Source organism: Carcharhinus amblyrhynchos, chromosome 11 (genome assembly GCF_965287045.1).
Source record: "Carcharhinus amblyrhynchos chromosome 11, sCarAmb.v2.hapA, whole genome shotgun sequence".
NCBI lineage: Eukaryota > Metazoa > Chordata > Chondrichthyes > Carcharhiniformes > Carcharhinidae > Carcharhinus > Carcharhinus amblyrhynchos.
In genome coordinates this window covers 30,091,342-30,163,430 of record NC_137334.1, presented here as the reverse complement: position 1 = coordinate 30,163,430, position 72,089 = coordinate 30,091,342, and positions in this window count along the sequence as shown.

Sequence of the window (72,089 nt, the reverse complement as noted above, 5' to 3'; positions counted from 1 at the left end):
ACATAGGCATGTTTTTGAGGTGAAGTGACACATGAACATCTCATGTGCTGAGGTGTATAGAATGACCTCTCTGGTTTGCTCTGAGTTGAAGGTATGTGTCAGAACATAACTGTCTTAGAAAGTTTAACGTTCATGACCAGGTGAGGGATATACTGGGCTGTGACGTCGCTGGTTGTGATAGAATAAAATGCTGCTGCTACTCATTGCCACAGCACCTTTGGATCCACAGTTATGAGCTGCTATATGTATTCTGAACCTGTCCCATATAGCAGACAGGTAGGGCCACACAACACGATCGAGAGTATCTTTACTGTGAATCCAGGGATTTGTCTCCAGAAGAACAATGTGATGCTCACTTTTGCTAATGTGCCATAGATAGATGAAGACAAGTTAAGGCAAATTTTCCCAAGTGTTACTTCTCTCACCACTAGCTTTAAGACAAGCTTGGCAGGTAAGTCCTTTCCTGCCCAGCTCAGTCAGTTAACCTTGCATATTGAAAATCTCACCCTGCTTTGAGTAGAAGCATTGAAGGTGGCAAAAGCTCCTTTAGCACTAGCCATGCCAATCCCAACTTCTGCAACTAGAAAGAATGATTGAAAACACCACATACATGCACCATGTACCAATTACTGTACCAACAACTGTACCAAGGATTCTAACCCGTAACTTATCTGTAAGTAGCTGGTGATCCTTTTGAAAAGTGGTAGTGGGGATCTTCCCATGCGTATTGCAGGCTTAGCACCTCCTTTCTTCCCCCCCAAGAGTATCACAGCCCTCTGCCCCCTCAGGGGCACCACCTGAAACCCTGCAGGACTCATGCCATCAGATTTTACATGGCTCCTTCTGTCCCCTCAGGAAATGAATATCCATAAACTCCAGGAGAGGGCAAACACAAGGAGTGATATGCTTGAGATCTGGGTCCTCACCCTCTTCGAGGAGGGGGCACTGAAGCTTGCGGGAGGCAAGGAGGTGTGGGCCACTAGCATCAGCATGGTCGGGCTGGAGCGTTAAAGTGGGCACTTGCCAATCCTCCAACTCGTTGGAGAAATCTCAAGTAAGTTGCATGCAGCCCAGATTCCTGCCTCACTCTTGCACATAACCTTGTGTCCGGTGTTGCAGGAAGGGACCCCGACACGCCTGGGCCGATCTGGCATCGTGGTCCCCGCCGCTGCTCCACCCATCCTGCCCCTAACAGCTCGGAAGACTCTTCGGAGGAAGCAGATGAAGGGACCTCCGTGGAGGGCACCAATTTTGCACCAGCTTTCACCTTGCAACACACCATCCCAGAGACTCTCACACCGGTGGCTCCAGTTAGTGGTGAGGCATCTGGGTCACTCTCTGGAGCACACAACACATCTACTGATGTCCATCGGGTGGAGGAAGGAATGTCCGGGGCCTGTGACACGTGAGGGCTGCTGGAGGTGCAGCAACAGAGCCACAGAATGCCGGAGGGGCTGACAGCAATAGTGGACCGACTGCTACGCCGTTGGGAGGAATCCCGAAGTTTTCGGGCTGACCTGTCTTGCGTGATTCCTAGACCAACACTGCAAGGGTGGCGTCTGCAGTGGAAAGTCTCAGGGGACAGGGGATCCTCACTATGAGTGACAGGGTCCCAGCAATGGCCAAATTACAGCAGGCTGCAGCATAGTCCCAGACTGCCAAGGCCCAGTCAGAGCAGGCCACAGCTAAGGGATAGAACAGGCTTCTCAAGATCCTGAGGCCCATGGCTGAGAGGCTTCAGAGCTTATAGGAGACCCAGCGAAACAGCACTGAGACACAGCGGGCTATAGCAGCAGCCCTTAAGAATGTGGCCCAGTCGCAGAAGGTTACGGCTGAGGAGTTGTAGATTGTGGCCTAGTGTTAGGTGGCACTTGCTGTCGCCATTGACAGGTAGCCCCTGACTCAAAGGGCCATTGGCGAGGGCTCGACCACCATGGCATGACCATGGGTGGTCCTCCAGTACTGGCAGGGCCAGGTGACATCGGAGGTTCTGGAGCTCACTGCGGAAGCACCACTGTCCCATGGAGTGACCCCACAGGAACCTCGAGGGAGGAGGAAGGAAGGGATCAAGCCCATGCCGGGGCCTTCCATCCAGGGGACTGTGGTTGTGGCTAAACCTTCTGACTCCCCACTCCTGACATTGGGACTCTGAGGGGCAGTGGGTGTTATGGATATATCTCTGACACCTGGAAGCCAGCCAGGGCCCTCAAGGTCCAGGGTCTCCAGAGGACGATCGCCAAGGGCCTCACAGGCTATGGGGCATGGTAGATAGCTACCTCCATCACCTATGTACATCCTGGGGAGACACCAAGACGTAGTGGTAATCCATACAAGGTTAAGATGGCATGGGTGAATGTCAACATGAGGTAAATAGAATATTTAGGCACTTTAAAGTAACATGTTCACATGTTTTTATATTATCACTTATTTTGAAAGCACTATTATTGGCAACAATAAACGTTATGTCACCCCACACCTTTGACTAACTCATCTCTAATTAGCCTTTAACAGGAATGCACTAACTTCGATTGTCACCGGAGGAACCCTGCACATTGATGTCAGTGGGGGAGGCCCCACAATGCGCTGCTACTGAGAAAATCAAGGCGCTCAGATAATTCACTGGCTACAGCGGGTGAGATTCATTGGCAGTGACTTAGAGCAGCTGCCATGGCATTTCCAGGACCCACGTGAGATTCCCTCCCTAACCCAACCACCCCAGGGCCCTGCATGGGGGTTTAGTGCTCTGTTACCCATTACCCAAATGTGGGCCTGGGTGCAGCATGCATGCGGAGCTCAGATAGGAGTCAGACTATTTTGCACCAGGCCATCATCACAATGGCTCATAGTGAGTTGTCAACACCCTCCTGCCTGCCATAGAAACTCACTAATACAGCATACCCAGGCCCACCACCCTGATGTTTTAATGTTGCAGGAGATAGTAGTATTACACAGTGTGGGGGGTTGTTTAGTGGAGATGGACTGATGTGTGGCAGCCCTTGCCCCTAGTGACCAAAGCATGTGCCGATCAGGGCCTTCATCGCCACCCTTATATGCCTGACCCTTGCTGCCACCAGCCCTCTGACGCCTGGGTGGTGTTCCTTGTCACTATTGTCATCATCCTCCTTCTCCTGCTGGGCAGCCTCCTCCCCAGCGACACCCAGCTAGTTAGCCTCCACATCCTCCTCCTCCAAAAGGTCTCCTCAATGCTGCGCCAGGTTGTGTAGGGCACAGCACAGCCTCCAGGAGTGAGTGCCCTCCTCGTGACCCAAAGTGCCACGTCCTGCAACAAGTGGCACAGGTGTTGCACTGTCTCCTTTCGGAGCCGAGGTCTGCCTCCAGTGGCCGTCTGCCTCTACTCCTGCGAGTGGTAAGGCCTGGGCCTCCTCTACCCGCAATTCATCCTCCAGCTCCTCGACCTCAGCTCCAGCAGCATCCAAACGGACAGCAAGATCAATGGGTTGCATTGCAAAAGCCATCTCATCAACCTGAAGTGGGGGGAGAGGTGGAATTTGGGGAAGAGGACGAGACAGATATTTAGATTAAAGAACTCTGCTCGCCTCCAGCCTAGCAACACAGTCTCCCCATACCCCACCCCTCACAGACTCCCAGCAACATAACTCCCCATACTCTCCACAGACCCTCAGCAACACACACTCCTCATATCGCCCCACACACCCCCAGCAACACACACTCCTCATATCTCCCCACACACCCCCAGCAACACACACTCCTCACATCGCCCCACACACCCCCAGCAACACACACTCCTCACATCGCCCCACACACCCCCAGCAACACACACTCCTCACATCGCCCCACACACCCCCAGCAACACACACTCCTCACATCGCCCCACACACCCCCAGCAACACACACTCCTCACATCGCCCCACACACCCCCAGCAACACACACTCCTCACATCGCCCCACACACCCCCAGCAACACACACCCCTCACATCGCCCCACACACCCCCAGCAACACACACTCCTCATATCGCCCCACACACCCCCAGCAACACACACTCCTCACATCACCCCACACACCCCCAGCAACACACACTCCTCACATCGCCCCACACACCCCCAGCAACACACACCCCTCACATCGCCCCACACACCCCCAGCAACACACACTCCTCATATCACCCCACACACACCCAGCAACACACACTCCTCATATCGCCCCACACACCCCCAGCAACACACACTCCTCATATCGCCCCACACACACCCAGCAACACACACTCCTCATATCGCCCCACACACACCCAGCAACTCACACTCCTCACATCGCCCCACACACCCCCAGCAACACACACTCCTCATATCGCCCCACACACCCCCAGCAACACACACTCCTCATATCACCCCACACACCCCCAGCAACACACACTCCTCATATCGCCCCACACACCCCCAGCAACACACACTCCTCATATCTCCCCACACACCCCCAGCAACACACACTCCTCACATCGCCCCACACACACCCAGCAACACACACTCCTCATATCGCCCCACACACCCCCAGCAACACACACTCCTCACATCGCCCCACACACACCCAGCAACACACACTCCTCATATCTCCCCACACACCCCCAGCAACACACACTCCTCATATCGCCCCACACACCCCCAGCAACACACACTCCTCATATCGCCCCACACACACCCAGCAACACACACTCCTCACATCGCCCCACACTCCCCCAGCAACACACACTCTTCATATCGCCCCACACACCCCCAGCAACACACACTCCTCACATCGCCCCACACACCCCCAGCAACACACACTCCTCACATCGCCCCACACACCCCCAGCAACACACACTCCTCACATCGCCCCACACACCCCCAACAACACACACTCCTCACATCGCCCCACACACCCCCAGCAACACACACTCCTCATATCGCCCCACACACACCCAGCAACACACACTCCTCATATCGCCCCACACACCCCCAGCAACACACACTCCTCATATCGCCCCACACACACCCAGCAACACACACTCCTCATATCGCCCCACACACACCCAGCAACTCACACTCCTCACATCGCCCCACACACCCCCAGCAACACACACTCCTCATATCGCCCCACACACCCCCAGCAACACACACTCCTCATATCACCCCACACACCCCCAGCAACACACACTCCTCATATCGCCCCACACACCCCCAGCAACACACACTCCTCATATCTCCCCACACACCCCCAGCAACACACACTCCTCACATCGCCCCACACACACCCAGCAACACACACTCCTCATATCGCCCCACACACACCCAGCAACACACACTCCTCACATCGCCCCACACTCCCCCAGCAACACACACTCTTCATATCGCCCCACACACCCCCAGCAACACACACTCCTCACATCGCCCCACACACCCCCAGCAACACACACTCCTCACATCGCCCCACACACCCCCAGCAACACACACTCCTCACATCGCCCCACACACCCCCAACAACACACACTCCTCACATCGCCCCACACACCCCCAGCAACACACACTCCTCATATCGCCCCACACACCCCCAACAACACACACTCCTCATATCGCCCCACACACCCCCAGCAACACACACTCCTCATATCACCCCACACACCCCCAACAACACACACTCCTCACATCATCCCACACACCCCCAACAACACACACTCCTCATATCGCCCCACACACCCCCAGCAACACACACTCCTCATATCGCCCCACACACCCCCAACAACACACACTCCTCATATCGCCCCACACACCCCCAGCAACACACACTCCTCATATCTCCCCACACACCCCCAGCAACACACACTCCTCATATCTCCCCACACACCCCCAGCAACACACACTCCTCACATCGCCCCACACACCCCCAACAACACACACTCTTCATATCGCCCCATAGACCCTCAATGACACACACTCCCCATACCCTCCAAAGACCCTCAGCAACACACACTCTCCATATTTCCCCACAGACCGGCAGTAACACACACTCCCCACACTCCTCCACAGACCCTCAGCAACACACATTCTTCATACCTGCCCACAGACCACCAGTAACACACATTCTCCATACCCCCCACAGACCCTCAGCAACTCTCACCCTCCATATACCCTCCACATACCCCAGAATGGCAACACAACCCCCCCATTCCTCTCCCCATCCTCACCCCACCATTCACAATCACATATTCAGAACCCATGCAGTAGTGACACAGGCAGTGCTGCTTTACAAGTCCTGAGGCTGTAGCACTACCACTTTAGAAAGTTTCCAGCCCATCCCCCACCTGCCCCAGCGCTTGTTGCTGCCTGCACTAGGACCCAGAGTCACACTGAGACCCGAGGTCAGCAGTCTGACCCCTCTCCACGCTGAGAGTCTGAGGTTGCACCCCATGAGCAACAGCTGATCCTCACCCCTGACACACTCGCAGGCCCACCCCGACCTGAAACTCAACATGGCCACCATGAAATAAAATAACCCCTTCTGAGCGGCACGGAGCAATTTGAACACAAAGACTTACCTCCTCGCAAGCCCTCACTCATCCAGCACCTGAATGTGACTTTGAGACATGACGAATTTTCCTGACAGATCCGGCTGCAGCGAGCGAGGTGGTTACGGCAGGTGAGCTGGGACGATTGGGAGTGAAGCTTATGATTAAATTGTGACGAATGCAAAAAAATACAAATTGATGCTCAGGCTCGAAGGGCTAGATGGCCTACTCCTGCTCCTATTTCTTACTTTCTTTCCTCAGTAAAATGGGAATGGGTGCGAAAATGGACGCCATTCCTGCTAGTCGCGTCACGCCCGATTTTACGACATTTTCCCGCTGCAAAATGAGTATGCTGAGGTCGTAAAATCCTGCCCAACGTTTCAAGTCCGCCACGAGCAAGGTGTTAGTAAATCCAATTTCACACCTATTGATTCCCTGTGTATCGTCTCGATGATCTTTTTTCAATTATGATGCTTCTTTCCGACTGGTTCCCGGATCATTGTGTGGTCAATGCAGCCTGTGACATATTGGCCCCCTCTCTGTTTCCAGTGCAAATTTATAGATTGCAGTCGGAGCCCGAAACATTCATGATTCCTTTTGAGAACTTTTGCTTTTCGGGATGACTTGTAGGTGAAAAAAATTTGCAGAGGTGACCTGGGTGAGTGGAATATTTATCATTTATGCTTGCTAAGTGACTCGTTGGCTGTTTGAGATGTGCAAAAGGAGCAAAAGTGCGTCATGATTGACAGTTCCCAATATCAGATTTGTTTTGCGCAAATTCAACAGCAGTGACATTTTGCATGCAGTTTAGTTTGATTTTCTTTTATATGAAAGCAGGCTGAAAAGCTTTGGGAGGATAAAAGAATAATGCCTTTGCTGTGTGTAACTAATTTCCCACAAAGGATTCACAGCTACAGTTATAATTTTATTTCCAAATCTTGCTTCATGTGATTGATTTACAAAATTAACCCTCAGTCCACCAGTTGTGGATTTCCACGGTGTGTTGAGTTTTTGAATGTCACAGATAGCAACCTAAATCTCAACCTGAGTGAGGGTTAAATGTGCCATGGATTTGTGACGCTGCCTGCATTTTGTTAGGCATTCTATACAATCCTACTTGAGTGAAAGTAACAAGAGACAGAATTGAGAATCTATCGGGAAAATGATTGAGCCTGTCTTCAATTATCTCAATGGGAAGTCCTAATTGCTTTTGGATGAAGGAGTTTAGCTGTTCCTGCAAGAGTTTCTTCTTCTGATCATGTCAATAACTTCTGAAAAGCTAGAAGCCAAAGTTTTTTAAAATTATTCTTTCAAGGGATGTGGGCATTGCTAACTGGGCCCGCATTTGCTGCCCATCCCTAATTGCCCTTGAAAAACTAGTCAAAATTCAACCACATTGCCATGGGTTGCATGTAGGCCAGACCAGGTAAGATCGACAGATTTCTTTCTCTAAAGGACATTAGTAAGCCAGGTGGATTTTTACAATGATCGACAATGTTTTCATGATCATCATTAGACTTCCAGATTTTTATTGAATTTATATTCCACCACCTGCCCTGGCAGGATTCAAACCCAGGTCCCCAGACTATTACCCTGGGTCTCTGGATTATTAGTCCATCCACTACAGCACAGCCTGGTGGTATTTTATGCATAGTTTTGATTGAAACTACAGGCAGAATTCTCCCAAAAATTTCTAAGTGTTGAATTTGTGGGAAAACGGGAGCAATTCATGCTGTTTCTTTTCAGTGGGAGTTCACACTAGAATCTCCCACATTCCGTGCACTGCAGAGGCCACCAGTGTGAATTTCATTAGATTTCAGGAAGTGGAGCCTATTCTTGATTGGAGGCTGAAACCAGCGGGCCTCTGTGCATGCGCGGTGGCCCTGAACTGTCAGCCCCCCATTTACTGGCCAGTCTAACTATTGGCCAGCCTGGCGACCCTCCCCCAATGCTGCATCTCTGACCTTCCCACAACCCAATCACTGCCATCCGACCATTCCTTGGCCATCCTTGACACATCCCCTGTCCCTGACTGCCCCAATTTCAGTCTAGCCCACCCCATGCAATGCAGACACTCCCCCGGGCAGACCTCCCATGGCAGATCACCCCTCCCAGCCCACCCTGATCACTGGTCCCCCTCCTGACCCCATCGATCCCAATGGCAGAGTGGCAGTGGGAGTCCCCCTTCCTCCACTGATCGTCTCTTAGGCCCCGCGCCCATATGCCCTGTCCCCTTGACACTGTCCCATGACTGATGGGCAGTAGCAAGGTGCCTGTGAGCATGGATACTTTGCCCCTTTTGGCAGTGCCAGGGAGAACAGGTTGGCACTGCCAGGATGCATAAGTCCAGGATGCATCATCTCCCTGCTGCTCGACCCCCTGAGGGGCCTCGATTGCCCCCCTTCACTCCAGCGGGGCCAGGCTGCTAGCTTCCTAAAAGTAAGAAACTACTCTAAACCCTGCTGGTGGGGTGGGAGAGGCTTGCGGGCCCAGAGAATTCAGTCCCAGGCCTGCCAATAGCAGTCAAATTATATTTAAAACATCATTTAAATGTGAGCCCTGCCTCCCCACCAATTTTCAGTGCGAAGTGGACCACAGTGGTAATCCGGCAGTGGGAGATGCTAGCAAGGCACGAACATTCGAGGGAACCCCATGCATTGCTGCCTGTGTGATTCTCTTGGCCCATTGCACTAAAAAAACCTTAGCGAGATGGGAGAATCACCCCCTGTATTACAGATTCTCTTTCTTTTCTCAATCTGCCTACCCACAATTTACTCTTCAAACTGAAGGCCATCTCAATAACCTAACTATCAAATAAGTAAACTTTAGGAAGTAGGATCTATGCTTTGTGCAACACGTACCCACACAGTAGAACAGTGAAATATCACAGATCATGAGAAAAGTTGACCAGTACATTTCACTTTGATCCTTTGGTCATCATAGCTTCAGTTGTGGGGTTAGTTTGGAGAGGTTGGGATTATTCTCCTTTGAGAGAAGAAGGCTAAGAGGAGGTTTGATAGAAATGTTCAAAATCATGAGGTCTGAGGAGATAGGAAGAAAGTGTTCCCACTCGTAAAAGGATCAAGATCAAGAAGGAACAGATTAAAAATGATTTACAAAAGTAGCAAATGTGATGTGAGAGAAAGCTCTTTCACACAGCGAGTGTTGGGTTCTGGAAGTATAGTGGACGCAGGTTCAATAGAGACATTCAAGAAGGCAATCATTTTTTTTTAAAGTTTATTTACTAGTGTCACAAGTAGGCTTGTATTAACATTGCAATGGAGTTACTGTGAAAATCCCCTAGTCACCACACTCCAGTGCCTGTTCAGGTACACTGAGGGGGAATTTAGCATGGCCAATGTACCTAATCAGCACATCTTTCAGACTGTGGGACGAAACCAGAGCATCCAAAGGAAACCCATATGGACAAAGGAAGAATGTGCAGATTCCATACAGACAGTGACTCGAGACAGGGATCGAACCCAGGTCTTTTGCACTGTGAGACAGCAATGCTAACTATTGTGCCACCATGGTCCTAAATATTTGAATAAAAACAATGTGCAGGGTTATGGGGAAAAGGCAAGGAGGAATGACACTAAGTCATGGTGCTCATTTGGAGAGCCAGCGTAGACATGATGGGCCAAATGGCCTCCTTCTGTGATTTTGTGATTCATATGGAAAAGAAATAGAAAGTGACAATACATTTTCAACAGACCAACTCGATTTTAATTCCAACAAAGCTCTCCCATATCCAATTGCTACCCCTGTTACTGTGCCTCATCCACAGCTTCTCACCTTTCGAAGAATTTCTCCTCCTTTCCAGAACGTATGAGAACTCCTTACCTTATTCATTCATGAGACATGCACGTCACGCAGTATGGCCAGCCATCCCTAGTTCGGTGATTTGTTAGGCCATTTCAATTGAGAGTCAACCATATTACTGTGACTCTGGGGTTACACGTAGGCTAGGTCAGGTAAGGATAGCAGATTTCCTTCCCTGAAGGGCATTAGTGAATCAAATGGGTTTTTCTGACAATCAACAATGGTTTAAGGTCATCAGTAGATTCTTAATTCCAATTTTTTTTATTGGATTAAATTCAACCATCTGCCATGATGGGATTCAAACCTGAGTCCCCAAAGCATGAACTGAGTATCTGGATTAATAGTCTAGCGTTAATACCACTAGGCCATTGCCCTCTCCCTTCTCTATCTTCCCCTTAATTTACCTTGTTATTTTTTTCTCCTGCCCACCCAGTTTAAAATGGCATACTAATCATCGACCTTTCAGTTCAAGGTGCCACATAAACAATGGAATGAAGGTAGTAGAGTGAATGGGTCTTTGTTTGGAAAACCAAGGAGGTGGGGAGGAGGGGGATGTTGTGGCAAGGAGGGTGCGGGCATGGGGCAGGGGGTGGTCAGGCGACTCACCAACTGTCCATGGTCAGAAGTTTGTTTTGAAGAATGAGTGTTGGTGTATCTTTAAACCCATCAGTTTTTGTGTAATCTAATTTTCTAATAACTCTGCCGCAAATTTGAGTTAAGATCAACTCAAGAGGTTAGTTTATTTTGCACTTTCGAAGACCCCACGAAAAGGAGCGACGTGATGTTTCATTCTGCTCTCACACGGTGAAGGAAGGGATAGAGGAAAGGGGGTTAACAATGCAAGGACCACAGAAAAACTTTTTTTGGTTGGTTCACATGAGCTCCAGAGTCACAAATCTAGAATCCAGTGAGGGAATCTTTTACTTTGGCCTTTGACGATTGGCTAGCTGGAGACTGATGTTGTAAGATGTACTTATTCAGGTGGCGTTGATGACACAAGATGATATGGGCATGCAGAGATTGTATCAGTTCTGTAGGCGATGATACAAAATCTTCCAATGGAGTCGGGTTAGATGGGCTCGTGAACCAATTTGGAAAGAGCTTTTTGTTGTGTGACTTTGCCATCTGGATGTTAAACAGCAGATTGACTGTACAGCTCAGCGAGGCAATATTAAACTGCTCAAAAGGTCAGCATCATTGTTCATGTGACTTTCCTTCTCCGATGAATGGCTTCAACAAAGGATGCTTATCCAGCATCTGGAATTTTGCTTTGCCTTCAGGATTGCTAATGTCTCAGTCATAATGGGTTGAAAGTGATGTTAACAGCCTGCTGTTTGCAAAGCCATTGTCTGAACAGATACACAGACTCCACCAGCCAGCTTAGCTTATCAAATGCAAATGGAACTCCTATAGCGCCTTTTGAATTTGATCTGAACAGTCACTTTTGGCCTGTTAGGATCTCCTTAGGCTTAATGAGGTGTGACAGTCCCAAAGTTTAGAGGAGAATCCTTTTGTTCTAGCGATTGCTGGAAATAATTTCCCACTAGAGGGTCAACCATCTTCAATGTCTGTGTTCAGTCCAGTTTAAAAATAAGAAATAGTACTAATAAATATAAATAATAAATCTGGGTTTTCTGTTCCGTGTCAGGGAAACCCAATACTCCCCTAACAGTTGTTATATTGTTGGGCAGTATATGAATCAGGAAGTGAGAGGTGCATGTAACAAGGGCAATAAGGTAATCAATGCAACATTAATCTCCATAAACTCTGGACAAACCAAACTTGCAGTCATAGCATGGGGGCAATGTTCATGGAAGGAATTGTAGAGCCCTCTAGAAGGGTCCTCATGACAGACTGGTGCAGAAGGTGAAGTCGCATGGGATCAGAGGTGAGCTGGCAAGGTGGATACAAAACTGGTTTGGTCAAAGATGACCTAGGGTAGCAGTGGAAGGGTGCATTTCTGAATGGGGGGCTGTGATAAGTGGCGTTCCACAGGGATCAGTGCTGGGACCTTGCTGTTTGTAATATATATAAATAATTTGTAAGAAAATGTAACTGGATTGATTAGTAAGTTTGCGGATGACACAAAGGTTGGTGGATTTGCTGATAACGATGAGGACCATTAGAGGATAGAGCAGGATACAGATCAGTTGGAGATTGGATGGAGAGATGGCAGAAGGAGTATAATTCGGACAAATGTGAGTTAATACATTTTGGAAGGTCTAATACAGATAGGAAATATACAATAAATGGCAGAACCCTTAAGAGTATTAATAGGTAGAGAGATCTGGATGTACAGATACACATGACACTGAAAGTGGCGATGCAGGTGGAGAAGGTAGTCAAGAAGGCATATGGCATGCTTGCCTCCATCGGCCGGGGCACTGAGTTTAAAAATTGGCAAGTCATGTTGCAGCTTCATAGAACCTTATGTAGGCCGCACTTGGAATATAGTATTCAATTTTGGTCGCCACACTACCAGAAGGATGTGGAGGGTACAGAAAAAGATATACCAGGATGTTGCCTGGTTTAGAGGGCATTAGCTATGAGGAGAGGATGGAGAAATTTGGCTTGTTCTCACTGGAGTGATGGAGGTTGAGGAGAGACCTGATAGCAGTCTACAAGATTATGAGAGCAGTGGACAGAATGGATAGTCAGAAGCTTTTTCCCAGGGTGGAAGAGTCAATTACTAAGGCGCATAGGTTTAATGTGCAAAGGGCAAGGTTTAAAGGAGATGTACGAGGCAGATTTCTTACACAGCGAGTAGTGGGTGCCTGGAAATCGTTGCTGGGTGAGGTAATGGAAACGGATATGGTAGTGACTTTTGAGGGGCGACTTGACAAGTACAAGTACTTGACAAGTACATAAGTAGGATGGGAACAGCGGGATATGGTGACCGGAAAGATAGCGGGTTTTAGTTCGGTCTGGCAGCGTGGTAGGCTTGGAGGGCCAAAGGGCCTGTTCCTGTGCTGTAATTTTCTTTGCTCTTTATGGTTTTTTAAATCATTATGTCAAGGAATCAATTAAGAAGTAGACAATTTTGTTTTGTGCAACGAGACAGGATTAATTAATAACTTTGTAGTAAAAGAGTCTCCCGGGAAGAGTGAGTGTAATACAATAGCATGTTACTTTGAATTTAAGAGAATTTAGTTTTAAATACAAAATTACAGTCATAGTTCTGAATATATCAAACTGCATGCATATGAATGGCAAGTTGGGCTAGGAAACCAGATTAGAAATATGGCTATTGGTAGACAATAGAGAATATTTTTAATTCATAAATTTACAATTGTTAAACATTCCTTTAAGAAACAAAAACTCCACGGGAAAAGTGGTCCAATGACAGCGGACAAAGGAAGTTCAAGATATCATCAGAATGAAGGAAGAGATTTGAAATAGTACCAAAAGCAAGAGATTTGGAGGAATTTAAAATTTAGCAAAGGATGACAAAGAAACTGATAAAGCAAGATTAAAAAAAATGAAATAGTTGGTGTCATAAAAACAAATTATGAAAGTTTCTATTTGTGTGGAAAAATGAAGAGATTACTGAGAGTAAACATAAGCCTCTTAAAGACAATAACAGAGTAAACCAGTGTAGTGTGCATTCCTCCACACACAGTCTTAACTCAATTTTATTACAATTATGTAGCTCTTCCGAGATATTTCACTGCCTGGTTAATGTCGTGTAACTAAAAAGCTGGAAAAACATGTTTTTATAAAGTACTACCATCTTACTGAGGAGGCTTCAGGTTAATCAATATTCAACAACCTGCTCTGAAAATTCTGCTCACTCTTTGACAACTGTGATAAATTTCAACGCAATAGCTAAGGCAATCCACAACATTCTAAAACACACAATAACATTCTAAATGCAATGGGATAGATTCCCCTGACAGCCCGTGGGAATCCCAATACCCCATAGAACTGGGATTCCTGATGGGCATCAAAGTAATTGGGATTCACCCATCCACTGGCTCCGATCGAGTTCCCACCCATAGCAGGCAGCAACTCAATAATTATGCAAACCTGCTAATTGCAATACAGACCCTTCCACACATCCCCTTCCCTTCAGACACACCCCAGTCAGGCCCTATCCTCCATTCATTCCCACTATTCAGGCTCCCTTCCGTCTCAAATCTCCACTCATGCTCCCCATTCAGTCCACGCAACTTGGCAATGGCAATGGTGTACTTCCCCTAGCACCCTGGTATTAACACCTTGACATGACACCTTGGGCCCTAGAGGGAGGGAGAGGGTGGGGTGGGCAGTAGATGGAGGTGGGGAGGGGGGCAAGATGTTAGGGCCATTGGCCATTTGTCCCTCTTCTGCTACCAGGCTGAAGCAGAAGGTTCTCTCAAGGATCTTGGGTGTTGGGTGGGCTCAGGCTGAGGGCACAAGGTTGACCTCGCTACTGTCCCCGGGACGTGGGACTCATGGCTAGATCTAGCCCTAGTAAATTTGAATATTACCTGTGGCGTGGTTATTTCAGGCAGTTCTGCGATTATCAACTGCAAGCCTATCTTTCAGCTGTGAGAATTCCAAAGTTGCCGGGTCACTTTTAATCTCCATGCCCCCCAGTCACTTGGCAGAATTTTAAATCACTGCAGCAGCAGAGATTATCCTTTCTCCCTGTCAGAAGCTACAAGTGTGAACACCTTGAAGTCCTCTGACAGAAAGGAGATGTCAATTTCAGCTGGTCAGAAGGGGGGAGGAGGGTGTTCCATTCTTAACAGCTGTGCACTCAGCCTCAATGTATTTACACAGCTTAAATCTGAAGCCTCTAGAGCTTCCTGTCAAGCCAGAACTTTTGAAACCTTTTCTAGTGCGTTGGAACCCTTTAATCTCTGTCAAATTCCACACGCAATACTTTGAAACAGGTGCCCATTGACAGCTTAAAGGATTTCCACTCATTCTTCAGTGTGTATTTCATTTCACTTCATGCTTGAATGTATCTCAAGTGCCTCCATTGATCCTAATTGCAATGATAACAAAAATTCTAAGCCTGATTGACACGTATGGTTTCTTCAAAAGGAATAAGTGATTCAGAAACTTTTAAACATTGCGGGATCCAAGGTCCCAGACCAGGGTGGGTACCAGGGTGCTGGGGGCAGTGCACCATTGACACTGCCAAGGTGCATGGCCTGAAAGGGGGCTGTCTGACATGATGAACAAGCTGTTGATGAAATGACAATGGACAACCTCTCTCTGTCCTTCAGCCCAATCTTCTCCTTCTGATTTCCTGCTTTCAGTAAGCCGAGAACCGCTACTCAGACCCCAGATTAACAGTGCAACACTCATGATCTAATACCTGTGGTCACCTTCTCAGACACTAGCTCCGTACTTATTTCGAGGACTAGTGTAAATTTGGAATTGACATTTAGTGAATGATATAGGCATGAGAGGCTAGGCAGGAGTAAAGGATGTTTTGTTTGCCAGCTCACTGGGCAAGTGGTCACTGTTGCTTTGAACCTTGCCGCAGGAAAATGCTGCTGGTCATGCACTCTGAGAAGGTCATTGGCTGGCCTGTTAGGCAGCCTTCTGTTACAGTGAAGAGACGGGGGGGAATTTATCTCCGACTTGACAAAGAGGGACGTTGTGCAACTTACTCATTCCAGAGCCTCTGTTCATCTCCCTGCCTTCCTGATGGAAGAAAGGTACCACCACTGCTCCCCCCATACCTGCTGTCGAGTGGATAGATCATACACTCCTCTGGGCAGAGCCTCCTCTGTGAGAGCAATACAGGCCCATCCACAACTCATCAAAACCCCTCCATTAACACTCTGAAGTACTTCCAGATACCCAATAGAAAACCTTTCAAAAAATGACATTCCCTGTGAGTTAATTGGGTGTCTGGCCCTTTTAAATATTGCCCATCATAGAATTCCTATAGTGCAGAAGGAGGTCAATCAGCCCATCAACAACAATCCCACCCTATCCCTGCAAACACCACGTATTTACCCTGGTAAGCCCCCTGAACATAGCGGGTAATTTACCAAAGCCAATGAACCTAATTCACACATTTTTGGACTGTGGGGGGAAACCAGAGCACTCAGAGGAAACCCACGCTCACACGGGGGGAATGTGCATACTCTGAGGCCAGAATCGAACCTGGGTCCCTGATGTTGTGAGACAGCAATGCTAACCATTGTGCTACTGTGCCACCCAAGCCTCTTGCTTGATGTTGCAGTGTAAGGAGGCTAACTGGACATTTATTGATCATTGTTAAAATCCAGGTCCCATAATTGCTGTTTGACATCAGGTCCATTCAAGGCCTTGCGGCAGATGACAAGTAACAGTGCAAGACCTCTGGAAGTATTGATACAAGCAATGCAGCATGAGGCAATTTTGCACCCAGCAATGCAAAAATAGACTACTTTTTGATACACTATTCACTACACTCATAATTATGTTGGCTGGTATTAAGAGTGTACAAATGGCATTCCCACTTGACTCCCACCAAGTTCATTAATCATTTAGCTATGTTAAAAATAACTTGCTCTGCTCTTTCCCTAGCTACGTTATTTAAAATGAATGACTATTTCAATGAAATGAACGAATAATATTATTTTGAATGTTTGCAGCCAAAGTGGCTGCAGTCATGTCCGCAGAAGAGGTACATTGGAGAGGAAATAAATAACTTGAAGAAATTGAATTCAAATGGTGTGGTTAAGCGATAATAACTAAAACTTTGCAACATCACCAGGTTGAGATCCAACACTCTGACATTGCTGAAACAAAACATTGAGGCCTATAGGATATAGCCTCCAGCTTATCATAAAACTTGGTTGGGATATTTTGTTCACACACTTAATTGAGCTGTGAGATTTGTCATATGTCATGAAGACCTATAAAGATTCACAGTCACTTTTTATCTGCTGAAATGTATCCTAGCACCAGCTGAACACAAAAAAAATGACAGTTCCTTGGTTAACATCACATACAATAAAAGCATAGTGAATAGCGTAGTTTAAGCTTTCAGATATAATTGCAAACTAACTACGTATTAGAAACCAGCACATAATGTAACTTTGCACTACTTGCCTCATGGAACAAAAAAGGCCAGCGATAGTTACACTGTGCAATAAATAAAAGTCCAAAGTGCTTGCATGTCAGCTACAAGTATGTATAATGTACTTTAATAAATTTTGACTTAATGATAGAAGAAGGTCATTTGGGAATAATTAAATGTGGTTTAATTCTATATGACTCCATTATTTTTAACTTTTAAAAAGATCCTGCTTCAACTAAGTAAGTGTGAAAATAATCATGTTAGAATTTAATTTTCAATTATTACACTTTGAAGTATCTTTCTCCCACAAAATCCATTTACATTTCAATTTAATCTTCCAATCACTGAGGTCAAATCTGTATTGTCTAAAATTTAAAACTGGCAGACAAATCTCCACTATTGCGAATGGCAGAACTTTCAAATACATACCTCACTAGAAGGATAAATTGGTGGTCTGAAGTAGCTGCAATCTCGATGTAAATGTGTTACCTATAATTGAACTTTGCTTTCTCCACCCAGAGAAAGATGTTGTGTGGTTAAAAATGTTGCTGCATCACGTGACAAGATGGGGTCAGTATTTATGTTTTACGCCTGCACTCAGACGCAACATCCAGCCCATTCAAAAAACACCTTCAGGTTTTATTAAATATTTGGCGGTGATACTTTGGGAAAGTTTACCACTACTAGTTTTAAATCACATTTATCAATTGTCAGATATTTCAATTTTAAGGCAAGGTCTGTAAGATAGCCCTGAACACAAATCTGCATTCACTGTCCAACTAATGCTCACAGCAAAATTTCAAAGAGGCACAACAAAAGGTCTTCCTTATCCCACTGATTATCACAACCAAGTGAAGGTTACTCAAAGAATCAGGAGGAAATTTATGGACAGAACAGTAATAGATTGAGAAGACATATTAGAGGGACTTTCATAACCAACAGTTGCTATGTCACCTGGTCCAGGTAGAATGCATCCTGGATTGCTGAGATGGCAAGGTGTAGAAACAGCAGAGACAGTGATTATAATCTTTCAGTCCTCATTGGATACTGGAGGGCTGCTAGGGAAATTGGAGGATTACTAATATTATAGAAAGGGGAGAGGGGAAAATGTAGGAAATACAGACAAGTCAACCAAATATTGACAATGGAGAGAAATAATCAGGGACAAAATAAGCTTTAATATTGAAAGACATGAGTTAATCAAGGCGAGCAAGCATGAATTGAGTAAAGGAAAACATGTCTGACAACCTTAATGGAATTCTTTGAGGAAGTAACAAAGAAGGTTGTTCAACGTAATGCAGCAGATCCTGTATATATGGGTTCTGGAGTTCTCCACCTAACTGTAATCCATTAATCATCAGTTGACTGCCCATTGGTTAAACTGTCAAGGATAAAAGATAAAAGTGCACTTAAAACTCAACAGCATTTAAGGAAACCCAGAAACCAGTTCCTCATACACATCTTTCTAATCCAGCCCTATAAATGTTATTGGGAAAGATCTGCAAGTTTTCTCACCTCAACTCCTCTTACTGGAAGATCACTGGCCACTGCTGTAGAGAAAAGCTACCATAGAAAATCTACTACGTTAGTTTCAAGTTACAGAAGTTGCCTTAATGACTATTGGCTGGTGGCTCTCACATCCGTCAGTATGAAGTGCTTCAAAAAGTTAATCATGGCACGGATCAATTCCAAGCCCCCGGACTACCTGGATCCACTACAGTTTGCCTAATGCCGCAACAGGTCTACAGCAAATGCCTTGCACTCAACCCTGGAACGCCTAGATAACAAGGACACCAATGTCAGACTCTTTCTTACTGACTACAGCTCAGCCTTCAACATTTTTATTCCCACTAAACTCATCTTCAAATTCCGTGGCCTGGGCCTCGGCTCCTCCCTTTGTGACTGCCTGAAATTCCTGACTCACAGATTACAATCAGTAAGGGTAGGCAACGACATCTCCTCCCCGATCATCTTCACACCGATGCCCCACAAGGCTGTGTTCTCAACCCCATATCCCTTTGCCTGATGAAGGGGCAAACCCCAAAAGCTTGCGAGTTTACTATCAAATAAAGCAGTTGGACTTAAAATTGGTGTTGTCAGACTTCTTACTGTGTTTACCCCAGTCCAACGCCGACATCGCCATATCATGGTTAAGATAACCCACCAATGCCTCTACTTTCTCAGAAGACTAAGGAAATTTGTTATGTCAGCTACAACTTTTACAGATGCATCCATAGAAAGCATCCTTTCTTGTTGTATCACAGTTTGGTATGTCTCCTGCTCTGCCCAAGACTGCACGGAACTACAAAAGTCGTGAATGTAGCCCAATCCATCACGCAAACCAGCCTCCCATCCATTACTCCGTCTACACTTCCCGCTACCTCAGCAAAGCAGCCAGCATAATTAAGGTACCCACGCACCCCAGACATTCTCTCATCCACCTTCTTCCTTTGGGAAAAAGATACAAAAATCTGAGATCACGTACCAACCGACTCAAGAACAGCTTCTTCCCTGCTGCTGTCAGACATCTGAATGGACTTACCTTGCATTGAGTTGATCTTTCTCTATACTCTAGCTATGACTGTAAGACTACACTCTGCACTCTCTCATTTCTTTCCCTATGACCGGTATGTTTTGTCTTGTCTGTATAACATGCAAGGAACATACTTTTTACAGTATGTTAATACATGTGATAATAATAAATCAAATCAAATCAAATTTGACAACATTTTAGCTGTCACTGAAGGATTGTCCTCCCGAATTAGTCATGACCATCGCCAACCTGTGCCAGGAAAGCTACAAAACTGGCATCTACAGAAAATGTGACAAATTGTCGAACTACGTCCTGTCTGCCAAAGAAAGCAGAAGTAATCAAATCCAGCTAGTTACTGTCACAACAATCTGCTCTCAATCATTAACAACATGAGTAAAGGTATAATTGACAGTAGTATCAAGTGGTACCTACAAAGCATTGACCTTATCACCAATGTTCAGTTTCAGTGCAACCAGGGCCATTTGACTCAGACCATTATAGCCTAAGCTCAAACATGGACAAAATAATTTAATTCAATAGGTGCAGTGTAGGTGACTGGCCTTAAAATCAAGATGTGGAGATGCTGGCGTTGGACTGGGGTAAATACAGTAGGAAGTCTCACAACACCAGTTTAAAGTGCAACAGGTTTATTTGAAATCAAGGCAGCATTTGACCAAGTATGGTATCAAATAAGGGGGAGCGGGGGGTATAAATCGGATACTCACCCGGGGACACACCTCATTGTTCTCCGGAGCATTGAACCTGGTGGCTGTGGCTGTGGTGAGTGACTGATTTAAAGTAAAAACCGCTTTTTTCCTGTACTTCCGGTTCTCGGGGCTTGTTAGAGTGTAGTTTACTTCCGTACCGGAAGTTAGGCCAGGGGATAGTCGTTAAGGGGGAGCGGGGGGTATAAAAATAGGGGTAGCAGCATAGAGCGGGCAGCGTCGGGAGCGGGCAGCGGAGTGAGTGGGAACTGAGTGAGAAGGGCTTTGGCTTGCTGGGCTTAGGCGAGTGCAGGCTTGGAGAAGGTGAGTGACAGATTTCTGCCCTGAGCACTTACAGGAGGTTGGAACATGGCAGGGAATATAGGGAGGAATGTAAGTTGCGTCCGGTGCCACATGTGGGAGTTCCTGGTGGTGTCACGGGTCCCCAAGGTACACATCTGCAGTAAATGTTTAGAACTGCAGCGATTGAGGGCCCGGGTCAGGCAACTCGAGGGGCGACTGGAAGATGCGTTTCTAGTCAGGGAGAATGAGGAGATAATGGCTGGGAAACATGAGCAGGAGGAGGTCTCAAGGGCTGAAGAGAAGGGAGGATGGACGACTGTTAGGAGGGGAAAGAGGAAGAAGAAGAGTAGTCAGGGTCCCCCGGCCTCCCCGGAGGCCTCCCAAGGTTCGTCGGCAGGGGCACAGAAAAATAAGAAGGAAGGGGAGACTGACTTAGAGGGACGGAAGGGGGCTGGTAAGGTGATAGTGATAGGGGATGGGAGGGTCCGAGGGATTGATAGGAGGTTCTGTGGGCAAGGGCGCGACTCCAGGATGGTGGTCTGCCTCCCTGGAGCAGGGGTAAAGGATATAATGGAAAGGGTAGAGGGAATTTTGAAAGGGGAGGGGACCCAGGCAGAGGTCATAGTACACGTAGGGGAGGGGGATATAGGAAGGAGGAGTAGGGGAGAGGTCCGTAGGCAATTTAGGGAGTTAGGGGCCAAACTAAAGAGCAGGACCTCTAGGGTGGCACTGTCTGGGTTGCTGCCCAGTACGAGCAGGGCTAAGAATGACGAGATCATGCAGTTGAATGCGTGGTTGAGGGACTGGTGTAGGGTAGAGGGGTTTACTTATGTGGATCACTGGGAGGTGTTTAGGAGAGAAAGGCAATTGTACAGGAGGGGCGGGGAGGATTTGAACGGGAGGGGGACTAGTGTCTTAGCAGGGAGGTTAGCTGGGGTGTTCAGGAATGATTTAAACTAATAGGGAGGGGGGGTGGGGAGGTGGCTGGGAGAGAGACGGGTGAAAGGAAAATTATAAGAGAGAAGGTGGTTCCGAGGGACGCTTGTGGGTTGAACTGTGTCTGTTTCAATGCTAGGAGTGTGGCAGGGAAAACGGATGAGCTTAGGGCCTTGATGTTTGTGAGGCAGTTGGATGTGGTGGCTGTAACGGAGACGTGGTTACGGGAAGGGGAGGACTGGCAGCTGAATGTTCCTGGGTACAGGTGTTTTAGGTGTGACAGAGGAGGGTTGAAGAGAGGTGGAGGGGTGGCACTGTTAGTCAAGGAAAACATCACAGTAGTGCAGAGGGAGGGCGATATGGAAGAGATAGGGATTGAGTCGCTGTGGGTGGAGTTGAGGAATAAAAAGGGAGAGATCACATTGCTAGGGGTGTACTATAGGCCACCCAACAGCCCAAAGTCAGTGGAGGAGGGAATTTGCAGGGGCATTTTGGACAGGTGCAGGAAGAATAGAGTGGTTGTAGTGGGTGATTTTAATTTTCCCGGAGTGAATTGGAGGGGGCCTAGAGCTGGGGGTACGGAGGGAGAGGAGTTTGTGAAATGTGTTATGGAAGGGTCGCTAGAACAGTATGTAACTTGCCCGACTAGGGGAGGGGCTATACTGGATTTAGTGTTGGGAAACGAGCCGGGGCAGGTGGGTGAGGTAGAGGTAGGCGAACATGTGGCGAACAGTGACCACAAGTCCGTCTACTTTAGGATAAAAATGGAAAGGGACGAGGGCCGTCCAAACGGGAGTGTGCTGAACTGGGGAAAGGCGAGCTATGGCAGGATTAGGAGGGAGCTGCAGCAAACTGACTGGGAGGGACTGTTAGCTGGCAAGTCCACGGTTGGCAAGTGGGAGGCTTTTAGGGACAAAATGAAATGGTTGCAGGGGAGGTATGTTCCGGTTAAGCGAAAGGATGGGAAAGGTAGGATTAGAGAGCCGTGGATTACGGGGGATATTGAAGACTTGGTCAGGAAGAAGAGGGAGGCGTATGTTAGGTCAAAACAAATGGGTACGGAGTGTGCGCTGGAGGAATATAGAGAGAGTAGGAGGGAGCTAAAAAGGGGAATTAGAAGGGTGAAGAGAGGGCATGAGATGGCTTTGGCTGGTAGGATTAAGGATAATCCTAAGGCATTTTATTCCTATATTAGAGGCAAGAGAGTAGTTAGAGGGAAAATTGGTCCTCTTAGGGACAAGAGTGGAGAGTTGTGTATTGAGTCGGAGGGAATGGGGGAGCTCCTGAATGAATACTTTGCGTCGGTATTCACGAAGGAGAGGGGTTCGGAATCGTGCGGTCTCTTGGAGGGAGCGGAGGTTCAGTTGCAGGATATAGTTATTACGAGAGAGGAAGTGCTAGGGCTTTTAGGTAGCGTAAGGACGGATAAAGCTCCGGGGCCTGATGGTATTTATCCCAGGCTGCTTAGGGAGGCGAAAGATGAAATTGCTGGGCCTCTGGCGCACATCTTTGTCTCTTCTTTGGACACAGGTGAGGTCCCAGAAGACTGGAGGGTAGCAAATGTGGTCCCGTTGTTCAAAAAAGGTAGTAGGGATAACCCTGGGAATTATAGGCCGGTGAGTTTGACGTCGGTGGTAGGGAAGTTAATGGAAAAAATACTTAGGGGTAGGATGTATGAGCATTTGGAGCGTTGCGATCTGATTAGGGATACGCAGCATGGCTTTGTTAGAGGGAGGTCTTGCCTTAAGAATCTGGTGGAATTCTTTGAGGAGGTGACAAAAGCGGTTGACGATGGGAGAGCCGTTGATGTCATCTGTATGGATTTCAGTAAGGCGTTTGACAAAGTCCCTCACGGTAGGCTGGTAGAAAAGGTTAAGGCGCATGGGATACGAGGCCAGGTAGCTAGGTGGATTGAGAACTGGCTGGGAAATAGGAGACAGAGGGTAGTTGTGGAGGGGACCTTGTCGGGCTGGAGGCCAGTGACCAGTGGTGTGCCGCAGGGCTCGGTACTGGAACCTCTCCTCTTTGTAGTCTACATAAATGACTTAGAAGAAGGCATAGGTGGTGTGATCAGCAAGTTTGCTGATGACACCAAGATGGCAGGGTTGGCGGGTACGGAACTGGATTGTCAGGTGATACAACAGGATATAGATAGGTTGGTGCAGTGGGCAGATAGGTGGCAGATGGCATTTAATCCTGACAAATGCGAGGTGATGCATTTTGGACGGAATAATGCAGAGAGGAGCTATGTGATAAAAGGTAGGCCGATTAGGAGTATAGACGTACAGAGGGACCTGGGAGTGCAGGTTCACAAATCCATGAAGGTTGCGTCACAAGTGGAGAACGTTGTTAGGAAGGCTTATGGGATGTTAGCCTTTATAGGAAGGGGCTTAGAGTATAAAAGCTGCCGTCTAATGCTTCAGTTATACAGAACGTTGGTTAGACCGCATTTGGAGTACTGCGTCCAGTTCTGGTCACCTTATTACCGGAAGGACGTGGAGTCTCTGGAAAGGGTGCAGAGGAGGTTTACCAGGATGTTGCCTGGCATGGGGGGACTGGGTTACGAGGAGAGATTGAAGACACTGGGGCTATTCTCCTTGGAAAGACGGAGATTGAGAGGGGACATAAGAACATAAGAAATAGGAGCAGGAGTAGGCCATCTGGCCCTTCGAGCCTGCCCCGCCATTCAATAAGATCATGGCTGATCTGTCGTGGCTCAGTTCCACTTTCCCGCCCTCTCCCCATAACCCTTAATCCCCTCTCTTATCAAAAACCCATCAACCCGCTTCTTAAAAATATTTAGCGAGGCAGCCTCCACCACTTCAACGGGCAGAGAATTCCAGAGATTCACCACCCTTTGAGTGAAGAAGTTCCTCCTCAACTCCGTTCTGAACCGCCCCCCCTTTATCTTGAGGCTGTGCCCCCTAGTCCTACTGTCTTTTTTGAGCGGGAAGAGTCTTTCCACCTCTATCCTATCCATCCCATTCATCATCTTATACGTCTCAATGAGATCTCCCCTCATTCTTCTAAACTCTAACGAGTACAAGCCTAGTTTATTCAGCCTCTCCTCATAGCTCAACCCCCTCAACTCCGGTATCAGCCTAGTAAACCTCCTCTGCACTCCCTGCAAGGCCAAAATATCCTTGCGCAGGTGCGGCGCCCAAAACTGCACACAGTACTCCAGCTGCGGCCTCACCAATGCCCTATACAGCTGCAGCAAGACCTCCCTACTTTTATATTCAATCCCCCTCGCTATGAAGGCCAGCATCCCATTCGCCTTCCTGACCACCTGCTGCACCTGTAGGCTGGGTTTTTGCGACTCATGCACAAGGACCCCGAGGTCCCTCTGCACCGTCGCCTGCTGCAGTTTTTCGCCACGTAAGTAATAGTCCTTCCTACCATTCTTCCTACCAAAGTGGACCACCTCACACTTGCCAACATTAAATTCCATTTGCCATTTCCTGGCCCATTCGCCCAGCCTATCTAGATCCTTCTGCAGACTCTCCACACCCTCCACACAATTTGCCTTTCCCCCAATCTTGGTGTCATCAGCAAATTTCGACACCCTACACTCGGTTCCCTCCTCCAGATCATCTATATAAATGGTAAATAGCTGAGGCCCCAGCACCGACCCCTGGGGCACCCCACTAGTCACCAACCGCCAATCCGAATAGCACCCATTGACCCCCACTCTCTGCCTCCTATTTGACAACCAATCCTCTATCCACGCTAACACCCTACCCCCAACTCCATGTCCTCTGACCTTCTGCAGTAACCTCTTGTGAGGTACCTTATCAAACGCCTTCTGAAAATCCAGAAAGACCACATCCACCGGCTCTCCTCTATCCACCGCCCTAGACACATCCTCATAGAACTCCAGTAAATTTGTCAGACACGACTTCCCTTTAATGAAACCGTGTTGCGTCTGCCCTATCAAGCAATTCCCTTCAAGATGCCTCGCAATTTCCTCCTTAATGACGGATTCTAACATTTTACCTACCACAGACGTTAAACTAACCGGCCTGTAATTCCCCGCCTTTTGCCTGGCACCCTTCTTAAACAACGGCGTAACATTAGCCGTTTTCCAATCCTCCGGCACTTCCCCGGAATCCAGTGACGTCTGGAAAATAACCACCAAGGCATCCACTATCACCTCCGCCATTTCTTTCAGAACCCTCGGATGCATTCCATCCGGTCCTGGGGACTTGTCCACAATCAGCCCCTCCAGTCTGTCGCGCACCACCTCTCTAGTAACAGTAATGTCATTAAGACCCTCCAGTCCTACCACCTTTCCATCGCTAACACCCGGCAAATTATTCACGTCCTCCTCCGTGAAGACAGAAACAAAAAAGTTATTCAAGACCTTAGCCATATCCCCATCCCCTACCACTAGGTCCCCTTTCTCATCCGCTACATGATAGAGGTATATAAGATACTGAAGGGAATAGATAGAGTTAATAGTGAGAGACTGCTCCCTAGACTGGGTACGAACACGAGAGGTCATCACTTAAGGGTGAGGGGGGGGAGGTATAATTTGGAGGTAAGAGGAAGGTTCTTTACGCAGAGAGTTGTGGGGGTCTGGAATGCGCTACCGAGTAGGGTGGTGGAGGCAGGAACGTTGGACTCGTTTAAGATGCAGTTAGATAGGCACATGAGTGAAACGAGAATGGAGGGATATGGTAGGGGCTATTAAATAGGGTTAAACCTCGGGAGACACCGGAAGGGCAGGCTGTATGATTAATTTTTTTTTGTCTTTATTCCACAGGTGGAGGTCCACCTCGTGTCAAGCGAGGGGCATGCACACGGCGGGTCGTGCGTGGGCTGCTCTTGGAAGTCCAGGGGTGGCCTAGTACTTCATGTCGGTGTGCGTGCTTGATCCTGGACCGATAGACGGGCTCCACAACAGCTCAGTGACTAGCACTGCTAGCTGTGCAGATACATGGATTTGGGCCTGTGTCTGTGGGAGTTTGCGCATTCTCCCTGTGGTTGCGTGGGTTTCCTCCGGGCGCTCCGGTTTCCTCCCACACCCCAAAGATGTGCTCTTAGGCTAATCGGTTTCCACCAAATTGACACTATTTCTTCCCTGAATCTGACTGAGTAGGGTCCCATTCGTAGACATGCAGGGTAGAATAGGTGTAGGGTGATGCGGCGGCGCAGGCTCGTTGGGCCGAAGGGCCTGTTTCCCGTGCTGGGTTGTTCTTTGTTCTTTGTTCTTTGTTCTTAAATAGTTTTACAAAATTGAAGTTAATGGGAATCATGGAAAATAGCCAACGTTGGTTGGATTCATTCCTAATTGTTCTGGTGTTAGGAAGTTGGAATGAAATGAAAAGTAAAGAACTGTAAAGATAGGCATGAGGCCTTGTGTGATGCAGATTAGGCTAGTAGCAGGATGAAACTGATACTTTGGTAAGTAGAGTCCAGCAGTCTAGTGGCCTAGATCATAACCACACCCAGTTTGCAAAGAGTTTTGTTTCACTCAATATACCACCAATGTCAGGTGGTATTTTACCATTTTGATTCTAAGTGCTGGGAGTCTTTCAGATCCGACTTTTAAACCCATTCTGAGGTGCTCCACCTGAAAAAATATCAGCAATTCTGAATTACGGCGCACAAGCCTGTGGGCAGGACATAATGTGCCTGAAATCCTACAGCTCCGATCGGCACCTCTGACTGCGCAAACACAGAGAAAAACTTGTTGAATGCTGTTCCCCTGCCACATTTCTCGCGGGTCGCATAATATGCCCCCTCCGGCCCCCATAGACATTGCTCCACTCCCGCAACATTACTGACCCCCTTATTTCTCCCCCACACTTCCGCCAACCAGACTGATCAGGGGCCCCTCCTCCCTTGCTCCCCACCAATGTTAGGCAGAGTGGCAGCAGATCCCCTTTTACCCCCACTAAGTATAGGCAGAATGATAGCAGGCCTACCAGACCACCCCCCCCCCCCACCAATCTCAAATAGAGAGCCATCAGACCCACCCCATCTCCCACCTCCACCCCACCCCCAGCCCCCACAACTGATCCCAAGCAGAGAGCCATCAGGCACTCAGCATTTATCTTCTCACTAACCCCCACTAATGGAGTGCATGAATTGAACTCAAACAAATGCATTTAAATAGCCGTTGCATCCATTTTGAGCGCGGTCCTGATCATGACCATTTTCGGGCCTTGGTGAAGAGGGAACCGACTCAGAGGAGGGCAAGGATCGTGCTACTCGCCTCACGCTGCTTTACCAAGCTTTCACACCCAAAAATGGGTACAATGCGATAGTAAAATCGAGCTCAGAGAGTCAAGTGTGATGCTGAAAGCAGTAGAAGCTGTCTGTGTTAGACCCCAAAAATTCAACTCTAAATTAGAAGAAATGTTTCCCAAGAGAAAGTTACAGGCCTCTGTGTGGTAATTATTTGCTGGATTTGGCTCATAGTATTAAAACGTATGAACATTGTTTTGGGGATGGTATGCTCTTAGAGTTTAAAGAAGTAATGAGATTTGGATTGGGGATAATTTAACTATACTACATGAATAACTGTTATTGTAGTTAATTATAAATGTTGTTCTTTACTGTTTTCTTTCTTGTCTGTTTTAAAATTTAATAATCATTTTATTTTTTGAAGAATTTACAACAAGATTAATACCTTTCCTCACCAGGTTTCAGCTCTTTTCTCATATTTTTCCAAGTGAGAAAAAAAACTGTTGTCAGTTGGCATTCCAAGTTTCCCTTCTTGGATTTAGGATGCCTGCACGTTGAACATCAGCATGGTTCATAACATTGGAGTCAATTATCTCTGTTCCGGGACATCATTACAGGAATTCCCAATGATAGTGTCCTTGGCCCAAACATCTGGAACTGTTAAATCACTGACCTTTCCCCATCATTACTCCTCGGATGCTGAAGTGGTCTGTGCCTATATACAGAAAGACCTGGATAACATTCAGGCTAGAGTTGATAAGTCGTCAGTTACATTTGCACGACATATGTGTCAAGGTGTACGATTGTCTCCAACAAGAAAGAATCTAACCATCGATCCTTAGCATTGTAATCACTGAATCTCCAGCAAAAACATTCCTGGGGTTATCATTGACCAAAACATACCTCGGATGTCTTATAATGCAGTGAGTTGTATCCCTGCCTCTAAGCCAGAAGCTCTAGGTTTGTGTCCTAATCCAGGATTTGATGGCCAAGAAAGATACATTCATGACACGGTTCAGTGTCAAACTACCAATTCTTCCAAACACACCAATGGTTGGTGGTAAGAGAGATTCCTGGTCAGCAATGCTTGCTATGGAGTTGTGACTCTCAAGTTATAAGCCTTTGGAGACAGACAAGCAAAGTGTTCCAGGAATTACTAGCTGTGAAAACAGACAAAAGTCTCCCTTAATGCACAACTGGATGTGGGAAGAGAATTGGAAAAACATAACTGAACCAGTCATATATTCACTGTGGCTACAAAATCAGGTCAGAGGCTAGGAATTCTGTGGAGTAACTCACCTCCTGATTGCCCAAAGCCTGTCCACTAGCTATAATGCACAGGTGAGGAATGTGATGGAATATTTTCCATTTGTCTGATGAATGCTGCTCCTTAAGAAACTCAAGAAGTCTGACACCATCCAGGACAAAACAGCTCATTGGACACCATCCATTTCCATTATCAGTACATAGAATATTTCCAATGGTGGGGGAGACCAGACCTAGGGGTCATAGTTTGAGGATAAGGGGTAAATCTTTTAAAACTGAGGCGAGGAGAAATTTCTTCACCCAGAGAGTGATGAATGTGTGGAATTCACTACCACAGAATGTAGTTATGACTTAAATGTTGATTTCAAGAATAAATTAGAAGTAGCTCTTGGGTCTAAAGTGATCAAGGGATATGGGAGGAAGGTGGGATCAGGATATTGGATTCGATGGTGAGTCAATTCAAAATGAATTCGGAGTAGGCTCAAAGGGCTGAATGGCCTGCTCCTGCTTCTGGTTTCTATGTTTCTATAGTGGCAACAGTGTATATCATAGAGAAGATGCGGCATGGTAACTTGCAAAGCCTACTTTGGCAGCATCTACCAAACACACAACCTCTACCATTCAGAATGATGAGGACTGCAGATGTCTGAGAACACCAGTACCTGCAAGTTCCCCTCCAAGCCACATTCCATCCCGACTTGGAATGATAATCCTGTTGTTGGGAAGAACATGTCTTGGAAGGTCCTGACAGCACGGTGGATGTACGTACATTGAATGATTTCCAGCGGTTCAAGAAGATGGCTCACCACTACCTTCTTGAGAGTAATTAGGCATGGGCAGCAAGTGCTCACCTCCCATGAAAGAATGAAAAAAAGAGCTCACACATTAAGTTATGATGTTTTCATTTAAATTGTCTGAATCTAAAAGGGAAGATAACACAATATTCCATCCATGATATCTAGCTGAAGAAATTGAAGGCCATGAGAAGGGATTCCCTGAACACATAATATATTGTGTTAGCGTGGGATTATTTGGTCATTCGAAGACTGAAGTTTTAAATAAAAATCCTGAGCAGCAGACAATAACTGCTCGACCTGAGAGGAGATGAAGAAACCTATATGCAAATGCGGCCTGTTGCAGTGCAAATTCTGCCCTCAGAAACTGTGGACCCGAAATATGTATGTCCTCCGTGCCCGCATTTGACATTCAGTTTGTCATTTTGTCATAAGACCAATCCATTACATTTTGACTTTGTTTACTAGCTGTTGCATGTGTTAAGTGAATCCTGGGAGACCCTGGCAGTAATAGCACGGGCAAGCGTGTGAAAATCCAAGCACTCCCTGACAATTAGGAAACTTACTGAAATCATAAAAATTACAAGCACTTGTTTGCTTAAATCCGCAATCGTGTGACTCCAACTGACAGCTTGGAGATGACTGCAATATTTGCATCATTCCTGCACATCGAACATCTGTCATTAACTGTTCATGCAAAGCGGCCATTTCCCCCCTTACCCCCACCCACCCTCTCCTCCAGAAGGAAGCAGCAATCTCCACACATGAAATGAATATTAGAATTCAGGCAGATCTTTAAGCGTCAGGAATCAAAGACAGAACATGCACTGTTAATTAGTTTTTCAGTCAGAAAATTCAGTTGCAGGGATTAAATCCAGTGTTCTGCTGTCTCTTATTTTAGTGGAGTGGAAAGAACTGGTGGAGATAAGGCTGCCAGAGCAAACAAACAGCACTCGAATTATACTCTCTGCACTGTCCATTACCCCATTCATCACATCTACAATCCCAGAGATAACCAGCTGACAGTGACTAAAGAATCTAATGGCTCAGGCTTAGCAGGGAAATTGTGATATAACCAAAGACCTATAGGAGACTCCTCACAGGCTCAATGGGTACCTGTACCCATCAAGATGACTATCACCCTCCATTTGTCTGCCATCTGCCCTTTCCAGGTCAACAAGGGATTATCTACAGTTTCAATTTTCTATCATTTTTTAACTAATAATATGGTTAAATGCACTTCTAACATTGTTCTCTGCACTTCCTCACCAACATCAGTGATCATCATTTGCTATTCTGATAAATTATTGGAAATAATTGGCAACAAAGTAAAAATTTGGTACCACAATTTGCATCATGTCATTACCGATAGGAGTGACTACCCCACAATCCCTGTGATGTCCCAATGTGGAATCTCTGGAATTCTGTGCCCATTGAAGTGTTGGAGGCTACCTCGTTGAATATATTTAAGTCACGGGTAGATAGATTCCTGATAGACAGGGGAGTTAAGGGATATGGGGAGAAAGTGGGAAAGTGGAACTGATCCAGTTCAGATCAGCCATGATCTTATTGAATGGAGGGGCAGGCTCGAAGGGCTAGATGGCCTACTCCTGCTCCTATTTCTTATGTTCTTACGAAGTCCCAACTTCACATTGAAGATGCCCTCCATTGTATTGTGTGGCACTACCACCATGATAAATAATCTTTTAGATCAAGCAGCTTAAAACTGGGCATCCATGAGGCAGCAGCAGAATTGTACTCAACCACAACCTGTAATCTCACTGTCTGGCATGTCCCCCCATTCTGTCATTGCTATCAAACTGACAGATCAACCCTGGTTTAATGGAGAATGTAGGAGGGCATGCCAGGAGCAGTAATACCTAAAAATGAAATATCAGCCTGGTAAAGCTACAACACAGGACTATTTGCATGCCAGGCAACATAAGTAGCAAATGATAAACAGAGCTAAGGGAATCCACAATGCATGGATCAGATTTCAATCATTCAGTCCTGCAATATTCAGCTGTGAATGGTGGTGGACAATCAAACAACTAACTGGAAGAGACGACTCCATAAATATCAATGCACAATGATAGGGGAGTGCAGTAAATGACAAGCTTTAAGTATTTGCAACCATCTCCAGCCGGAAAGATCAAGTGGATGATTCATCAATGCTGCTCCCTGTGGTCCCCAGCATCACAGAAACTGGTCTTCAGTCAATTCGATTCGACCTGTGTAATATCAAGAAATAGCTGAAGCCATTGAAAACTTCAAAGGTTATGGACTCTGACACATTCTGGCAATAGTCTTGACGACTTGTGCTCCAGGACTTTCTGCTCCCCCCCACCAAGCTATTCCAGTACAGCTACAATGCTGGCATCTGCTCAGCAATGTGGAAATTGCCCAGGTCCACAAATTAGCAGAATAAATCCACCCTGTCAGTTACCTCCTGATCAGTCTATTCACAATCTTCAGTACTGTGATGGAAGATGCCATTGTTATATATTCAAGTAGTTGCAGAATCGCTTTAAGATTTAATGGTGATGTCATTGGTTTTTTTTACATGCTCCTGCCTTAGTTTCATTTCCTATTCTGCACAGGGAAAAGCTTCGACAACAAATCTTGTTATTTTGAATATGTGTGAGAAAACCATAAGGGTGATTTTCTTCTAAAAAATCTGAGTGCCAAATGGGCAGGAAAATGGGAGATTTTCCCACACATTTTTTGGCTGTATTTTGTAGACTGGATTTCCAGCACTCTGTTCTTTACTGAGTCCACTGGGTATTCATACCGGTGGGGGGATTGCATGGGGGAGTGCCTAATTCCGCTCACGAAGCCAGCATTAGTGCTCTGAGTGGGCCACGGTGCATGCACCAGTTTGTCAGTAGGGATTTCACTGGGCCCACCATCACCAGCCTCCTGATCACAGCCTTTCCTGAACACCCCCCTCATTCCCTCCGATCGCTGGACTCCATAATCCCTGTGACCCCCCCCCCACTGCACCCACATCGCTGGTTGTTCAATCACTGGCTTCCCAGCCACCCGCCCGGATAGCTGGACTCTGTGAGCCCCATGATTCCCTCATCACTGGCCTCCATGACAACCCCAGTCACCGGCCTCTGTGATTTCCCATCAGTCGCTGACTTCCCCAAGTCCTTCTTCCCTCTGCACTAGTCCAACCCTCCATGGCCAGACCTAAACACTCTCCTCCCACCCAACCCCATCAATCCCTAATACAAAGAGAAGCGGGCCCCACCCCACCCGTCCCCCACTCCACATAAACCAATCACCCCACAATAGGGCCGGCTCCCCACCCTGCCCCTCAGGCCCCCTTGGCACTGCCCGGTGGCTGCCCTCTCGCGGGTCCCCAATGGCCTCTGTTCCCACCAGCGAGATGATCATGCCTGGTCCCCTTGACGTTTAATCCCTGCTGGTGGGAATCTCTCCCAGCTGGGAGAGGGGAACATGAACCAACCTGAGCAATACCATCCCGGACTCAATAGCGATATGGAAATTGAGATTTCCAAATTGAAATCAGCTTCATGCTGATTCCGGCACGAGGCTGATTGCATTGTATAAAAGGCCTGGGACCAGCTGGATGCCAGCCATGGCTCCCGCTACTGGTCCATCATTGACATCTCCTGGCCCGCAGTGCTACTCGAGCAGCGCAGCAAGCCAGGAAAACCGCACACCACATCTTTTCCTTTTTGTTTAAAAACCACAAACCCTAACATAACTAAGACATTACAGCCATTGGCAGTGCTGCCAAGCAGACATGATTTCCCTGTGTGACACCAGGATGAGTCTGCTTGATTAGATTATGATTTCCAAATGTGCTGCTATTACTTCCTCAATAATTTATTCCAGCATTTTTGCAACAACAGATGTTAGGCAAGGCGATTTTTTGCCTTTCTCATTTTTTGAGTAGAGATATCACATTGGCAGTTTACCAATCCTCTGGTACTTCTCCAGAATGTGGAGATGCCGGCTTTAGTCTAGGGCAAACACAGTAAAAAGTTTCACAACTCCAGATTAAAGTCCAACAGGTTTATTTGGTAGCACAAGCTTTCAGAACACTGCCCCTTCTCACCTGATGAACACAGGATTTTTAGAAAATTCCAACCAATGCATTCACTATCTCTGTAGCTAACTCTTTTAAGAGCCAAGAATGCAAGCCATCAGGGCCAGGGGACTTACCTTTCTTTAGCCCTATTAGTTTGTCTAATACTACTTATCTATTGATTGTGATGGTACTTAACTCCCCCCCTGTATTCTTTAGTATTACTGGGATGTTTGAAGTATTTTCCGCCAGAATGACTGATGCAAATTTTCTGTTTACGTCCTCTCCCATTTCCTTGTTTCCCATAGCTATTTCAACTATTAAATTTCTAAGAGGCCTATGTTCATTTTTGACCTCTCACTTCCTTTTTCTACATTTAAAGAAGCTCTTATTACCAGTTTTAATATTCCTCACTATTTGCCCTTGTAGTTTACATTCTCTCTCTTAATTATCTTTTACATCCTCTTTTGCTGAATTCTGAATTTCTTCCAGTGTATGAGGCTATCACTGACTTTTGCCTCCTTATTTACTCTTTCTTTCAACTTACTACTCTCTTTAACTTTCCTAATGAGTTATGGTTGGTTTATCTCTCTCTCTTTAAATCTTATCCTTGCCACATTTTTTTTCTATTACCCTCTGCTCCCTCTATGCAATCATCTGCTACCCCACCACAATTCTGGATCTTCCATTCCACTTTAGGCCACTGTCTCCTGCTCTGTGATTGTTCCCTCTGCTGCCCAGTAGCCAGTAGAATGTAATGGTACCAGTGCGGGACTTGGGGGCATCATGTTATTTGCCAAAGTACTGAGACTGGTCTTCCCAAATGGGATCAAGTGACTGAAATCTTTCTAAGTACCAACAACGGGAGATAACTCATCACCTCACATGTCAAAGAGCCACCTCACTTTGTAAATCATTGTATGTCATTTGCACCAATAACAACATGATCTCAACACCGAAGCACTTTCCTCCCTTTATCTGCACTTTCCTCCCTTTATCTACATTGCAAAAGAACTATTCCCCCTCAGATGACCTTGCTGTGTCTCCCACTGGCCCAATTTCCAGTTGTTCCCCTCTGGTACCTTCTCATCAACCAGCACCATACATCACATCTTTTAATTCTGCTCCACTCCATTTCTAAGGCCCCAGAGCACTTCATTCCTGTGAAAAAGCAATGTCTGTGTATTTCCTCCAATCTAGCATACGACACTCACACAGCACTCTTCTCTGCAACAGAAGAGCAAATATAGACTGCATCATCACAACACTAAACTCTTTTATTCTATCTACAAGTGATTCTCCTGTGGTGCTTAAGAACGTAAGAACATAAGAAATAGGAGCAGGAGTAGGCCATCTAGCCCTTCGAGCCTGCCCCGCCATTCAATAAGATCATGGCTGATCTGTCGCTGCTCAGTTCCACTTTCCCGCCCTCTCCCCATAACCCTCAATCCCCTCTCTTATCAAAAACCCATCAACCCGCGTCTTAAAAATATTTAGCGAGGCAGCCTCCACCACTTCAACGGGCAGAGAATTCCAGAGATTCACCACCCTTTGAGTGAAGAAGTTCCTCCTCAACTCCGTTCTAAACCGCCCCCCCTTTATCTTGAGGCTGTGCCCCCTAGTCCTACTGTCTTTTTTGAGCGGGAAGAGTCTTTCCACCTCTATCCTATCCATCCCATTCATCATCTTATACGTCTCAATGAGATCTCCCCTCATTCTTCTAAACTCTAACGAGTACAAGCCCAGTTTATTCAGCCTCTCCTCATAGCTCAACCCCCTCAACTCCGGTATCAGCCTAGTAAACCTCCTCTGCACTCCCTCCAAGGCCAAAATATCTTTGCGCAGGTGCGGCGCCCAAAACTGCACACAGTACTCCAGCTGCGGCCTCACCAATGCCCTATACAGCTGCAGCAAGACCTCCCTACTTTTATATTCAATCCCCTTCGCTATGAAGGCCAGCATCCCATTCGCCTTCCTGACCACCTGCTGCACCTGCAAGCTGGGTTTTTGCGACTCATGCACAAGGACCCCGAGGTCCCTCTGCACCGTCGCCTGCTGCAGTTTTTCGCCCCGTAAGTAATAGTCCTTCCTACCATTCTTCCTACCAAAGTGGACCACCTCACACTTGCCAACATTAAATTCCATTTGCCATTTCCTGGCCCATTCGCCCAGCCTATCTAGATCCTTCTGCAGACTCTCCACACCCTCCGCACAATTTGCCGTTCCCCCAATCTTGGTGTCATCAGCAAATTTCGACACCCTACACTCGGTTCCCTCCTCCAGATCATCTATATAAATGGTAAAAAGCTGAGGCCCCAGCACCGACCCCTGGGGCACTCTACTAGTCACCATCCGCCAATCCGAATAGCACCCGTTGACCCCCACTCTCTGCCTCCTATTTGACAGCCAATCCTCTATCCACGCTAACACCCTACCCCCAACTCCATGTCCCTCGACCTTCTGCAATAACCTCTTGTGAGGTACTTTGTCAAACGCCTTCTGAAAATCTAGAAAGACCACATCCACTGGCTCTCCTCTATCCACCGCCCTAGACACATCCTCATAGAACTCCAGTAAATTTGTCAGACACGACTTCCCTTTAATGAAACCGTGCTGCGTCTGCTCTATCAAGCAATTTCCTTCAAGATGCCTCGCAATTTCCTCCTTAGTGACAGATTCTAACATTTTACCTACCACAGACGTTAAACTAACCGGCCTATAATTCCCCGCCTTTTGCCTGGGACCCTTCTTAAACAACGGCGTAACATTAGCCGTTTTCCAATCATCCGGCACTTCCCCGGAATCCAGCGACGTCTGGAAAATAACCACCAAGGCATCCACTATCACCTCCGCCATTTCTTTCAGAACCCTTGGATGCATTCCATCCGGTCCTGGGGACTTGTCCACAATCAGCCCCTCCAGTCTGTCGAGCACCGCCTGTCTAGTAACAGTAATGTCATTAAGACCCTCCAGTCCTACCACCTTTCCATCGCTAACACCCAGCAAATTATTCACGTCCTCCTCCGTGAAGACAGAAACAAAAAAGTTATTCAATACCTTAGCCATATCCCCATCCCCTACCACTAGGTCCCCTTTCTCATCCTCTAAAGGACCAACATTCACCCTAGCCAGCCTCTTCCTTTTTATATATTTATAAAAACTCTTGCTATCCTTTTTTATATTAAGCGCTAGCCCAGCTTCATAGTTTCTCCTACCCTTCTTTATCAACTTCTTTGTCAATCTTTGTTGACATTTAAACCTCTCCCAATCCTCTTCTCGCCCACTACTCTTAGCTACTCTAAATTCCTCCACTTTTAGTTTAAGACTTTCCTTCACCTCCTTCGTTATCCACGGCTTATTACCTCTCCTCCTACTGTCCTTTTTGACCATCGGAATAAATTTCTGCTGAGCACCAAGAAAGGTCTCCTTAAAGATCCTCCACTGCTCCTCAACAGACCCTCCCTCCAACGCGCTCCCCCAGTCCACAACTTGCCTATTTTCCCATTCTGACTTCTAATTACACTCAACACATGCCTCAGGATCTGTATCTTGTCTTTTTCATGGGCATGCTGCAAATCTGAGGTCTGAACACTAATTTTAGTAACTTCAAATCTTGGCTATATCCCAATTCTCTTTCTAGTTGGGCAAGTTGGTGCTGTGGAGAGCATTTGTTGGCATTAAAGGGAAGGAAAGTTCATAGAATCCCTACAATGCAAAAGGAGGCCATTCAGCCCATTGCGTTTGCACTAGCGCTCTGACAGAACATTCTACCCAGAACCTATTCCCATAGCTCCATATATTTGCCTTACTAATCCCTCTAATTTACATACCTTTGGACACCAAGGGGCAATTTAGCATGGCCAATCAACCTAACCCGCACATCTTTGGACTGTGGGAGAAAATTGGAACATGTGGAGGAAACCCACGCAGACACTGGGAGAATGTACAAACTCCACAGTGCCATCCAAGGTCAGAATTGAACCCGGGTCCTTGGCATTTGTGAGGCAGCGGTGCTAACCACTGTGCCATTGTTTAATTTCAGCTGCAAATCCATCATCAGGACTTGATTCTGGTGTGTCAGGCTGTTTTGTTTACACTTTCTGGGAACGATAGACCTGCTGTTTGTTTCCAGTATTTCATATTTTCATATTAAACTCTCACAAGTTTTTTTTAATATATATCATCCCCAATTTTCTTTTCTCTTCCCTGGTCCTCTCATGGGTTCACCATTCAGTAGTTACCATTCTTTTGTTCTTTTTTTCCCACTGTCTCTACAGTAAGAAGATGTTTAATAACATTTAACAGTTTTCTGATAGTTCAACAACTTATATAGTGCCTGTGAGGGGAAGCCTAGCAACCATAGGACAATCAGTTTAACTTGGGTATGGTGGAGGAATTTTTAGATACAACAATCAGGAGAGAATTAACATCATGATGACAAATGTGTGTTAACTAAGGAAGATCAGCATTGCTTTCTTAAGGAAAACTAACTTGTTTAACTAACTTGCTGGACTTTTTGAAGAGGGAACAGAGAGGGACGATGAGAATAATGTTGTTCCAAAAGGTATTTGATACAGAGCCACACGACAGATATGTGAGCAAAGTTATAACTCATGGAATAAAAGGGACAGCAACAAGGATGTGGAATTGGCTGAGTGACAGATAGCAGAGACTAGGGGTTGATGGATGTTTTACATGCTGAAGGAAGGTTTGTAGTGGTGTTCCCCAGGTGTCAGTATTGAAATCCTTGCTTTTCCTGATATATAACAATGATCTAACCTTGGCATACAAGGCACAATTTCAAAGGTTGCGAATGATACAAAACTTGCAAGTATTGTGAAGAGGAGAGTGTAGAACTTCAAAGGGACATAAACAAATTGGTGGAATGGGCGGGCAGGTGACAGATGAAGTTCAATGCAGAGAACTGTGAAGTTTGGCAGGAAGAATATGGTGAGACAAGAGGAAATAGAGAGCACAAGTCTGAAGGGGCACAGGAGCAGAGGGATATATATGTGCAGAAGGCATTGAAGGTGGCAGGACAATTTGAGAGAGCAGTTAATCAAGAACACAATACCCTGGGCTTTATTAGTAGCGACATAGAGCAGAAGCGAAAGAAGGTAATGTTGAATTTGTATAACAAAGAATGAAGAACAGTACAGCACAGGAACAGGCCCTTCGGCCCACCAAGCCTGCACCAACACATGATGTCCTTTTGAACTAAAGACCTTTTGCCTCTACACAGTCTGTGTCTCTCTATTCCCTGCCTATTTATGTACCTGTTAAGATGCCTGTTAAACATTGCTATCCTATTTCCCTTATCCCTCCTCTAGCAATTAATTCCAGGCCCTTAGAACCCTCTATGTAAGAAAAATGCCCCTCACATCTCCTTTAAACTTCCCCCCTTTTATCTTAAATCTATGTCTCATCATAATTGACACTTCTACCCTGGGAAAAAGACTCCAACTATCCATTCTATCTGTGCCTCTCATAATTTTGTAAATTTCTATCAGGTCTCCCCTCAGCCCCCGATGTTCAAGTGAAAACATACCAAGTTTGTCCGATCTCTCCTTATAGCTAATACACTCTGTGCCAGGCAACATGCTCATAAACCTTTTTCTGTGCCCTTTCCAAAGCCTCCACATTTTTCTGGTAGTGTGGTGATCAGAACTATACGCAGCATTCCAAGTGCGGCTGAACTAAAGCGGGTGCCACACTTCAAGAGGGATTTGAAGGCATTAGAGATAGTGCAGAAAGGATTCACAAAAATGGTTTCAGGGACGAGGAACTTCAATTATGAAAATAGATTGGAGAAGTTAGGACTGTTGAAAGTAGATTTGATAGAGATTTTCAAAATCATGAGGGGATTGGACAGAGTAGATAGAGAGAAACTGTTCCCACTCATGAAAGGATCCAGAATGAAAGGGCACAGAGTTAAAATAATTAGTATCATAAACTCATAGAATCTCTATAGTGCAAAGGAGGCCATTTGGCTCATTGAGTCTGCACCAACCACAATATCACCCAGGCTCTAACCGTGTAATCCCACATATTTACCCTGCTAATCCTCCTGATATTAAGGGTCAATTTATCATGGCCAATCAACCTACCTGCAAAATTTTGGAGTGTGGAAGGAAACCAGAGCACCTGGAGGAAATCCACGTAGACACGGGGAGAATGTGCAGACCCCACACAGACAGTGGCGTGAGGCCAAATTTGAACCTGAGGCAGCAGCAATTTCCACTGTGCCACCGTGCTGCCCAAAGAAATAAAAAGTGATATGTGGAGAAGTGATTTTTGCAGCAGATAGTGAGTGTCTGGAATACTGTGCCTGACAGTTTCGTGGAGGCAGGCTCAAATCAAGTATTCAAAAGGGAATGAGACTGATATCTGAAAAGGCAAAATGTACAAGGTTAAGGGGAGAAGGTGCGGAATGGTACTAGGTGAGTTACCATTCGCAGAGCAAGTGCATGCATAATGGGCCAAATAGCTTCCTTCTGAGCCATAAAAATTCTGTGGTTCTGTGAACGTAATGAAATACCCCAAAGAGTTTCACAGAAACATAAAACAAAATGTGGCACCAAGCCATGTGAGGAGGTGGAGGGAAGATGACTAAAAGCTTAGTCAAAGGGGTTTTCCAGTCACGCTCGCCCCAAGCCCAGAAAATCCCACCTGAGGTCAACAGACCTTGGCATGGCCCATGTCCCACCCGCTGCGAATCCCATGCCAGGCAGGATGGTAAAATTCCGCATGTAGATTTTAAGGTGTGTCTAAAGAAAAAAGTGAGGTGAAGGGCTGGAGCTGAATTCATGAAAAAATCAGTCATGATCTTACTTAATGGAGGAGCAGGCTTAAGGGGCCAAATGGCTCCTAGTTCTTATATTTTTATCAGGTGTAGGGAGATTATTGCAGAATTCTGGGTCTAGACAACTGAAAACATGGCCGTCAATGTGGAGCAAATATGCTTGGGAATGCACAAGAGTACAGAATAAGATGAACGCTAGTATCTCGGAGAAGGCATGCTGGGATTTGAAAATAAGATTACACATTTGAAAGTCATGCTGTTGCTTAACCAGTGGCCAATGTAAGTCAATGTGCATAGTGCTAATAGGGAAACAGGATTCACTGTGAGGTAAAATATAGGCAGCAGAGTTTTGGGATCCTCACATTTACAGAGAATAGAAGGTGGGGACCAGCTGTGAACACATTGGAATAGTTGAGTGTAGCAGTAGAAAAGGAATGAAAGAGGATTTCACCAGTTGATCAGCTGAGACAAGGTGAAGTTGGGAGATGTTGTGGAGGTGGAAATAAGGCAGTCTTAGTGATGGTGAAGTTGTGAATTATCAAATGTATTTATTTCCCCTCGAACGTTGGAGCATTTTTTGTTTCTTCAATCTCTTTCTTCTTTGAACTCCATTTTTTAAATTCATTCATGGGATGTGGGCTGCTTTAGCTAAGCCAGTATTTATTACCCATCCTTAATTGTCCTTGAGAAGGTGTTGGTCAGCTGCTTTCTTGAACCACTGCAGTCCATGTGGAGAAGGCGCACCCACAGTGCTAGTGAGAGAGTTCCAGGATGTTGACCTAGTTACTGATAAGGAACGGCGATATATTTCCAAGCCAGGATGATGAATGACTTGTACAGAAATTTCTAGGTGGCTGTGCTCACTTGTCCTTCTAGATGATGGTGGGCATTGGTTTGGAAGGTGTTTATTTTTTAGCTTCAGTTATGGCAAAATATTACATTCAAAATATATTAATCTGTTTATTGACTTTACAGGTACTGACTGGCCTGCTGTACATTTTCAGTATTTCCTGAAAAACTTAGGGATACTTATTTGCCTGGAGTATTCTTCAGCTACTCATCAAAACAGATTTTTATTCTATTAATTTTACTTGCTTTCTCCATTCCAATCCTCCATCTCGATTTCTTGCACAATTTGAAAATGTGCAATATAATGACTGTTTGCCTTTCTTGTGTCACATGATACCTCTGGAGGTTTCTTCTACATCTGTTGTCTTTGTATCCATTTGGTCTGGTAAATGTGAATTTGTGTAGCGGGTGGCTTGCACTGAGATTTATGCACTGATGTTCCAAATTTGAATGTTTCTTGTGTCTGTTGAGAATATTGTAAAAATGTAATATAATTCTCACTAACATACACCATTATCGTAATGTTTCATTCCATAATTGCTTTCTTTGGTGCTGTCACAGCCTCAACCCTTCACAAACTTCAATGTATTCTGACTGCTGTTGCATTCTTTCCGCACAGTAGACTACATTTCCATCTTTAAATGAACATGCTGATTCTCACATTCACAGCTTTTCTCTGACCTACTTTAAGCTTCTCCTTCAGCAACACATCCCAGAGCACAAACTTTACTTCACTGACAACAGACTGCTTTTTGTTTCCATTCCCTTGGCTATATCATTAGTGGATGCTCTTCCAGCCACTATATTCCTACACTCTCAAAATGCCTTCATATCATTACCTCCTTCCTTGCTTTCAGAAGTCCCTTAAAGACCCTGGTGTTAACTTTGCTTTCAAATCCTCCTAACATTGTCTTACACTTTATTCAACAGAGTATTCTGTAAAGAATTGCTCATGTACTAACCGACTCAAAAACAGTTACTTCCCTGCTGTCACTAGACTTCTGAATAGATCTACCACACATCAAGTTGATCTTTCTCTACACCCTAGCTATGAGTGTAATACTACATTCTGCACTCTCTCCTTCCCTTCCCTATATATGGTATGCTTTGTCGGTATAGCATACAAAAAACAATTCTTTTCACGGTGTGCTAATACAGGTGATAATAATAAATCAAATCAAACCTCTCCGTTTATTAAAGCAGAACTATTAATTAGTTGTACATTTTAAATAGATACATTAAACAGAATGTACACATTTCAATGCTTTTGACTTATTTATATTAATAAAGGATCATTTGTATATCAAAATAAACTTTTTTGGAGGGTAAATTTCCTTTATTGGAGCAGACATGGAACTGGAGCAATGCTGGTTTTACCCCACACGATCAGATATAAGGGGCAAGATTCTCCTGCCACCCATCCCACTCCGTGCCATGGTCTGTTTTCCTGTGATAGTGGGTAAAGGCAGTTTGCCATTGCCCGCTGGGGGATCTTCCAGTCCTGCCGATGCCCACAGTGTTTTGTGAGGCTTGCCCATTCCTGAATCTGCAGCGGGGGGGGGGGGGGGGGGGGGGGTTGCCTTCAATGGGATTGGAAGACAAGGTGGCAGGAGGGAAATCCCACCCTAAACTGTTATGTGGAAGGTATTGAAAGCTGTTAGAAGGTGGCATTGTATAAAATCTCTAGGCATTCCATGCTCCCTGCCTGACAAATTCAGTTCAGTCACCCTTAAATTTATATCTAATTTAAAAATGCTATTTTGAATTAAGGCCATCAGCAGAGTTAGGACTTGGTTCAAGTGCAGCATATAGATCCTTATCAGACAGTCCCAGCATTGTAAGCACTATAATAAGTGCAGACAACACTCACAGCCAACCTATCACACATGCTAATGTGGAGTCAGTTACATGAAATATCTTTATGGCAGAGGGGCTTAGAATGATCCCTAATACCTTGTTGATAGCCAGGAATGCCACACCATCCTTGGCCACTTCCTTGGATGGTGGGGTGCTTCAGTGCTCTAAATCCTCCTCTTCTTCCTCTGATGAGCTGTGTCCTTCCAGGGCCTGACCCCCTTCAATGTCCATACTTCTTTGTTGCGGAGATTGTAGTGGAATACAATGATTAGGACTCTTGCAGATCCGTGCTGCAGGGTACCAACTGATTAGTCCATATGCTGGAACTGCATCTTCACAAGGTTGTATCACCTCTCCGCTGCTGGCTGGGTTTTTATAGAGGGGGGAGAATAACTATTTCATGGAATCATAGAATCCTTACAGTGCAGAAAGAGGCCATTTGGCCCATTGATACTGCACCAACCACAATCCCACCTAAGCCTTATTCCTGTAACCCCACACATTTGTCCTGCCAATCCCCCTGAACTAGGGTCAATTTAGCATGGCCAATAAATATAACCCGCACATTTTTGGACTGCGGGAGGGAACCAGAACACCCAGAGGAAACCCACGCAGACGTGGGGAAAATATACAAACTCCACATAGATCGTGATCCGAGGCCAGAATTGAACCTGGGTCTCTGAAGCTGTGAGGTAGCAGTGCTAACCACTGTGCCACCATGCCGCCCTCAGCTATTTCTTCAACACTTGTACCCTGCAACCCACTGATGAGCTTCATGGGTCCATGACGAAGACATGGCAGCCACCAAGAAAGCGAACACATACGTGGAGGAGTATCTTTCAGTGGTTGCAAATTAGCTGAACGTTAAGGAACTAGAAGCTGTCCCTATTAAGCCAATCACTGAAGGCCACATGTGCAAGTAATGATCACCAGTACCTGGGGGAATCCAGCGATGACAGCAAAAAACCCACTGCCCTCTATGCTTGCATGGCCTTTTTTGTCGCAAACTTAGCTATCTTCCAGCTCTGGAAAATGGGTAGTTGTGAGATGCAGTCTATGCTACCATTCGCAAAATGCCAGCAATGTCCGCAGCTCACCCTTGGAAGGGACCACGGGCAAAACATTTCAAAGTCACTGCAATTTTTCAGCTACTGAAAGGTCAGTACTGTGAACTGTCTGATATCTGGAGAGTCACCGACTCCAGAGGCATTGAGTTCCAGCCTCTTGAGGTAGCTGTATCATTGACAGTGGAGCTTATATTGAGGGTATTCCCTTCGTCTCCTTCCCGCTGCTGATTCTTCTCTTTTGATGCCCAGGACTCTGACTTTCCTATGAGGGAAGTTGTGCCTCATTGCCAGTGGACCCCAAATCAGAGAATCATACTCGCATTGCCTTTAAGCTCGGTTAAGCAGCCAATTATCCTCGATAGCCTTGTCCTTGGAAGGGCTTCCACTCCCTCAAGCTCTCCTATTCTCTGATCACAAGTCCTTCCTCCATGTGTCTGCTGCCATGAAGAACGCAGACGGACATGCCAGAAGCAACACCGGGCACACTTAAAAATGAGTTGTCAACCTGGTGAAGCTACAACACAACACAATGTTCCAAATGGCGGAGTCAGCATGTAGTAAACAGCATTACGCAATCCCACAACCAACAGATTAGATCTAAGCTCTGCAGGCCTGCCACACCGAGTCATGAATGGAGATGGACAATTAGTAAACTAACGAGAGGAGGAATCTCCGCAAATATCCTCATCCACAATGATGGGGGAGCCCAGCACATCAATGCAAAAGATAAGTTTGAAGCATTTGCAACGATCTTCAGCCAGAGGTGCCGAATGCATGATCCATTTCAGTCTCCTCAGGAGATCCCCAGCATCAAAGTGGTCTGTCTGAGGCCGATTCGATTCACTCCTCGTGATATCAAGAAACGGCTGGATACTGAAAAGGCAATGGGCCCTGACAATATTCCAGCCTGAAGATAAGTGCTCCAGAACTTGTCATGTCCGCATCCAAGTAATTCCAGTACAACTACAACACTGGCATCTACCCGACAATGTGCAAACTTGCCCAGATTATCCTGTACACAAAAAGCAGGACAAACGCATCCTGGCCAATTACTGTCCAATCAGTGTACTCTTGATCATCAGTAAAGTGATGGAAAGGGTCATCACAGTGCCATCAAGCAGCACCCGCTCAGCAATAACCTGCTCAGTGACGCCCAGTTTGGGTTTCGCCAGGGTCACTCAGCTCCTGACTCCATTACAGCCTTCATCTCAAAAGGTGAGGTGAGAATGGCTGCCCTTGACATCAAGGCAGCGTTTGACTGAGTGGCATCAAGGAGTGCTCGTCAAACTGGAGTCATTGAGAATTGGTGAGAAACTCTCCATGGAGTGCCCATGGCTGGTCCCCCGCTCTGTATCCACCTCCCTTCACCTTGTCTTCTACAGAGGTCGAGATGTCCCAGGGTGTCCTCTGGTTCCAGTCCCTCCCACAAGGGAAAACATACAAGGCAGGATGGTGGCACAGTAGTTAGCACTGCTGTCTCACAGTGCCAGGGACCCGGGTTCGATCCTTGGTCACTGCCTGTACAGAGACTGCATGTTCTCCATGTGTCTGTGTGGGTTTCCTCCGGATGCTCCAGTTTCCTTCCACAGTCAGAAAGAAATGCTGCTTATAGATTATAGAATAGAAGATTATAGAACCCTACAGTGCAGAAGGAGGCCCTTCAGCCCATTGACTCTGCACTGACCACAATCCCACCCAGGCCCTTCCCCCATATCCCTACATATTTTATCTACTAATCCCTTTAATCTACACATCCCAGGACATTAAGGGGCAATTTTAGCATGGCCAATCAACCTAACCTGCACATCTTTGGACTATGGGAGGAAACTGGAGCACCTCGAGGAAACCCACGCAGACACGAGAAGAATGTGCAAACCCCACACAGGCAGTGACCTGAGCTGGGATTCGAACCCAGGTCCCCGGAGCTGTGAAGCAGCAGCGCTAACCACCGTGCTACCATGCCGGTTAGGTGCACTGGCCATGCTAAATTCTCCCTCACTGCACCCAATTGGTGCCAGAGTGTGGCAGCTAGGGGATTTTCATTGCAGTGTTAATGGAAGCCTACTTGTGACATTAATAAATGAACACTAAACTTAAAATATCCTCTCAGCATCAACCCTGCCAAGTCCCCCAGAATCATAAATATTTCAATAAGATCACTTTCTTCAAAACAATGTTGGTTAAAAGCCCAGTCTATTTAGATTTATTCCAGAAATCCGTCGGGTGAACCTTCTCTGAACTGTTTTTAATGCACTTATGGCCTTTCTTAAATAATGAGACCAAAACTACACTAGACATGGTCTCACCAATACCTGCATCCTGAATGATGTCAGCTGTAGTGAAACACCCTGCTGTTATAATTGTGATTACACTTCAAAGGTACATCATTGACAATCAAGCATTTTGAGCTATCCCTTAGTTATGCAGGATACTGAACAAACAACAAACAGGAACAAAAAAACAGCCCAGGAAACAGGCCCTTCGTCCCAACGAGCCCGCGCCGCCATCTCAACACCACCAGTCCCCCTCTCCACCCATGACCCTTGTCCAATGTTTTATGGCCATCCAGATTGAGGGAATCTGATTTAGGGACAATTTATTACTGCCAATCAGCCTAACAGCACATCTTTGGGGTGTGGGAGGAAACCGGAGGGCCTGGAGAAAACCCACGCAAGCACGGGGAGAATGCGCAAACTCCAACAGACACTGGCCCAAATCCATGTGTCTGCACAGCAAACAGTGATAGTCACTGAGCTGTCGTCTTGCCCAGCATCTGGTCCAGTTTAGGTAAACTGGTCACAGTTTACTGTGGCCTGAATTAAACATTGAGGGCAGGTCTGAAGTCGGTGAGGGTGAGAATGGATATGAAACCGGTTCCTGCCCAAGATTGCATTGTCAACACAATATCATACTGGGTGGCTGATTAAGGCTTTTTTTCCATTGTCTCAATAAGCCACCTAGTATGTATAGTGACAATGGTAATTGAATCCACTGAAGCTATGTTTTTCTTCCACAGGGGAGCTAAATGCTCCAGCCACAGGCAATCCCGAGGATACCCGCCCCCCCCCGAACCCAGGAAGACATCACCCTGAACCTGCATCATACCACTGCATCTCTATCACACCATTTCTTGGAACAAGATACAGATACGATTGGCATCAGGTAGTCACCTCCACGGGTAGTGCACAGTAGTGCGGGCACATGACATTCATTTGAGGAGATGGCAGAGGCAGAGATATCCCAGGATGCCAACTGTGGGCAGACTGCTGGAGACCAGGATCATGCTGAGTCTGAGGTCGATGACAAGCCTTGGATCTATGGCAGATGCTGGATGTTTAGCGGGATGCATGGGGAGATCTGGCGGAGATCCATGAGGACTTGTGTGCTGTGGCTTCCATCATTGAGGAGTCCATGTGGACATGAGTATTGACCCTGAGCATCCTCCCCCATTGAGAGAGTGGGAATCCCCGCGGAGAGGCTGCTTCACGGGCACTCTCAGGTGTTCCTGGAGTTACACTCGGACCTGCAAGTCAGCACACAGACTGTGGCATCATGCTGGCAGAGAAGCTCTGCCATCTTTGTGAGCTCCTCCCAGGGTGATCCAGACAAGGGTCAGCAGTTTCTCCACCCCTCTGTCAGTGGCCGCTATTTGTGATAGAGCCCCGATATCTGAGAAGTGCCAAATCATGAGGATCGTAGCTTCTTCCCAGCCAGAGTCAACTCAGACACCGGAGGCCAGAGGACACCTGCCAAGGTTATCACAGCCGCCATGACAGCGAAGTCAGAATACTGCCTCCGATGCTGCTGCCAGTGAGGCGAAAGGGGCAGAGAGGCGCCAAGATGCAGCTGATAAATCAAGTTAATCATTGGTTGTGCCATGACAGGAATCTGTCCATAGCATATTGTTTCAGCCGTCCTGCGTGCAAGTAACCCTGTGCTGTTGCTGCACCAGGATGGCACTTCATTTTTATGCTTATCTGCTGCTGCTAACAGCCCACAGCAACACATGGATGCTCTGTTTTCAGCTGCTAGAATTTATCTGCTGTTCTGAATCCATCCCGTGTAGTTTAGTGACATTGTTTCACAAAATAACGGGAGGTGTCTTCAGTGTGAATACAGAATTATGCTTCTACCAGATTGCGTGGTGATCACGCTTACCAATGCTTTTTTTTTAAACAGTTTATTTATTAATGTCACAAGCAGGTTTACATTAACACTGCAATGAAGTTACTGTGAAAAACGCCTAGTCACCACACTCTGGCACCTGTTTGAATACACTGAGGGAGAATCTAGTAAGGCCAATGCATCCAACCAGCACGTCTTTTGGACTGTGGGAGGAAACCGGAGCATCCGGAGGGAACCCAAGGAGAATATGCAAACTCCATACAGACAGTGACCTGAGCCAGGAATTGAACCTGGGTCCCTGGTGCTGTGGGGCAGCAGTGCTAACCACTGTGCCACAGTGCCACCCATAATGCTGCCATGGGCAGTTGCATCTGCAGGTAGATTAGTGAGAATGCAATCAGGTAAGTTTCATGCTTGTATTGGTTCTCTCACCACCTAATGCAGGCACTTCAGGCAGAGACGTCCTTCAGGACTCAGCCAACTAAGTCAACTTTGATGCTACTGACTATGAAAGACCCCACCCAGAGTGCAGTCTGTGGCCTTGCTTCTTTTAAGTGGCATTCATCAGCTAAGATAGGCAATAATAAGCAGAAGGTTTGCTTACTTATGCTTGGCTGATGCATTGAGATTTGTTGGGGTCCGGAGTCAATGTTGAGGATTCTCAGGGCCACTCTTCCTCCAGGTATATACCACTGCCATCTCTGGAGGCTTGACCTGCTGTTGTGAGAGGACATAGTCAGGAATGCTGATGATGAATGAGTCTGGGATATTGGCTTGAAGAAATGATTGCGTGAGTACAAATTTGTCAGGTTATTTGTTGGCTCAGCTGTGAATCATCTCTCCATATCTTACTACAGGTGCCTACTGAACCTCCCAAGAAGAAGAAATCATTTTCCTATGTTCATCGTAGTGAACCCTGTTAACATTTTGAACACCTAGAAAAGAGCATCCTTGAACACTCTAACCTCAAAGTTAAGCAAACTAGCCATATTCAATCTGTCCTCAGAGTCGAAATCATTAAATCCACCCTGTTGCAAAATGGGTCCAGAAGAAGATTAGGAATCATAGATCATAGAATCCTTACAGTGCAGAAGGAGGGGCCATTCAGCCCATCACGTCAGCACCGACTTGTACCAGGCTTACCAAGTAACTCCATGTATTTACCCCACTAATCCCCCTAACCTATACATCATGGGACACTAAGGGGCAATTTAGCATGGCCAATCCAACTAACCTGCACGTCTTTGGAGACCGGAGAAAACTCATGCAGACACAGGGTGAAAGTGCAAACTCCACACAGACAGTCACCTCAGGTTGGAATTGAACCCAGGCCACTGGCACTGTGAGGCAGCAGTACTAATTAGTATACCATTATGCCACCCAATGTATGGGCAAAAGTATAGGCAGGAGCTGCTTGCACTGAGTTCTCTGTTTATTAAGATGTGCTCAGCAGTGCTTAGAGGAGAGAAAATTGAAATGCAGTGCTTGACTCAGCTCGAACTGCTTAGTCGTCTCCGAATGTATTTTGTTATTCAGTTCAATGATTTCCAATTTTCTCAGAAAATATATCACATGGTTTTTGGTGTCGAGAATGGGGGGAGTGCTCTTGGGGAGTGGTACAGTTACTCATAATTGTTCAAGAGTACTTGAGAATGACCCTATCACAAAGTTTAATTATTGAAATAATTGCTTGGTTGAAAAATACTTTAAAATTACATTTAAGATATTTACATTATCAGTTAGCTGTGATTCAGGTCCATTGACAATTAATCTTTTGGTATGTCACTCAAAGTTTCTACTCTTGGCATTAATCAAGCTGCCAGTCTTTGTGGTAAAGCATCAACGGGCATCACAGCCCCTGCCCTAACATTTCTTGCTCAATATATACAAACACGAGCCTTCACTTTCCAATCATATTGCTAATTGTGTACACAATATTCAAGTAAAACTGGGAGTTGTGTTTGGAAAATGTATGAAACAGACTTTCCAGCTGGAATCACTGTAGAAATTGTGCTTCATTTTCCTCTTTCCAACTCCGGGAGTTCCGAGGTCAGTTGTGCTCTATCACTGCCCTGCTTCAGATTGACTACCGCGAGGATCAGAGTTCTTCCTGGTCTCATAGGCACACATCTTTATTTCAAAGTATTTACAAAGGTAAAATAATCAAAGCCCAAGCAACGGTACAAAGTACAGTCTATAATGGTACATTAAGCGTGGATAGGGGATTGGCTGTCAAATAGGAGGCAGAGAGTGGGGGTCAACGGGTGCTATTCGGATTGGCGGTTGGTGACTAGTGGAGTGCCCCAGGGGTCGGTGCTGAGGCCTCAGCTATTTACCATTTATATAGATGATCTGGAGGAGGGAACCGAGTGTATGGTGTCGAAATTTGCTGATGACACAAAGATTGGTGGAACGGCAAATTGTGCGGAGGGCGTGGAAAGTCTGCAGAAGGATCTAGATAGGCTGGGCGAATAGGCCAGGAAATGGCAAATGGAATTTAATGTTGGCAAGTGCGAGGTGGTCCACTTTGGTAGGAATGATGGTAGGAAGGACTATTACTTACGGGGCGAAAAACTGCAGCAGGCGACGGTGCAGAGGGACCTCGGGGTCCTTGTGCATGAGTCGCAAAAACCCAGCCTGCAGGTGCAGCAGGTGGTCAGGAAGGCGAATGGGATGCTGGCCTTCATAGCGAGGGGGATTGAATATAAAAGTAGGGAGGTCTTGCTGCAACTGTACAGGGCACTGGTGAGGCCGCAGCTGAAGTACTGTGTGCAGTTTTGGTCGCCGCACTTACGCAAGGATATTTTGGCCTTGGAGGGAGTGCAGAGGAGGTTACCGGAGTTGAGGGGGTTGAGCTATGAGGGGAGGCTGAATAAACTAGGCTTGTACTCGTTAGAGTTCAGAAGAATGAGGGGAGATCTCATTGAGACATATAAGATGATGAATGGGTTGGATAGGATAGAGGTGGAGAGGCTCTTCCCGCTCAGAAAGGACAGTAGGACTAGGGGGCACAGCCTCAAGATAAAGGGGGGCGGTTTAGAACGGAGTTGAGGAGGAACTTCTTCACTCAAAGGGTGGTGAATCTCTGGAATTCTCTGCCCGTTGAAGTGGTGGAGGCTGCCTCGCTAAATATATTTAAGACGCGGGTTGATAGGTTTTTGATAGGCAAGGGGGTTATGGGGAGAGGGCAGGAAAGTGGAACTGAGCCACGACAGATCAGCCATGATCTTATTGAATGGCGGGGCAGGCTCGAAGGGCTGGATGGCCTACTCCTGCTCCTATTTCTTATGTTCATTAAAATAAATCAGCAAGTCATCCCTTGTTTTGCTAATGAAAAGTCTTACGTTGCATCTTAAGATATATATTTTTCTAATCATTTGTGGGACATAGGCATCACTGGCTGGCCAGCATTTTTTACCCATCCCTAGTTGCCCTGGGAGAGCAGTTGAGAGTCAACCATATTGCTCTGCCTCAGGAGTTACATGTAGGCCAGATCAGGTAAAAACAGCAGATTTCCTTCACCAAAGGACATTAGTGAACCAGGTGGGTTATTCTCACAATCAACAATGGTTTCATGGTCATCTGTAGATTCTTAATTTCAGATTTTTTTACTGAATTCAAATTCCATCAACTGCCATGGCAGGATTTGAACCCGGGTCCCCGGGTAGAACACTAGCTGAATTTCTGGATTAAAGTCAAGCGATAATACCACTAGGCCATCACCTCCCCAGATAGCATGGGTGAATTTGATTTAAGAGGCTTGTTTTAATTTTTATTGCTAGCATTAGATACTAAATTTAATGTTTATTTTTCTTACTGTCATAAGTAGGCTTACATTAACATTGCAATGAAGTTACTGTGAAAATCCCCTGTGAAAAGAGTTGCCGCACTCTGACGCCTGACCGGATACACTGACTGAGAATTTTGCATGGCCAATGCACCTAACCAGCACGTCTTTCAGACTGCGGGAGGAAACCAGAGCACCCGGAGGAAACTTACGCAGACATGGGCAGAATCTGCACAGACAGTGACCCAGCCGGGAATCCAACCCAAGTTCCTGGCATAGCGAGGCAGCAGTGCTAATTACTGTGCCACCATTGTGTCACCATGCTCCCATACTAACCTGTATGAGAAAGGAAAGTAATCCCTGGAAGCAGTTTAAAACATTATTTGGCTACTTTCAGCTGATTCTTTTCCCCTTTCAAGTTATTATCATCAGTCATGGTTGGTTCCAGATTGCTGCGTTTGGAAAAGACAGCATGATTTGATTCGACAGTCTCATAATGATTGTTCACTTCTAATTGATAGATTTCCTACCTAATGAATCAGAGTGGCTTCACATTTAGTCGATGATATACTTCAGCCAATCATGATATTAACATAAATGATTACTTCAATTAATTGCTATGTTTTCCCTTGCTTCCTTTGATTTATGACGGATAACCTGAGGTGTGTTTTATATATAAAACTCCCTCTTTTTTTACATAATTGATGTGTAACAATGAATCAGCTAATTTGCTTTGTCTGATTCTCTTTGAACTGGAAGCAAAAAGCATTAATCTATGTTTCAGAGGGACTTTATCTTTCCAGATGATTACAACACTACACTAGGCTGTCACGTTAGCTTACTTTCAAAACGATACGGAGGAATCCGTTTAGCTATAAAGAAACTGCCACTTTGGAGAGGTACAAGGCACTATGGTAAAAAATGCACACTATTCCTGCTGTATGGCATAGAGAGTTTAACAAAATGCTGAAGATGCTGAAATTTCCACCTCCAGAAAGACTTGACAATAAGTGGCTTAATACCGGAGAAGACAAATGAATAGATTTCCAATCCATGTATTTGCTAAGCAACTTATAGATACATCCTATTAGACATTCAGGAGTCTCCTTGGAGCTGTAGTTGTTATATCTTTGTAAACTGCTTTTAATTCTCCAGAGAGAGAAGCCACATATTAGCAGATTTGCGCTGATGAAGTTGAAGATTATAATGACTATCTCAGACTTGGCTAATTTCCCGAGTGTCTGGATCCAGACAGATTGTGATAGTGCCAACCTTTATTATCATGTGACCAGAATAGCTTTACCGATGCCACAGCAGATAATGTCATCTTGTGATCAGAGCAGAAGAAGTAACTCAATGGAAATCCTGCTTATAGACTGTGTGCATCTTCTGATAGAGTTTCAATATGATTGCACTTTGGGACAAATCCAGAAAATGTGAACGGAAACCCTCCAACAAATATCAAGTGCTTGTAGATCCAAAGTGTGAGATTCACACTCTATTGCTCTTTAGTTCATTGATATAATGCATATAGCTGAAGAAAATACACACTCATAAGAACATAAGAAATAGGAGCAGGAGTAGGTCATCTAGCCCTTCGAGCCTGCCCCGCCATTCAATAAGATCATGGCTGATCTGAAGTGGATCAGTTCCACTTTCCCGCTTTCTCCCCATAACCCTTAATTCCCTTGTCTGTCAAAAACCTATCTACCCGTGACTTAAATATATTTAGCGAGGTAGCCTCCACCACTTCAACGGGCAGAGAATTCCAGAGATTCACCACCCTTTGAGTGAAGAAGTTCCTACTCAACTCCGTTCTAAACTGCCTCCCCCCTTATCTTGAGGCTGTGCCCTCTAGTCCTGCTGTCCTTTCTGAGCGGGAAGAATCCCTCTACCTCTACCCTATCCATCCCTTTCATTATCTTATACATCTCTATAAGATCCCCCCTCATCCTTCTAAACTCCAACGAGTACAGACCCAGTCTATTTAGTCTCTCTTCATAGTCTAACCCCTTCATCTCCGGTATCAGCCTAGTGAACCTCCTCTGCACTCCCTCCAAGGCCAAAATATCCTTGCGCAAGTGCAGCGACCAAAATTGCACACACCATTCTCCGACAACACTGCCCCAGCCCCACTCCCACACTAATCTAGAACTCCTAGAAATGCAGCAAAGTGCACTTGCTGATTCCTCTGTGAGGGAAAATAGTTCTATCATGGACTATTTCAACATCACTAACAGCTGTGTAATGTCCTCTAGTGGGGAGTCACATACATCAGGGAAACTTTAATTCTGTCCTTCAGGGTAAAATTTTGGGTGTGATGCTTGATGAGAACAGGAAGGGCCTCGCTTAAAAAAATGGGAGAGTTCCCACAGCCCTTTGTTGTGATACTTGAGGAACCCTTTTAAGTATATCATGAATACACAACCAAGGTAATTTGGTACATAAAGAATTGTAATATTCCTTGAGGTTCATTTAGCCGCCTGCGCAAGTCGACAGTTTTACAACAAGACTGCCACTCAGAAAGATTGGAAACAAAATTGTTTCAGTGGCGATACCCTATTTTCTTTCATCCTCACCATGGCATAAGGCCACGCAGTCATGAAGTGAATGATGAGCCGAAAGATAAAAAAGGCAATTCGAAAGATCACACCGCATTCATCATAGATGCAGTGCATGTGACTGAATCAATCATCTTCCTCTGCTAAACCAAGAATTCCTGTGTCAATGTATAATTATTAATGAGTTAAAAGAGGGATACTAATTTACATATAAGGAATAAATTAGTGCCAGAGGAGTTAAACGATTTAAGCAAATTTGTAGTCATTTGACATCCCACAAAAGGCTGAGTGAATGATTAAGATTATTTCCAGTAGTACAAGAGATAAGAACTTAGTGAAGTGCAGAAGACACGTTGATTTTAAGTTATTGGTTTAAAGAATAGTGCTAAAAATTAGGCAGAGCAGGGGGTCAGGTTATTCTTAATGATATGTGAAAAAGCAGTGGTTGACTTTATGAAAGTGATGTGAGTTATAAGGAGCATTATTCAATTAAAATGAAGCAACTCCCTTGTTACTGAAAGAAGGAATGAGCTGAAGGTTTCCACAGGTTGTATGTACATCAACCTGATGTATGTGACTCCCCACCACAGAACAAGATTGAAAATGCACAGCAGGATGTCACCGAGTGATAATAATGGACCGGATTCTCTGACTTTGTCCACAGCCGGATTCTCCAGTGCGCTGCATTGAATGGAGATTTGGCTGTGTACCAAATTCTCTGTTCTCGTTGGCAGTGGTGTCAGGGCTTGAATAGCTGGAGAATTCTGGCCAATATCTTTTCTTCCAATGAACAATTTGGAGACGCATCGTGCTAATTTACACTTGCGTGACAAAGGGTAGATCAAACAGATAAGGGGAAAGTGAATATCCTGCTGTATCCCTAAAATAAAATCAAACCCAGCTGAGACTATGACGGGGATTCTCCCTGCCTGCTATGCAGTGTGCTGGTAGACAATAGTATTCTCTGGGCCTGCTTACGTTTCCCCGCACCACTATCCCCACCCCGTCCCTGCCTCCGGGCATGGTTCCCTCCAGCAGGGTTTATGACTGTGTCCTGACCCCGCTGGTGGGTCAGAGCCCATTGAAGCCTACTCAATCCCCCCCTCCCCTCTCCCCAACCCCAGCAGGTCAGAGGCGGGGAAGGTGTCCCTTTAGCAGTCCAGCCCATTGGACACTTAGTTTTTTTGGGAGAATCCTGGCCCATATCTTTAGGAAATATGAAAGGAATTAGGGCTGGAAAAGTGCCCTGTACCTAAAATTTACAGCAGAGATATAGGCCATTCAACTCAACCAGGTAACATTAGTATTTACTATCTACATAAGGAAATAGTCTGGATCACTCTTATACATCCTGATCCCATATCCTTCAATGCACAGTGGATAGCACTGCTGCTTTATATAGCCAGGGATCGGGTTCAAATCTGGCCTCAGGTCACTGTCTGCATGGGGTTTGCACATTCTCTCCGTGTCTGCGTGGATTTCATCCAGGTGCTCCAGTTTCGTCCCACAGTCTAAAGATGCACGGATTAGGTTCATTGGTCGTGTTAAATTGATTCTAGTGTCAGGGGGATTAGCGGGGAAGTGTGTGGGATTATGAGAATAGGGCCTGAATTTACATCCTTCGGGCGCACGCATGCATGCCCGGAAGCTAGCGTGAAATGTACTTCCGGCTGTGATCGGCCATTGAAGCGATTTCATGCCAAATAGCCAATTAATGGGCAACCAGCGTGAAACGCACGATGGGAAAGGCTCAGTGCTGCCAGGGAGGGCAGGAAGAGGCCAGGCACTGAGAAATGGCCTGGCATTTCTAATGGACTCGCTCCAGGACACAGCTGCTGTGACACTGTCTCAGGGAGCTGTGGACCTGTACAAAATGAATTCTGATGGAAAAAGATCACAAACTGTGTCCAGGCAGCACATTCAAGCACAAGCATCAGTTCCCTGGACACCTTTTTAAACCTGTATTTTGGCCCTGACATTTCAGCTAGCCTTGGACCGAGGTTGAGGATAAAACATAAAGGTCATCTGGCCGATTGGTTCACCCGTCAACTGTAAAGGCAAAAAGGCAAAAGGGCAATGTAGTATTCCAGTCAATTGGCCCCTTAATGTACTAAATCGCCTACTTGATTCTCTCCTCGGTTCCAAGTCTTGTGCGTGTGTGCCCACCGACCAAAATCTCGTGTGAATATGCAATGATGCAGGACACACACCCAATTTCACCCAGCACTTCTGAGTCAGATACATGGATGTCCGAGCAATGTAAAATTCTGGCCTGTGTGTCTGGAGTCACATTTGGACCAGACTGGGGAGCAGATTTCTTTTGTACTTACACATTATAATTCAGTGCAAGCTAGAGTAAATACATAGAGTTCAGCCATTGCCTTGACTTCTGCCTGACATATGTAACTGACAGAACATCTACCTGGTACACCTAATGCATTGGTAAAGTCAAGGGTTAATGAAACTGATTTCCACATTCATTCATTCTCAAACTTGATGAGATAATGGTAGAGAAATTATTGGAAAATATTTTTGGGGACAGGATTTACTCACATTTGGAAACAAATGGACTTATTAGTGATAGATAGAGATGATAGATGATCGAGGTTTTGTGAAGGGGAGGTCGTACCTCCCAACTTGATTGAGTTTTTCGAGGAAGTGACAAAGATGGTAGATGAGGGAAAGGCAGTGGATGTTGTATACATGGACTTCATTAAAGCCTTTGACAAAATACCTCATGGTAGGCTGGTACAAAAGATGAAGTCACATGGGATCAGAGGAGAGCTATCAAGATGGATACAGAACTGGCTTGGGCATGGAAGACAGAGGGTAGCAGTAGAGGGGAGCTTTTCTGAATGAAAGGCTGTGATTAGCAGTGTTCCACAGGGATCAGTTCTGGGACCTTTGTTGTTCATTTTATACATAAATGATTTGAAGGAAAATGCTTGATTAGTAAATTCATAGATGACACAAAAATTGGTGGAGTTGAGAGTAGTGAAAAGGATTGTCAGAGGATACAGTAAGATATAGAGTGGTTGGAGACTACGGCGGAGAAACGGCAGATGGAGTTTCATGTGGACAAATGTGAGGTAATGCAGTTTGGACAGTTCAATGCATGTAGGAATTATACAGTAAATGGTAGAAGCCTTAGGAATATTGACAGGCAGGGAGATCTGGGTGTACATGTCCACTGATCACTGAAAGTGGCAATGCAGGTGGATAAAGTAGTCAAAAAGGCATACAGCATGCTTACCTTTATTGGTAGGGGCATTGAGTATAAACATTGGCAGGTTATGCTGCAGCTGTACAGAACCTTAGTTAGGCCTCATTTAGAATATTGTGTACACTACCAGAAGGGTGTGGATGCTTTGAAGAGGCTACAGAAGCGGTTTACCAGGAAGCTGCCTGGTCTGGAGGGTATTAGCTATGAGAAGAGGTTGGATAAACTCGATTTGTTCTCACTGGAACGACAGTGGTTGAGGGGTGACCTGATAGAGGTTTACAAGATTATGAGGGGCATTGACAGAGTGGGTAGGCAGATGCTCTTTCCCAGGGTAGAGAAGTCAAATACCAAGGGGCATAGTTTTAAGGTGCATGAGGAAATGTTTAGAGGAGGTATGCGAGACAAGTTTATCACACAGACGGTGGTGAATGTTTGGATTTGCCATGTCCAGGGAGGTGGTGGAAGCAGGTATGATAGCAGCATACATGAATAGGATGGGAATGGAAGGATACAGACTCTGTAAGTACATACGGATTTAGTTTAGGCAGGTATCATGATTGGCGTAAACTTGGAGGGCCGGAGGGCCTGTTACGGTGCTGTACTGTTCTTTGTTCTTTGACAAAAATTTCTTAGCAAAGCCTGCTCAAGGGGTTCAGTGATTTGAAAGATTTTATTCCAAATAATCTAGCTGTGCTTTTATCATAAGTTCACACCTAGTATACATCTTAATTAACCATGTAATGTTTAATGCATCTCTCATCACCTATGCAATGGCAAATGATGGACATAATTAAATGAAACTTTATTTGGGGAAGGGGAGAAGCTTTGTATATAACTTGCACAATAGTTTTAAGTGAAAACTGAAAGGCAACAGAGGATAAGTTTTGTGAAGCAGCTGTGGGAGCAAGCGACGGTGCAAAATCTAAGTTGCACACATTTAATATCATATTGCTTTTGTGTATTCAAACAGCTTCTGCCTTTGGGCCTTTCTCATTACAATGAGGAAGCAGCCATTCTTCTCATTGTGCCTGAGGTCACCTCACAAACCCAGCTCCACTGAGAAAGCTCTGTTCACATCATTAGATGCCTAACATCTCACCAGCTACCTGGCAGCGCTGAGAACAGCAAGTTTGAATGCGGAAATAGGTTTGAATAAAACCTGCTGGAGTGCTATTGACAATGCAAGAGATGGTTTAATAAGGATTTACTTCAGTGATGTTGAACATAAGGCATCCAAATGGAGCCCATCTGCTTGCTGGCATGAAGTTTTTTTGACCTATCCTTTTTATACACTATTTGAGATCTTTTATGTTTAAGCTTAGTCTTGGTGAGATTTACAATGCTCTAATCGATGGTAAAACACAGCAGGGAAAGATTCAAAAGTGAGATAAGAGCTCCCAATTGACACATATAAATAAGAATGCGATAAAACTCATTGCTGATGAGCAGATATGTTTTCTCTGGATCCACTTGTCATTGGCATGTGCCCACAATGAACTTGTTTACAGCTGGTTCTGGGACCCTGTGGGAAGATCTTCGGCTTGGGGGTTATCTTTGAAAGAGTTGACTGCATGGTTATTTTTAAAACTTTTATTTTCATTTATTCATTTGTGGGGCAAAGGCATATACCATTTATTGCCCATCCCTAACTTGTTCTGCAGATGATGAGCTATTTCCTGGAATTGCTGCAACCTGTGTGATACAGCCAGGTTGTTGTAAGGTTGGGAGTTCTAAGGTTCTGGATGATATATGCCGAAGTCAGGATGGTGCATAACCTGGAAGTGAACTTGGATATTGTGATGTTTCAACGTCCACAATGCCACACATGTCCTCTAGTTTGTATAGGCAAATGTAAATTACTCCTGCATTTTTTTTATTCATTTGTGGGACGAGGACGTTGCTGGCTGGCAGCATTTATTGCCCATCCCTAGTTGTCCTTGAGAGTCAACCAATGTACAGTGGCTCTGGAGTCACTTGTAGGCCAGACCAGGTAAGGACCCAGATTTCCTTCCCTAAATGATATTGGTGAACCAGGTGGGTTTTTAACATCAACATTAGTTTCATGGTTATAGTGGATCCTTAATTCCAAATTTTTTTTATTTTGAATTCAACTTCCATCATCTGCCATGCTGGGATTCAAACCAAAATCCTCAGAATATTAGCTGAGTTTTTGGAATAATAGGCTAGCAGTAATACCACTAGGCCATCACCTCCCCTAAATTCTATTTAACATAGTAATTGCACTCATGGTTTTATATATATATGCATATTTAAAATAGCCCAGTTCTATATTTTCACCAACGCATCATCCTGAAGACAAAAGCATAGATGAACAAGTAATACTTTATATGTTTCAGTCTAAATTATTCTTTAAAATTATTTTAAAAGCCTTTTTAACAATTGTTTTATGTAGTAAAAATTACACCCTTTGATTATCGGTGCTTTGAAAAAAATGTTATTATTCTTAAACATTGTCCATTTTGATACCTACATCCTGTGATCAATCCAACACATTGGCTGAAGCCATTCTTTGTTTAGTCTCATCCAGGGAATCTTCTATTTCTCCACATTTCAATAACAGAAGAGTTTTACACTCTGCTATATTCACTGACCAAAACTTCATATCGCTCCAGTGGGTGTGCTCCCAACTCAGGAGCTTGTGGAATCAGGTACAAAGACATTGGAGACGAATCCCGATGTCCTCAAAATTCAGGCAACGTTTTGGTTGGCGAATTCACGTAAACTTCAAGAGCGCACCCACTGACAATCAAACTGCAGCTTAGACCATTAAGGAGCCAATCTGTGCAATTTTACATGGCTCACCTGTTCGTATGGTTGCCGGGTGGGCTCATTGGCCAGGAGGCCTTTGCACCTTAACTGCAAACTCACTCCCCGTTCTCCTGGGCAGTGCTGAAAATTTTTCCGTGCATATTTCACACTGGTTGCCTGCTAATTGACCAGTGTGAAATTATATTCGAAGGCTATTCATGGCTGGAAGCATGTTTCGTGTTCCTGGGCCTACCACGTGCACAAGCACCTGACGGGCAAACATTTCAGGCCATTAACCATTTTTTGTGAAAACGTGCTTTGATCTTTACTATTACTCTCCCTTCCGAATTTCATTTTGTTCGGTCCTATAAAGTGACAGACTCACTGTCCAATTGCTAGTTCTAAATACACACAATATATGAACCCATAAGAACATAAGAACATAAGAAATAGGAGCAGGAGTAGGCCATCTAGCCCTTCGAGCCTGCCCCGCCATTCAATAAGATCATGGCTGATCTGTTGTGGCTCAGTTCCACATTCCCGCCCTCTCCCCATAACCCTTAATCCCCTCTCTTATCAAAAACCCATCAACCCGCGTCTTAAAAATATTTAGCGAGGCAGCCTCCACCACTTCAACGGGCAGAGAATTCCAGAGATTCACCACCCTTTGAGTGAAGAAGTTCCTCCTCAACTCCGTTCTAAACCGCCCCCCCCCCCCCCCCTTTATCTTGAGGCTGTGCCCCCTAGTCCTACTGTCCTTTCTGAGCGGGAAGAGTCTCTCCACCTCTATCCTATCCATCCCATTCATCATCTTATACGTCTCAATGAGATCTCCCCTCATTCTTCTAAACTCTAACGAGTACAAGCCTAGTTTATTCAGCCTCTCCTCATAGCTCAACCCCCTCAACTCCGGTATCAGCCTAGTAAACCTCCTCTGCACTCCCTCCAAGGCCAAAATATCCTTGCATAAGTACAGCGACCAAAACTGCACACAGTACTCCAGCTGCAGCCTCACCAGTGCCCTATACAGCCGCAGCAAGACCTCCCTACTTTTATATTCAATCCCCCTCGCTATGAAGGCCAGCATCCCATTCGCCTTTCTGACCACCTGCTGTACCTGCAGGCTGGGTTTTTGCGACTCATGCACAAGGACCCCGTGGTCCCTCTGCACCGTTGCCTGCTATAGTTTTTCGCCATGTAAGTAATAGTCCTTCCTACCATTATTCCTACCAAAGTGGACCACCTCGCACTTGCCAACATTAAATTCCATTTGCCATTTCCTGGCCCATTCGCCCAGCCTATCTAGATCCTTCTGCAGACTCTCCACACCCTCCGATCAATTTACCGTTCCACCAATCTTGGTGTCATCAGCAAATTTCGACACCATACACTCGGTTCCCTCCTCCAGATCATCTATATAAATGGTAAATAGCTGAGGCCCCAGCACCGACCCCTGGGGCACTCCACTAGTCACCAGCCGCCAATCCGAATAGCACCCATTGACCCCCACTCTCTGCCTCCTATTTGACAGCCAATCCCCTATCCACGCTAACACCCTACCCCCAACTCCATGCCCCCTTACCTTCTGCAATAACCTCTTGTGAGGTACCTTGTCAAACGCCTTCTGAAAATCAAGAAAGACCACATCCACCGGCTCTCCTCTATCCACCGCCCTAGACACATCCTCATAGAACTCCAGTAAATTTGTCAGACACGACTTCCCTTTAACGAAACCGTGCTGTGTCTGCTCTATCAAGCAATTCCCCTCAAGATGCCTCGCTATTTCCTCCTTGATGACGGATTCTAACATTTTACCTACAACAGACGTTAAACTAACCGGCCTATAATTCCCCGCCTTTTGCTAATGTTACGCCTTAAACAACGGTGTAACATTAGCCTCTTTCCAATCTTCCGGCACTTCCCCGGAATCCAGCGACGTTTGGAAAATAACCACCAAGGCATCCACTATCACCTCTGCCATTTCTTTCAGAACCCTCGGATGCATTCCATCCGGTCCTGGGGACTTGTCCACAATCAGTCCCTCCAGTCTGTCGAGCACCGCCTCTCTAGTAACAATAATGTCATTGAGACCCTCCAGTCCTACCACCCCGTCTTTCTGATCTGCAGAACTTGCCATTTGTTTCTGGTTCTGTCTGAAGCCCCTGGCCTGAGACTGGATCTATTTAACAGCCACAGCAAGGTACCATTGTCAGGAATGTTCAAACTCTGTCACTAAAGGTTTGGCTTGACTCCTCAGAGGCCTTCACAAAATACAACATGGCAGAGAAATTCAATCAACTTTGTCCATACTACAGTACAACTCTTACATAGAATCTACAAACTACAAAAGGTCATGAATGTAGCCCAATCCATCACATAAACCAGCCTCCCATCCATTGACTCTGTCTACACTTAGAACATAGAACGCTACAGCACAAACAGGCCCTTCGGCCCACAAGTTGCGCTGATCATATTCCTACCTACCAGGCCTATCTATAACCCTCAATCCCATTAAACCCCATGTACTCATCCAGAAGTCTCTTAAAAGACCCCAGCGAGTTCGCCTGCACCACCACCGACGGCAGCCGATTCCACTCACCCACCACCCTCTGAGTGAAAAACTTAACAAACATCTCCTGACATCTCCTCTGTACCTGCTCCCCAGCACCTTAAACCTGTGTCCTCTCGTAGCAACCATTTCAGCCCTGGGAAACAGCCTCTGAGAATCCACCCTACCTATACCTCTCAACATCTTATAAACCTCTATCAGGTAACTTCCCATTGCCTCGGCAAAGCAGCCAGCGTAATTAAGGATCCCACGCATCCCGGGCATTCTCTCTTCCACCTTCTTCCATTCGGAAAAAGGTACAAAAGTCTGAGGTCACGTACCAACTGACTCAAGAACAGTTTCTTCCCTGCTGCGGTCAGACTTTTGAATGGACTTACCTTGCATTAAGTTGATCTTTCTCTACACCCTAGCGACGACTGTAACACTACATTCTGTACTCTCTTGTTTCCTTCTCTATGAATGGTATGCTTTGTCTGTACAGCATGCAAGAAACAATACTTTCCACTGTATGTTAACACATGTATATAAGATCATAAGAAATACGAGCAGGGGTAGGTCATCTAGCCCTTCGAGCCTGCCCCGCCATTCAATAAGATCATGGTTGATCTGAAGTGGATCAGTTCCACTTTCCCGCTTTCTCCCCATAACCCTTAATTCCCTTGTCTATCAGAAACCTATCTACCCGTGACTTAAATATATTCAGCGAGGTAGCCTCCACCACTTCAACGGGCAGAGAATTCCAGAGATTCACCACCCTTTGAATGAAGAAGTTTCTCCTCAACTCCATTCTAAACCGCCCCCCCTTATTTTGAGGCTGTGCCCTCTAGTCCTGCTATCCTTTCTAAGCGGGAAGAATCTCACTACCTCTATCCTATCTAGTTCCTTCATTATCTTGTAAGTCTCTGTAAGATCCCCCCTCAGCCTTCTAAACTGTAACGAATACAGATCCAGTCTATTCAATCTCTTCATAAGCTAAGCCCCTCATCTCCGGTATCAGCCTGGTGAACTTTCTCTGTACTCCCTCCAAGTCCAATATATCCTTTCGCAAATACAGGGACCAAAACTGCACACAGTACACCAGTTGCGGTCTTACCAGTACCCTGTACAATTGCAGCAAGGCCTCCCTGCTTTTATATTCAATCCCCCTCGCGATAAAGGCCAACATTCCATTCGCCTTCTTGATCACCTGCTGTACCTACAGACTGGGTTTTTGCGATTCGTGCACAAGGACCCCCAGGTCCCTCTCCACTGTAGCTTTTCGCCCTTTAAATAATAATCCCTCCTACTATTATTTCTACCAAAGTGGATAACCTCACATTTGCTAATGTTATACTCTATCTGCCAGGTCCTCGCCCATTCACTCAGCCTATCCAGATCTCTCTGCAGGCTTTCCGCGCCTTCCACGCAATTTGCTTTTCCACTCATCTTCGTGTCATCAGCAAATTTTGTTACCCTACATTCGGCCCCGTCCTCCAGATCATCTATATAAATGGTAAACAGTTGAGACCCCAGCACCGATCCCTGCGGCACTCCACTAGTCACCAACTGCCAACCAGAAGAGTACCCATTGATTCCAACTCTCTGCTTCCTGTTAGATAATCAATTCTCAATCCACGCTAACACCTTACCCCCAACTCCATGCACCCTAACAATCTACAGCAACCTTTTATGAGGCACCATATCGAACGCCTTCTGGAAATCTAAAAACACCACATCCGCTGGTTCCCCTCTGTCTACCGCGCTAGTCACATCCTCATAGATCCTCATGTAATCATCATGTCACATCCTCATGTAACAATAATAAATCAAATCAAATCAAATAGAATCCCTACAGTGCAGAAGAAAACTATTCACCCTTTGGGCCCAATTTTGCCATTGCGTTGTGCCCATTTTTGGGCGTGAAAATGTGGTAAAGTTGGGTGTGAGACCGTTAATGCGATCCGTGCCCACGTCCACGCAGATAGCCGTTTTACCGAGGCCCAGGAATGGCCGCGATTTGATTCGCACCCAAAACGGGCTCAATGGTGATTTAAACGCATTTGCACACATGTAAATTGAAATAAAAAGGAGGAGGAGGAGGGTCAGATCATCCTCTGGTGAGAGAGGTGCGAGAGGAGGGAGGCCTGATCATTGTCTGGTAGTGGGGGAGGGTGGGAGGGGAGCGCTGAGAGAGGCCTGACCGTTCTCGGGGGTGGGGGGGGGTGGGAAATGAGGCCAGATCATTATCTTGGGGGGAAGAGGGGTAAGCGAGACCAGATTATTCTCGGGGGGGGGGTTGGGGAGTGAGAGAGGGCAGGTCATTCTCTGGGGGCATGGGGAGTGGGGAGCGAGGCGAGATCATTCTCTGGGGGGATGGGGAGTGGGGAGCGAGGCCAGATCATTCTCTGGGGGGATGGGGAGTGAGAGAGGGCAGGTCATTCTCTGGGGGCATGGGGAGTGGGGAGTGAGGCCAGATCATTCTCTGGGGGGATGGGGAGTGAGAGAGGGCAGGTCATTCTCTGGGGGAGTGGGGAGTGGGGAGTGAGGCCAGATCATTCTCTGGGGGGATGGGGAGTGAGAGAGGGCAGGTCATTCTCTGGGGGAGTGGGGAGTGCGGAGTGAGGCCAGATCATTCTCTGGGGGGATGGGGAGTGAGAGAGGGCAGGTCATTCTCTGGGGGAGTGGGGAGTGGGGAGTGAGGCCAGATCATTCTCTGGGGGGATGGGGAGTGAGAGAGGGCAGGTCATTCTCTGGGGGAGTGGGGAGTGCGGAGTGAGGCCAGATCATTCTCTGGGGGGATGGGGAGTGAGAGAGGGCAGGTCATTCTCTGGGGGAGTGGGGAGTGGGGAGTGAGGCCAGATCATTCTCTGGGGGGATGGGGAGTGAGAGAGGGCAGGTCATTCTCTGGGGGAGTGGGGAGTGCGGAGTGAGGCCAGATCATTCTCTGGGGGGATGGGGAGTGAGAGAGGGCAGGTCATTCTCTGGGGGGATGGGGAGTGAGGCCAGATCATTCTCTGGGGGGATGGGGAGTGAGAGAGGGCAGGTCATTCTCTGGGGGAGTGGGGAGTGAGGCCAGATCATTCTCTGGGGGGATGGGGAGTGAGAGAGGGCAGGTCATTCTCTGGGGGGATGGGGAGTGAGGCCAGATCATTCTCTGGGGGGGTGTGGGGAGTGGGGGGAGGACTGAGGCCACATCATTCTCTGGGTGGGTTGGGGGGGGGGAAGGAGGGTGGGAGGAGAGAGGCCAGGTCATTCTCTGGGTGGGGTGGTGGGGAGGAGCTGGGGAGTGAGGCCAGATCATTTTCTAGGTGGGGGGAGCAGAGGGGGTAGAGATCTCTGGTGAGGGGGGTGTCTCGATTGCTCACTGATGAGGGGCAAGGGGACAGGGGATCACAGTTGGTCTGGATTGCAGGGGGTGGATGGATAAAGGGGACAATAATGTCTGTGGGGGCCATCACTCCTGCTTTTCAGTCTTGGACTGATTTCTCCACTTCTTGCGGCTCAGGAGCGACCTGACATGGGCACGCTTTTTCAAATATTTTTCTAACTGCACGTGCGCAGTTCAGAGCCCTGATCGTTTCGGGCATGCTAAGCCTCGCCCACAGCGCAATTCAGACCCCTGATTTGTTTTTCAGGCTGAGTGCATATGGGGGCGCCTGAGATCAGATTTCCAAGCCGGATCTGAATTGTGCCCAGATTCAGCATTTAGAATGGAAGTGGTAAAATCAGGGCCTTTTGAGTCTGCATCCCACTTAGACCCTCCCCTCCACCCCATCCCCATCACCCCACACATTTACCACAGCTAATCCACCTAACCCAGATGGGTTAAGACTTGGAAAGTGTTCTTGTTGCTCTTTTAAGAGGATAAAGGTCTTCTCAGGGACACATTTAGTGATGCAGTGAACCACATTAAGTTACGCAGGATGTCTTCGGTTTGCAAAAGGAGAGATTAGCTAAGTCCTCAAGCCTGCTTGCTTTCACCATCCCTAAAGTCTTTTTTTTTATCATATTACTGCTAATCAAATCATATTTTACTTCTTATGTTGATGATTGGGGGACATGCCAGCATGAAGACATGAAGAGAATCTGTAAGCTCAAGGAGCCCTCAGGCACCTAATCTAACATCCCATTTTATTCCTTTAAAATCCTTACACATTAGGATACCTACTCTAGTATTTCTGCTATGTCCTTCTTTTCACATCATCCTCTCAGGGAAGCCTAACTCCCTGCCAGTCAATGAGCTGCTAATGAAACCAGACTGATCCATCTACATATTAGCAGTATCCGAATCAACAGAGATTAGAACCAGGCATGCCATCAGTCAGCTCGAGAGTCATTGAGATTCAAAACATTGGCTCTATTCTATCTCCACAGATGCCGCCAGACCTGCTGAGATTTTCCAGCATTTTCTGTTTTTATTTCAGATTCCAGCATCCAGAATATTTGCTTTTCATCATTCTTTGTACATATTTTGATCAAAGTCACACGATCCCTTCAGGACGTCTATGACTGGTGGGCACCACAGGATACACTGGACTGTAATAACAAGATAATGTCACATTTTCACTCAACGGATCCGATTCAAGTTTTGTTTAACCAGTTTACTTCAATGATGCTTCCCTGAAAGTGGCCACTTGCTGGGAATTTTTTTTATTTTCTGAAGCTGAGGAATCTGTTATCATCCCGTTAACTGACTCAAACTATTTTGCCAGTCAGGAACAAACCAAGTCGACAAGCCAGTCAGGAACAGTGTCACTGCTCTTACTCCACAATGGGTGCAAACCTCAGCCCTACGATGGAGAATCAGACAAGGTCCCTCCGTGGCGCGTGGGTAGGTAAAAGTTCCATCTACCACAATTCTGGCAGGATATCAGAAACACAGTAAGAAGCCTCACAACACCAGGTTAAAGTCCAACAGGTTTATTTGGTAGCAAACACCACTAGCTTTCGGAGCGCTGCTCCTTCGTCAGGTGAGTGGGGAGTTCTGATCACGGGGCGTATAAAGGCACACACTCAGTTTACAGAATACTGATTAGAATGCGAGTCTTTACAGCTAATCAAGTCTTAAAGGTGCAGACAATGTGAGTGGAGATAGCATTGAGTATAGGTTAAAGAGATGTGTATTGTCTCCAGACAGGACAGTAAGTGAGATTTTACAAGCCCCGCCAAGTCATGGGGGTTACAAATAGTGCAACATGAACCCAAGATCCTGGTTGAGGGCACCCTCATGTGTGCGGAACTTGGCTATCAGTCTCTGCTCAGCGACTCTGTGCTGTCATGTTTCATGAAGGCCGCCTTGGAGAATGCTTACCCGAAAATCAGAGGCTCAATGCCCATGACTGCTGAAGTGTTCCCCAACAGGAAGGGAACAGTCTTGCCTGGTGATTGTTGAGTGGAGTTCACTAATCAGTTGTCCTGGCGTCTGCATGGTCTCCCCAATGTACCAAGCCTCGGGACATCCTTTCCTGCAGCGTATTAGGTAAACAACGTTGGCCGAGTTGTAAGAGTACGTACCGTGTACCTGGTGGATGGTGTTCTCACATGAGATGATAGCATCCATGTCAATGATCCAGCATGTCTTGCAGAGGTTGCTGTGGCAGGGTTGTGTGGTGTTGTGGTCACTGTTCTCCTGAAGGCTGGGTAGTTTGCTGCGGACAATGGTCTGTTTGAGATGTGCGGTTGTTTGAAGGCAAGAAGTGGGGATGTGGGGATGGTCCTGACGAGATGTTGCTCTTTATCAATGATATGTTGAAGACTCCGGAGAAGATGTTGTAGCTTCTCCGCTCCAGGGAAGTACTGGATGACGAAGGGTACTCTGTCCACCGTGTCCCGTGTTTGTCTTCTGAGGGGATCATTGCGGTTTTTCACTGTGGCACGTCGGAACTGCCAATCGATGAGTCGAGCGCCATATCCTATCCTTATGAAGGCATCTTTCAGCATCTGGAGGTGTCTGTTGCGATCCTCCTCATCTGAGCAGATCCTGTGTATACGGAGGGCTTGTATGCAGGGGATGGCTTCTTTAACATGTTTAGAGTGGAAGCTGGAGAAGTGGAGCATCGTGAGGTTATCTGTGGGCTTGCGGGACAGTGAGGTGCTGAGGTGACCGTCCTTGATGGAGATGCGTGTGTCCAAGAATGCAATTGATTCCAGAGAATAGTCCATGGTGAGTCTGATGGTGGGATGGAACTTATTGATGTCATTATATAGTTGTTTCAGTGATTGTTCATCATGAGTCCAAAGGAAGAAAAAGTCATCGATGTATCTAGAATATAGCATCGATTGAAGGTCCTGTGCGGTGAAGAAGTCTTGTTTGAAACAGTGCATGAAGATGTTGGCATATTGAGGTGCAAATTGGGTCCCCATGGCTGTTCCGTGTGTCTGGATGAAGAACTGTTTGTTGAAGGTGAAGACATTGTTGTCCAGGATGAAGCAGATGAGTTGTAAAACTGCATCTGGAAACTGGCAGTTGTCGGCATTGAGTACTGAGGCAAGTGCAGCAATGCCATCATCATGGGGGATGCTGGTGTAGAGCGCCGAGATATCCATTGTGACGAGGAGTGCCCCTGGTGCAACTGCTCCATGTGTGCTGAGTTTCCGTAGGAAGTCTGTAGTGTTGTGACAAAAGCTGGGGTCTCTTTGTACAATGGGTTTCAGGATGCCCTCGATGTAGCCACAGAGGTTCTTGCGCAGGGTCCCATTGCCAATACAATGGGAGATCCCTACTGCTTCCCGAAGATACACAAAGTAAACACACCTGGCCATCCCTCACATCGGACAATGGGACCCTGTGTGAGAACCCCTCCGGCTACATTGAGGGCATCCTGAAACCCATTGTACAAAGAACCCCTGACTTTTGTCGCGACACTACAGACTTCCCACAGAAACTCAGTACACGTGGAGCAGTTGAACCAGGAACACTCCTTGTCATAATGGCGCTCTACACCAGCATCCCCCACGACGATGGCATTGCTGCAACTGCCTCAGTACTCAATGCCGACTACTGCCAGTTTCCAAATGCAATTTTACAACTCATCAGCTTCATCCCGGACCGCAATGTCTTCATCTTCAACAACCAGTTCTTCATCCAGACACAAAGAACAGCAATGGGGACCAAATTTGCACCTCAATATGCCAACATCTTCATGCATAGGTTCGAACAAGACTTCTTCACCACAAAGGACCTTCAACTGATGCTATACACTAAATACATTGATGACTTTTTCTACCTTTGGACTCATGATGAACAATCACTGAAACAACTACATGATGACATCAACAAGTTCCACCCCACCATCAGACTCACCATGGATTATTCTCCAGAATCGGTTGCATTCTTGGACACATGGATCTCCATCAAGGACAGTCACCTCAGCATCTCACTGTACCGCAAGCTCACAGATAACCTCACAATGCTCCACTTCTCCAGCTTCCACCCTAAACATGTTAAAGAAGCCATCCCCTACAGACAAGCCCTCCGTATACACAGGATCTGCTCAGATGAGGAGGATTGCAACAGGCACCTCCAGATGCTGAAAGATGCCCTCGTAAGAACAGGATATGGAGCTTGATTCATCGATCGACAGTTCTGACGCGCCACAGTGAAAAACCACAATGACCTCCTCAGAAGACAAACACGGGACACAGTGGACAGAATACACTTTGTTGTCCAGTATTACCCCGGAGTGGAGAAGTTATGACATCTTCTCCGGAGTCTTCAACATGTCACTGATGAAGACGAACATCTCGCCAGGGCCATCCCCACATTCCCACTTCTTGCCTTCAGACAACCGCACAACCTCAAACAGACAATTGTCTGCAGCAAACTACCCAGCCTTCAGGAGAACAGTGACCACGGCACCATACAACCCAGCCACAGCAACCTCTGCAAAACATACCGGATCATTGACACCGATGCTATCATCTCACATGAGAACACCATCCACCAGGTACACGGTATGTACTCTTGCAACTTGGCCAACGTTGTCTACCTGATACGCTGCAGGAAAGGATGTCCCGAAGCATGGTACACAGGGGAGACCGTGCAGATGCTATGACAACAGATGAATGAACATCGCTCGACAGTCACCAGGCAAGACTGTTCCCTTCCTGTTGGCGAACACTTCAGCGGTCACGGACATTCGGCCTCTGATCTTCGGGTAAGCGTTCTCCAAGGCGGCCTTCATGACACACAACAGCGCAGAGTCGCTGAGCAGAGACTGATAGCCAAGTTCCGCACACATGAGAACGGTCTCAACCGGGATCTTGGGTTCATGTCACACTATCTGTAACCCCTGTGACTCGACCAGGCTTGCAACATCTCACTTACTGTCCTGTCTGGAGACAATACACATCTCTTTAACCTA